The 72,089-nt window shown below is 36.1% G+C and overlaps 3 protein-coding genes across 5 annotated transcripts; 1 reads left to right on the top strand and 2 right to left on the bottom strand.

The window, feature by feature from the left end:
• Positions 1-17,212: 17,212 nt before the first annotated feature.
• Positions 17,213-23,818, bottom strand: LOC145789365 (uncharacterized). The gene is made up of 6 exons (XM_082902356.1): positions 22,789-23,818; positions 20,874-22,084; positions 20,636-20,767; positions 20,376-20,548; positions 19,270-19,482; positions 17,213-17,939 (listed from the first exon to the last, which is right to left on the bottom strand). Exons 4-6 carry the CDS (start codon positions 20,397-20,399, stop codon positions 17,904-17,906), a joined length of 273 nt encoding a protein of 90 aa, XP_082758482.1. The 5' UTR covers positions 20,400-20,548; positions 20,636-20,767; positions 20,874-22,084; positions 22,789-23,818; the 3' UTR covers positions 17,213-17,903.
• A 9,975-nt stretch (positions 23,819-33,793) lies between these two features.
• On the top strand, positions 33,794-37,913 carry LOC145805838 (uncharacterized). 2 transcript variants are annotated; one of them, XM_082901055.1, is made up of 9 exons: positions 33,794-33,932; positions 34,065-34,350; positions 34,448-34,477; positions 34,552-34,802; positions 34,879-35,085; positions 35,165-35,254; positions 35,534-35,875; positions 35,976-36,059; positions 37,800-37,913. In XM_082901055.1, the coding sequence occupies exons 2-9, from the start codon at positions 34,071-34,073 to the stop codon at positions 37,812-37,814; spliced, it is 1,299 nt and encodes a 432-aa protein (XP_082757181.1). In that variant the 5' UTR covers positions 33,794-33,932; positions 34,065-34,070; the 3' UTR covers positions 37,815-37,913. The 2 variants fall into 2 exon arrangements, with proteins under 2 accessions (XP_082757181.1, XP_082757180.1); XM_082901054.1 differs by having other exon boundaries at positions 33,930-34,350.
• A 13,110-nt stretch (positions 37,914-51,023) lies between these two features.
• On the bottom strand, positions 51,024-56,771 carry LOC114320903 (uncharacterized). Of its 2 annotated transcripts, XM_028267992.2 has the most exons (4): positions 56,450-56,769; positions 54,395-54,451; positions 52,430-54,114; positions 51,024-51,561 (listed from the first exon to the last, which is right to left on the bottom strand). In XM_028267992.2, the coding sequence occupies exons 3-4, from the start codon at positions 54,084-54,086 to the stop codon at positions 51,206-51,208; spliced, it is 2,013 nt and encodes a 670-aa protein (XP_028123793.1). In that variant the 5' UTR covers positions 54,087-54,114; positions 54,395-54,451; positions 56,450-56,769; the 3' UTR covers positions 51,024-51,205. The 2 variants fall into 2 exon arrangements, with proteins under 2 accessions (XP_028123793.1, XP_028123794.1); XM_028267993.2 differs by lacking the exon at positions 54,395-54,451 and having other exon boundaries at positions 56,450-56,771.
• Between the last annotated feature and the right edge of the window lie 15,318 nt (positions 56,772-72,089).

Raw genomic sequence — 72,089 nt, 5'->3', positions numbered from 1 at the left:
GAATGTTAACATGTCAATGTGAATATTCACATTCTCAACAGGCCGGACCGGGCCCGCCTCAGGCCGCCCACGGGCCGTGGGCGTATTTCGGGCAGCCACGGGGCACGAGCTAATGTTACACTCTTATCAATATAAATGTTAATATGTCAATGTGAATATTCACGTTGTCAACGGGCCGGGCCCACCCTGGCCCGGGACCGGGCTCGCCCTGGCCCGGGACCGGGCTTCAGGCTGCTCACGGGTTACGGGCCAATTTTACACTCTTATCAATGTTAATGTTAATATGTCAATGTGAATATTCACATTGTCAATGAGCCGGGCCGGGCCGGGCCTGTCCTGGGCAGCGGGCGGGTTTCGGGCCGCCCACGGGCCACGGGCCAATTTTACACTCCTATCAATGTGAATGTTAATATGTCAATGTGAATATTCACATTGTCAACAGGCCGGACCGGGCTCGCCCCGCGCCGCCCACGGGCTTCGTGCCGCCCATGGGACGCGAGTCAATTTTACACTCTTATCAATGTGAATGTTAACATGTCAATGTGAATATTCACATTGTCAACAGGCCGGGCCGGGCCCACCCTGGGCCGCCCATGGGCCGTGGGCTAGTTTCGAGCAACCACGGGGCGCGGGCTAATTTTATACTCTTATCAATGTAAATGTTAACATGTCAATGTGAATATTCACATTATCAACGGGTCGGGCCGGGCCCGCCCAGGGCACCCCACAAGATGCGGGCGGGTTTCGGGCCGGCTACAGGCCGCGGGCTAATTTTACGCTCCTATCAATGTGACTATTAACATATCAATGTGAATATTCATATTGCCAACGGGCCGGGCCCGCCCCGACCCGGGCCCGGGCTTCCGGCTGCCCACGGGTCATGGGCCAATTTTACACTCGTGTCAATGTTATTGTTAATGTTAATATGTCAATGTGAATATTCACATTGTGAACGGGCCAGTTCGGGCTCGCCCCGGGCGGCGGGCTGGTTTCGGGCCGCCCGCGGGCCGCAGGCCAATTTTACACTCTTATCAATGTGAATGTTAACTTGTCAATGTGAATATTTATATTATCAACAGGCCGAGCCGGGCCTATTTTTTTTGCCTGTGGGCCGGCCCAGCCCGACTCAAATTTTTCCGAACACCCACGAGGATCGACATGGGCCGGGCCCCTACACATTGACGATATGAACATTTACGTTGACGGTGTGAACATTCACATTAAGGGTATTTTGGTAATTATGTCACCCATAGGACTTATTGAAATATAAGAAAATAATGTGAACTAAATGGAACATAAGTAGATGAAAATGGCATTTTGGTCTTCTTATCTCAAATTGGACCTAATGGAATAGTAAAAAAAAATATGAATTGGATGGAATAAAGCTCTTAAAAAATGAATTTATCAAAAAAACTCTCATTATAAATATAATGTTAGATTTATCTAATAATTGAAATCACATAACTCTATTATATTTGCACTCAAGGCGGGGATATTACTGTCCTTTTGGGGAGTGTTTTTTTGTTTTTACTTTTTGTTAAAGTATAAGATGATAAAAAATTAATATATTTGAAAATAATTTTTTAAATTTTTATAAAAATAAAAAATGCAAAAAGTATAGTGTATAATAATGTATCTTTAACTTTTTTGAATGAATTGAAATTTTCTTAATATTTTGGCTTTTTGAATATTTTTTGACTTTTTTTTAATACTAAAATAGCTGATTGTCAAGCGGGCTTTAAGTATATTTTAAAATAAATTATTTATTTTTAAAAAAATAACTATAATATAAAAATATGACTATAATTATTACATTAATCTTGTTTTTATGTGTGACACATAACAATAAAATCAATGATTTAAACCCTCAAATAGGATTTGTGATAAGCTCTGTGGACCCAACTGCACGTCTAATCCACAAGAATGGATTGCACAAAAGTTTGTTTCATATTCATATGAATATAATTTATGTTTTTCTTTTTAATAGCAAATTTAAACATAAAAATAAAAATAAAAATAAAAGTTTGTTTAACCTTCATCCCCTAAATTATTGTTTTTATTTTTTCGTTTCATCGTTAAGCTATCACTTTCATTTATTTATTAGAATTTTTAATGTCAAGTGTGGTTATAAATTAATAACTTTTAAAATTTAACTTTATGAACAGAAAAATCATTTTAAAATTTAAACAACACTTAAATGAGTGTGCTAAAAGGGAGAGGATTAGGACTTGGTAAAATTCAAACAAAAATGTTAGAGGTCTTAAAAAATTTATTAAAAGTTTTATCAAACGTCTCACATGAATGTGGAACCCATATTGGGAGCTAAATTGCATGGGTCTCACACCTGTGTAAGACATTTGGTAAAATTTTTAATAGAATATTTAGAATCTCTAGTATTACTCAAATTCAAATCTAAGGATTCTGACTTCCCAGTTAATGAGGGTGGAGTAAATTACACTTCGCTTTTGTTTTCATAATTTCAGCTAGAACCATTTGAATCTCATACTTTCAATGTGATCAGTTCATATGCTCCGTGAACCTTTTTGAACGAAAAATTGCCAAATGTAAAATTAAAAGGACTAAGTGGTCAAGCATTATCTCTCATTAACTTAACAATGTTAGGGTGATTTTATTTAAACCTAAATAATAATTCAGTATGTCTAATTAAAATTATGAAATTTTAGTTCTTATTATATTTTAATATAAATTTACCAATAAGGAAAGTTGGTTTGGAGGTTTTGAGCCAATCTCCTGAGCATAGCACAGTTAGTTAGGAAGTTAAGTCTCAAGTTGTTGTTACCACAACACTTGATGTGGGTTCGATACTCCTCCGTTGCGTGAGTCCTGAATTAAACGAAACTTGTCTTTGGGGTTCAGGATAAATTCTTGGGTTATGATTTCTTATTTGAAATGGATAACAAGACACCTTGATAATCTCTTTGCCTTAGGGGGTCGGGACAAGTTCTTCGGTTATAATCTCTTCTTCAAAACAGACAACAAGACACTTTAGTAATCTTTACAAAGGGCACTATCTTAGACCTATAAAAGAGTGGGAGGATTTTTCCATAACAAACAATCAAACAAAAACTATGATCAACACATTAAGGTTTGAAAATTTTAATTTCAATCAAATTAACAAATTAATGTCATATTATATGACGCGACAGAGAAACTTGTTGTATCCAAAAACATTATTGAAGTTCGAAAAAGCGTTGTAGGTAAAAAAAAAACGTGTGCGCTGTTGGCATCAAGCTACAATCAACACAATAAGATTTGAAAATTTTATTTTCAATCAATCTAAGGCATTTTTGGAGGTAAATTAAAAGTTAATTTTTGATTTTTTTTATAAAGAAATATAAAAAAAATAAAAAGATGATATAATTTTAAAAAGTTAAAAAAAAACTAAAAAATTGACTTTTAACGTTGTTCCCAAAATAGGCCTAATTATTGTGCACTTTTTTTTGTTTTTGGTGGAAACAACAAATTCTGGACTTGTTTGGGAAGTTAGTGATTTGAATTTTTTTGTTTTTAAGTTAATTTAACCTGTTTAAGATAATCGTGTTTAAAAATTGGCTGATTTTTTTTTTTTAAAATTTTTATAGTTGATTTGATAGTTGTGAGGAAAAAATGAAATAATTATAGGTTAGATGTAACATTTTAACTTGTTTTGAAAAGTTGGTTAAAAATTGACTTTTTATTGGCCTTTTTTAAAAAAAATGTATAAAAATGTAGAGAGATAATGTGACCTAAAATAGACTAAAAACCAAAATTGGCTTTTAACCAAGTTTTCAAATTAGGCTTTTGTCTATGGGCCATTTTAGTTTATTTTGTCTTTTAATGGACTATTTTCTTCACTAATTTATTAGTCATATAAATGAAAAACAATATTGTCATATTTTTATATTAAAATGTATACTTTAACTTGTTTATCTTGATGTTTTCATATGATTTGTATTAATTTTGATTTTTAGCCTATTAAAAAGGAAGTAAGTGTAATTATGTTAAAATTATGAGATTTATTATATTTTCTTCCAATTTTAGAGAAGATTAGTGTAATTTACCTTTCAAATAAAATTATAAATTCTTTAGGAAGTACTAGATTAGTATATTTTTTGACATTTTACGAAAAAACGTGAAATACGGGTTGAGTTTAAAGTGATGTAATAGATGGGTGATATGACTTAAATAAGATGATTGTCATCTAAATAGGATAATATGCTAAGCACATGCCAAACGATAACATAACATTCAAAATAAATTTAACTTTAAATTTCATTTTCAAGAGCAAAATAAAAAAATAAAAACGGACAAAGGAGGGGATGCCTAGAGAAGTAGATGGATGTTTGGCTATAGGATGTAAATTGTCAAATATAATGTAGAGGAAGTATCATTTTTTTTTTCAAATTATCACGTATTTTTTAAGTTGACCTCTATATTTCAATTTATTTCAATTTAGTACCTAAATTTTTCTCAAATTAATCAATTAGACCCCAACCGTCACCTTTCGTCCACAATTGGACGGAATGTGCTGATGTGGGGGACAAATTGATTTTTAGAGTATAGTTTGGGGGGCAAATTGTTTTTTAATTTGGGGGATAAATTGATTTTTAAGGTATAATTTAGGGGGTAAAATGAAATTTTAAATGCCATGTTAGCACATTGCATCCAATTATAGACGGAATGTGACGGCAGAGGTCTAATCGATCAATTTATGAAAAATCCGAGTAATAAATTAAAATAAATCAAAGTATAAAAGTCAAGATGAAAAACATGTAATAATTTAAAAGGTGAAATGATATTTCCTCTATCAACACTGATTCATCCCCCTTTTCCTCCCACCCCCTTTGACCCCTCTCTCTCTCTCATTGGTTACATTTTCTTTTTTTTTTTTTTTTTTTTCCTGTTCCTCCAATCACCACCCGTCACGTGACAAAAGGGGGGTGAGGGGGTGACCCCCAAAAGGGGGTCCCAAGCATTATTCTTCCTCTATAATGTTAGTTAAAGATAAGTGTCTTGTTTTGTCAAATATAATGTAAGATAAACATAAGTGTCTTGTTTATAGTGTGGCCATATTGTAAAAATAACAAGGGTAAAATTTCATGAAATATGAGTTAATAACATTTTATCTTATTATTTTTTAAAAATAATCATATATTTTGTTGTGATTTTGGATTAGAATATAATCGTTAACATTATTAACTATAGGTGTAAAATGATTACAACACTCTCAAACTCTATATTTTTTGTTATTTTTTCTCTCTCATATCTCATATACATAATTTATAATGTTTAGTATTAATTCAATTAAATAAAAATTAATCAAAAAAATTGAATTATTTAGTGTAATTCTTAAATTTTTATTCTAATTTTAATTTAATTATATTTGAGATCACAATTAATGCTAATATTTAACTATGTATTGTAATTACTAACTTTTTAATTTAATTATATTTTATATCACAATTCATCGTAATTTTTTAATTATTTATTATAATTTCTAACATGTGAATTTAATTTTAATTTAATTATATTTCAGATCAATTCTTAATTATTATTTATTTTATTTTTTATTTAATAATATTTTAAATCAACTCTTAATTATATTTTATATTTTAGATTAATTCTTAATTGTATTTTAGTTTAATTTATTTTAGTTTAATTAACATATTAATCTAATTTTAGATTTGGAGAAAATAGGATAAAATAGTTCTTTTGTTGTATTAATTTCATTTCTTTCAAAAAATAAAGGAAAATTTACCCATAAGTCCTAGTTTCTGAAAAGTTGAATCATTTAGTCCTAAAAGTTTTCTTATGCTCCATTTAGTCCCATTTGCACATCAATCTAATGTTCGAAACATTAATCTGATGTTCGAAATCTAATGTTCGAAACATTAATCTGATGTTTGAAACATTGTAATGGGACCTTGCAGTCTATAAAAAAACTTTTAGGACTAAACAGTGTATAAGTTGTTAATTTGGGATTTATTAGTGCATCCCCCAAAAATAAAAGAGTAAACTATCAATATATCCTAATAGTTACACATAATTTCTATAAAGTTCTATTGAAAATAAGTCCTAATAAAATTGTTACTAAAAAGAATTTTTTATATATGTTGCTAAAAATTAATAATTAGTGACTTTTTTGTCATGATTTTTATAAATTATCATTAAAACTTATAAATTATTATTATTTTTTTTAATTTTTTTTTTTTATGTGATGAATTGAGTAGTGATAGAGAGCTCTAGTGAGATGTCAAACTAAAAAAAAAAAAGAAAAAAAAGAGTTAAAATATTACAACATTATATGAGATATATTATTAGAGCTCTTGAATTAGAGCTTCAAAATATTATTATAAAATAAATTCAACCCACTAAAAAAACGACGAGGGAGGGGCGGGGTGAAAAAGTAGATGGATGAGGAGAGGAGGTAAAATTGTTCAATTTAAGTCAAAGATGGGAGTCTTATCTAACCTAAAAAAAACAGAGAGGAGTCTACTATTATAGGCTGTGTTTCAAAAGTCCTCAAGCAGGTTATTATAGCCTCAGGATGAAAAAAAGTCATTTAACCTACCACCGTAACTAAATCATTGATATAACTCTAAAAAAAAAAGAAAAAGAAAATAGCTCTATAGCCTATAGAAAATAGCCCTGCAGACCGCCCCTGTCACTTGATGGCTGTCCCACCGGTACAGAATGACACTTTTGCCCCTTCATACTAATTTTGAAAAAAAATGAGATTAGAGATAAATTTATCATTTCAATCTCAAATATTATTTTAACATACTTTTCAATACAACAACTCAAATAAAAATCAATCTCATCTTCCCAAACACAAAAACTAAAATAACCTATTAAAATAACCAAAAAATTAAAAACCCTCTAAAATAGCCACTTCCCAAGCCAGCGTGTCCAAATTGTAAAGTTATGGCGGTAAATGCGTTGAGGTGTTTTGGAAATGGGATGGCTGCTGTTCAGCCCAATCATAGATTGAACGGTATTATTGGGTTTGTGGAGTTTTATCATGAGTCTCATTTTGATAATTTAAATCGTTCAATATGTAGAACTCGTCGAGTACTATATATGTTTAAAAGCAATGACTTTGATTAGATATCAATAGTTATGTGATCAAATCAGTTTTGTATGAAAAAATATATGGTAAAAAATAAACGGCTTACAAAAATCTAATTTGATCACATAGCTATCAATATCCGATTAACGTTATTGTTTACAAGCATATAGTACTCAATAAGTTCTACACATTGAACGGTTCGAATTATTGGAACGAGACCTGTGGTGGGTCCCCACAGGCAGTGGCGGAGCTAAGAAATTAAAGCAGAGGGGGCACTTATTAATTACAATATTAAATTTTTTTACAAAAATATTTAACATAAATTTTTACCATTAACTTTAAGAAAGATAAAAAAAAATTAATCAGTGTGTTTGGTTTTAGTTTTCTGAATTTAGTTTTTTGAAAAACTAAGTTTTTTATTTTTCGTATTTTTTTGATTTTAGTGAACATTTTTTTAATTTTAAACAATTTTTTTTTTATTTTTTTTAGATGCACATTACATAGATATATATCCAAATAGTAAAATATTTGTGAAAAAATATTTAAAAAAATTAATAAATACACAAAAATACAAAAAATGTACTGAATTTTCATATTATTTTTTTGGTATTTAGTGTATTTTTTAAAGATTTTTTTCACAAATATTATACTTTTTAGGTATATTTATGTTAGGTGTATCTAAAAATTAAAAAAAAATTATTGAAAACATTAAAACACGAAAAATAAAAATATAGAATTTTTGAAAATTGTTTTCTGAAAACTAGAACTAAATAAGCTAAATATTATTTGTAATTAGTGTATCATGGACAATATTAAAAAAGACATGGATATAAAGTTTTAAAATAAATTATATAATGATAAAGTAATTTTTTTATACAAAATATGCGTAAAAATTCAATATAATAGTTATACTACGTCATCATTAACATGTGATATCACCAATCAATAATAAAGAAACACATAGAGAATGAACGCTGCATGTCAAATGTAACTAATAATTCAATAAATTCTATATTTTCATTTAGATTAATTATGTTTGCATGTCAATAGTGATAGACATCACCATTACATTGAAATTTTCTTAGATAATAATATCGTAATCACTTTATTTTCAATCAAAATAATTATTATTATCCTTATTATTTTAAAAATGTCATTGACATTTAAAATAGTGTTTTTATAAAAAAAATTTATTTAAAGTATTTTCTTTATGTTTGCTATAAAAAAAAATATATATATTGCAAAATCCAAGGGGGGCACGTGACCCCCCTGGCCCCTTGATAGCTTCGCCCCTGCCCACAGGCCCAACAGTACCCTCCAGTCTGTGATTGGACTGTAGGGAAGCCATTCCCTTTTGGAAAAATGGTTAAAAGTTGATTTTTTTTTTATTTTATTTATTTTATTTTAGATGTTTTAGAGGGCAATACCAAGCTAGGAAGGATGGTGGGCATCGTAGGACGAGATGGTGGGACTTAAAAGGGGATAAACTAGAAATATTTAAGAATCGAATGGATAAGGAAGGTACTTGGGACTTAGAAGGTGATACTAACACTATGTGGAATTCGATGGCCAATTGTATGAGGAGAATCTCAAGGGAAGTGCTTGGAGAGTCGAAAGGAACGGGACCCAGCTCTAGGGAAACTTGGTGGTGGAGGGAAGAGGTCCAAGCAGTAGTTAAGGCAAAAAAAGAGTGCTTTAAAAAGTGGCAGAAGGATAGAACTAAGGAAAACCTTAAGAGCTATAGATTGGCTAATAAGGAGGTCAAGAAAGTAGTGAGAGAGACTAAGTTGAAAGTTTATGATGACCTATACACTAGACTAGATAGTAAGGAGGGAGAGAAGAGGGTATACAAACTTGCTAAGATACGGGAGAGGAAAACAAGAGATTTTAATCAAGTAAAGTGCATCAAGAGTGAGGATTCTAAGGTATTAGTGAAGGATGATGAGATTAAGGAAAGATAGAAGAATTATTTTGAGAAACTGTTAAATGAGGAACATAGAAGTACGACAATAGGGGAAGAAATAATCAGTAATACGATAAACCAAGACTATAGGTTCTATCGCAGGATTAGGAATTTTGAAGTGGAGATTGCACTTAAGAAGATGAAATCAAATAAGGCTTTAGGACCTGATGATATCCCTATTGAAGCTTGGAAGTGCTTGGGTAAAAAAGGAATTGCTTGGTTGACTAGGTTGTTTAGCAAAATTTTGTTGACTAGGAACATGCCAGATGAGTGGAGGAAGAGTATTTTAGTGCCAATCTATAAGAATAAAGGTGATGTCCAGAACTGTAACAATTATAGAGGAATTAAGCTAATGTGTCATATAATGAAAGTGTGGGAGAGGGTGATGGAACGCCGATTGCGAGACATAACAGAGGTGTCAGAGAATAAATTTGGGTTTATGCCTGGTAGGTCAACAATGGAAGCGATTTATCTTTTGAGGAGAGTAATAGAAAAGTATAAAGAAAAGAAAAGAGACATTTATATGGTGTTTATCGATCTTGAGAAAGCATATGACTGAGTGCCCCGAGATATAATATGGTGGGCGTTAGAGAAGAAAGGGGTGACAAAATGCTACATTGACGTGATTAGGGACATGTATGAAGGGGTGGTGACCACTATTAGATTGCTAGCTGGAGAAACAAATGAATTTCCTATCACTGTAGGGTTATACCAAGGATCTACCTTAAGTCCTTATCTTTTTGCTTTAGCCATGGTGTATGCTTTTTGCAGACGATATTGTGCTAGTGGATGAGACTAAAGAAGGAGTTAACACAAAGTTGGAGATTTGGAGAAAAGCTCTTGAATCTAAAGGATTTCGAATAAACAAAACTAAGACAGAGTACATGGAGTGTAAATTTAGTAATAGTAACAATGAAAGCAGAGGAGAAGTGAAGATTGAGAACCAAGAACTGCCTAAGAGTGAACATTTTCGTTATTTAGGGTCGATTATCACAACAGCGGGAGAGATTGATGCAGATGTGGCCCATAGGATTAAGGCGGGATGGTGTAAATGGAGAAGTGCGTCTGGGGTATTGTGCGATAAACGAATACCCACTAGACTAAAGGGTAAGTTTTATAGAATAACTATTAGACCAGCTATGTTGTATGGGACGGAGTGTTGGGTAACCAAGAAACAACATGTAGATAAGATGAGTGTGGCTGAGATGAGGATGCTAAAGTGGATGTGTGGTAAGACTAGACAGGACAAGATTAGGAATGAGTGTATTCGGGAATGGGTAGGAGTAGCACCGATAGAAGACAAGTTGAGAGAGAATCGTTTGAAATGGTTTGGTCATATTCAACGGAGACCAACAGAGGCAGTAGTGAAGAGATGCGATACTGTAACGGTAGATGGAAGTGTTAGGGGACGGGGTAGGCCTAAATTAACGTTGACTAGCGTTATAAATAAAGATATGAATCTACTTAATTTGACTAATGAAATGGCCTTTGATAGGGCCGCGTGGAGAAGAAGGATTCATGTAGCCGACCCCATTTGATGGGATTTAAGGCTTGGTTTGGTTTGGTCTGGTTATTTATTTTATTTTAGAGGTAACGTAACTCAAAATGGGGTAATTCTATTTACACACTATTACTTATCTTAGTGTATATCATTTACTCAGTTCACACTATACACAAATAAAAATTTTTAATTTTGTCTCAATACACACCAATAATTTTCAGATAATACTAAACTACCTTCATCTTCTCTAACAAATCCTAACCCTAACAATTCTTACTCCCATAACAATTTAAGCCTGGCATGTCATATTACATTAGATGTATAATCATCAAAGTGCAGATTGAATCAAAAAAGGCATTTCCAAAGTAAAATACAAGAAATAAAACAAAATAAATTTTAGTTTAAATGTAAAATATTATGTGTAGCAGTAAAGGCACTAGTACTAACAGAATGGAAAGTAATTCTATCAAGCCAAGTAAAAACTGATACTACTACATATCGTCATTAATTTCTGCAGCATTCAAAAATAATCCATGGGAGCATTCCACAAAAAAGCTCACTAAAAATATAAACGCAAAGCCTCGAGGGAAAAAAAAAAAAAAAAAACCGACGCATAACTATCAAAAAGTTCAAAATTTCTTTGTAAAAGTTGACTAGAATTCATCAAGCAATTTAAAACTCTGCACAACATTCATCAAATATGTTGTATTGCTTCCATAAATTGTAAGACAAAAGGCATCCTTGGATAATGCTGGAATAACAACCTGAAAAAGAAAAAAAAAATTGTGAAAATGTAGTCATACCAATGTATGCCTCCTAAATATATTTGTCTAACATATGCAGAACACATGGATAAGTCGAATTTAATCCAGTGATGATGATCGGAAGGGAGGAGGTGGCTGTCAGTGGTCGACAATGGCAAATGTTAGGGTTGAGTTGGGAAAGAGGGAGTGAGAGAGGAAAGGGTGTGTTGGTAATTTGATTGAAGGATAGAAATGTAATAAAAAAAATTTAGAGAAAAGATGTGCACTGAGTTAATCAAATCTATGGAAATAGAAGTTCCCCTTAAAATGAGTTAAAGTCATTTTTTTGTTTTTAACCCATGTTCCCAGATAGCCCCTGAATAGACAAGCAAATAGAATACCAAAAAAGGAAAAATAAAGGGCAAATTACATATACCCCCTCGAGGTTTAGCAAAATTACAGATACCCCCTGAGGTTTGAGAAATTACAGATACCCCCCTGAAGGTACTATTTGCATAACAAATTAGGAAGCAAATTGTTATGAAAATATAAACCTCAGGGGGCAAATTGTTATGAAAATATAAACTTCGGGGGGGTATCTGTAATTTTCGGAACCTCAGGGGAGTATCTGTAGTTTAGCTAAACCTCGAGGGAGGTATATATAATTTGCCCAAAAATATTAAAATAGCCACACTAATAGCATTGGGCAAGAAATTAGAAAGAAAAAAAAAGTGTATAAGTCCATTTTTTAGATGTATTTTTTAAATTTAGTGATGTGTAAATAAGATAATTAATTGATAATTATAGAATAAATAAAAAAGATAATTGACTTATGTGTGGGTGATTTTCTGATCACACTGCCCGCTTAGCAACCAGCTGAAGAGCACCGGCAGAATAGATGACACCTGACTGACCTGCAACAGAAATATAAGAATCCCGCGGTGGTTCGTCCACCCGGGAGCACTCCGACGATTAAGTCAGTATATCTCTCAAATATAAATCAAGTACTAAACTCACAAGCTTGAGTATCAAAAGCATACCTTAGACCCATGGGGGTGCCTCTCTTTTATAGCCAACATAAACCTAGTCCCAATAGAAGCCTAACTTCTATGGACTCAGGATTACTGCTAATCTTGGACTCCTAGTAAGATTAGGATAAACTCTCTAAGAATCTTATCTTAATACAAACTGAAGTCTTCTCTCATTCTAGGACTCTTATCCCTCATCCAGGTTGAGTTCTCTTTTCATTCTAGGACTCTTGTCCCTTATCCACTTATCTTGGATTCCGATATCTTCGGAGATAACCTTGGCCTTGCCGAGATCACCTCGGCGTCACGACTAGGACACGTGGCACCTCGGCTGACACATCGGCGTCACCTTGCCACATGTTGGTACTTAGAAAATATATCCCCACAACTACCCCCTAGATTCCATTACCTCGGCATTCTGAGGTGATGGAACCTACACTGTTCGTTCATCTGTGCCCCTCTGTCCGAGATTAAACTCGCCGACCTCAAAGTTCCCTGGACTTCACTGTCCACTGGTGTCAAGAATCAAGTTTCATACTTTCCAAGCTGCTTGAAATCGCACCTCCTAGCCGAGATTCTGGTTCTATTAATTCGTAAACTCCAAGAGCTTTGCAACTGCTTCACTCACACTCTCTGATGAGTTCCCGATTTCTAGTCATCTATTTGACTTCGGCGATTTTCATATCGGCGTTCATTTCACTTGGTAGGTTCATTTCACTTGGTAGGTTCATAAACTCTTTACTTGCTATTAAGCTCAATCTTTCATAACTCTTCTGAATCTGTTTACTTGCCATCTGTTGCCTTTTATTTTTGTCTGTCTTCAAGTTTTGAATTGTTTGAATGCCTGGCACTGTTCTTGTCATATCCGCTTTCTGTTGCTAGTATTGTGTCTGGGCCATTACTTTCTTGTTCTTCACATACTTACTTAGTGCCTGTGCACTTGGCTTTATTCTTGAACTTTGTCGTCTTCTTGACTATTTTTCTCTTTTTTCATTCAATCCTCTGGCTTTTTCTCTTTCTAGCTCTTTTGCTTAAATCCGTCATTGTTCCAAGCTTTCAAGTTTCTGCAACTGTCTTCGTTCCTCTCCTCCGGTGAAGCTTACGTCATTCTGTCATTGTCGTCAGACTTTGGCAATTCTCATTCCGGCTTCCCTCTTTCTGGTAAGCCACTGTTCCTCCTGATTTTATTTCTTGTTGCTTTCCAAGAAGCTCTGCTTCATTGTTAATCACCATTGCTGTTTTACCCGTTGTTTCCAAATCATCTTCTTGAATACACACTGTTCACACATCACCATTCTTGATTACGAATTACATTCTTGTTTCTGTTTTCTGTGTCTTTTTCCAGATTCTTGCTTTCAATCCTTGCCTTCAAACTCCGAGGTACCAATTGCCGAGAAAAGCCTTGATTAAACTCTTCGGGAGATCGATGCTGAGCCCGAGGCTGAGAAGTCTTCCCAACTGTCTTCTATATCCTGCCATTGATGCCGAGTAGTTTTGTTTCCTTCTTTTACTCCTTGTACCTTGTACCTTGTACTTTGTCCGTCTTTGTATGCTTTTAATCCGGCCGACGTGCCATTTTTGTAGTCTGAATAATTTATTGTTCAATATTCAGGCCGAAGTGCCTTCTTTCTTCTTTAAATGCATTTCTCTAATTTCTTCTTTGAATGTATGTCTTCTTTTTTCTGCTCTTATATGATTCTATACTTAGAATAATTTGCATGTCTTCAAAGTACATCTTGACTGTGCAATCTCTTCGGGTAAAATACCTCTATCACAACTTCTAACCTTGCTCATCTCGGCCTTGTCCTAACGCTTGAAAATATTGTAACAAATATTTTCACAAGTGTTGCTTAGGACTTGTCACTTTCTCAATGTCTTCTATCAAGACTTCAGTTTTCCATATTTCAAGTTTTGACAACCTGGTAGTCTCGGCAAGTACGCAGATATTGCTTGAACTTAACTTTAACTTGTAAATTTTTCTCAAAAATTTCAACAAGTGTTTAACCATCATCCTTTATCATAACCTCGGCTTAACTTCAGCTTGTAAATTTTTCTCAAAATTTCAACAAGTGTTAAACCATCTTCCTTTATCATAACCTCGGTTTAATTATAACTTGTAAATTCACACAGAATTTCAACAAGTGTTTAAACCAATCTTCTTCCGATACGACCTCAGTTTAACTTCAACTTGTAAATTCACACAGAATTTCAACAAGTGTTAAACATGACCTTGGTTTAACTTCAACTTGTAAATTCACACAGAATTTCAACAAGTGTTAAATATGACATCGGTTTAACTTTAACTTGTAAATTCACACAGAATTTCAACAAGTGTTTACATATCTCATCGGTTTAACTTCAATTTGTAAACTCACACAGAATTTCAACAAGTGTTAAATATCACATCGGTTTAATTTCAACTTGTAAATTCACACAGAATTTCAACAAGTGTTAAATATGACCTCGGTTTAACTTCAACTTGTAAATTCACACAGAATTTCAACAAGTGTTAAACATCATCTCAGTTTAACTTCAACTTGTAAATTCACATAGAATTTCAACAAATGTTAAATATCACATCGGTTTAACTTCAACTTGTAAATTCACACAGAATTGCAACAAGTGTTAAATATAACCTAACCTCAGTTTAACTTCAACTTGTAAATTCACACAGAATTTCAACAAGTGTCAAACATCATCTCGGTTTAACCAACTTGTAAATTGCTACAAATTTCAACAAGTGGTAAACATCATCTCGGTTTAACCAACTTGTAAATTGCTACAAATTTCAACAACTGGTAAACATCATATCGGTTTAACCAACTTGTAAATTGCTACAAATTTCAACAAGTGGTAAACATCATATCGGTTTAACCAACTTGTAAATTGCTACAAATTTCAACAAGTGGTAAACATAGTCTTCTTCTCTCTGCCCCCTGCATGGCTTCCACATACTCCTTTGCGAACCTTATAAAAGGTCTTCAACCTGGCTAACTGCAGTCCAACCTTGTGTGTTTTCTTTTTTATCTTCTGGGATCTGAGATTTGCTCACTGAACTCTTCTCTTTTCGGACTTAAGTGTCGAGATCTTGTCTGCTAGAATCTTGGATCTACTCACTCAGGTTGAGCTCTTCTCTTCTCAGACCTATTTATCTAGGCCGAGATCATGTCTTCTAGGATCCGGGATCTGGAATCCGAGATCTGCTCACTTAGGTTGAGCTCTTGTCTTCTCGGGCCTACTTGTCTAGGCTGAGATCATGTCTTCTCGGATCCGGGATCCAGGATCTGGAATCCGGGATCTGATCACTCAAGATGAGTTCTTTTATACTTGAATGTTATCTCCTTGGGAGCGCTCATGCCCCCTGTCTTTGCATCCCTTCTGGAAGGGTCTTCGTTCCTCCGCAGGTATCTATCCTTCCATACCTGGAGGTCATCTTCGTTGTAGTATCCGTTTTGATCTGTTGTCTTTGGTGCTTCACCTTCTTGGCCGGCGTCTTTCACCCCGTGACTCTGGTCACGAGTTTCTGTGTTGCGGTTGTCCCCTTCAACGTTGAGGTTGATAGATCTCCTATTCCTAGCAGGAGCGTTGTCTCCAGTCTGATCCTTCTGTCCGTCATTGGCCATCTATTCTTCTTTCTTTCCCACAGACGGCGCCAAAATTGTGTGAGTGATTTTCTGATCACACTGCCCACTTAGCAACCAGCTAGAGAGCACCGGCAGAATAGATGGCACCTGACTGACCTGCAACAGAAATATAAGAATCCCGCGGTGGTTCGTCCACTCGGGGGCATCCCGACGATCAAGTCAGTATATCTCTCAAAGATAAATCAAGTACTAAACTCACAAGCTTGAGTATCAAAAACATACCTTAGACCCATGGGGGTGCCTCTCTTTTATAGCCAACATAAACCTAGTTCCAATAGAAACCTAACTTCTATGGACTCAGGATTACTGCTAATCTTGGACTCCTAGTAAGATTAGGATAAACTCTCTAAGAGTCTTATCTTAATACAAACTGAAGTCTTTTCTCATTCTAGGACTCTTGTCCCTCATCCAGGTTGAGTTCCCTTTTCATTCTAGGACTCTTGTCCCTTATCCACTTATCTCGGACTCCGATATCTTCGGAGATAACCTTGGCCTTGCCGAGATCACCTCGGCGTCACGATCAGGACACGTGGCACCTCGGCTGACACGTCGGCGTCACCTTGCCACGTGTTGATACTCAGAAAATATATCCCCACAACTTAGATTTTTTAAGGAGTGTTTGGCAAATGAATTTTTTAGTTTTTTGGGTTAAAATCTACACAAAAAAAAAAAAAAAACACAAAATAGACTAATATAATTAATAAGATAAAAAGTCACATCAAACTATAATTATTTTATTTTTTTTCTTACACTGCTGGAAAATTCACTTTTAGCGGCGTTTAAAAAACGCCGCTAAAAGTATTAAAAACGTCGTTAATTTTTTTTGTGGCGTTTAGTACCAAACGTCGAGGACGCGGCCGTCGCTATAACTTTATGGCGTTTAAAAAACGTCGTTATATTAATATAGGCGGCGTTTTCAAAAACGCCGCCAAATGTCCTACCCTAACTGTACTGTGACGTCACTCTGACATTTAGCGACGTTTTTGAAAACGCCGTCATAGACATTTATTCTTTTTAAAATCTAGCCGTTGGGATGGGATATAGTGACGTTTTTTAAACGCCACCATAGCCTTTTTTTTAATTTTTAGATTGTGTTAATTTTATATGGTTGAACCAAAAAAAAACCTGGCAAACAATTATTAAGAACTAATAATTAATGTTTATTAAAATAATAAATAAACTAAGCTTGAAAACAAAATTAAAAATAAAAAACAATGCATTACATACCTAAGAATAGAAACAATTCAGACTTTAAATACATCAATTAAAATCAAAATGGTCTATATGCTTGTCTAATAACTTATCCTGGTAAAGTCAAAACCATACTGTGAAGAAATTACAAGAATTGCTTCCTTTTGAGGCTTATGATTCAACCTCACATGGACATGAAAATAATATTTATGGCTACAACCTTATCCCTACTCCATAGGAAAAGATAGACCATGCAATACAAAAAGGCAGTTAACCGCATTTCAATATCTAAAATCAGGAAAATGGAGGTAATCAATTTTAAATGTTCAACTAGGGCTAAGAACTTTCTATGAATTGCCATTAGACCATTGATAGAAGACATATATGTTCAAAACATGGTTCAACTACCATACACTATGCTTCTTGAAGAAAGAATTCAGTTAACTATTTTTGCATAAGCAGTTAATTCCCACTGTTTACATACGCATAAGACGAGAATTCGGTTAACCCTTTTTGCATAAGCAGTTAATTCCCACTGTTTACATACCCATAAGACGCTTGTAAGTTTCATTTTTTCCCAACAAAATATCAGAGTTGGCTTCTTGCTTCTCATGTTTGGCTATAATAACCTTTTTCTGAAAATCCAATGGTATATCCTTAGGTAGCTGTGCTTGCAATTTGTCTTTGTCTGCATTTATTGATAGTTCCACACATTTTGGATCTTTATTGATGCTTCAGCTCTCGTTCTTGATAGTCTCTGCATCCTAAGCCATAGAACATCTAAGGTCTTCTCTAACATCCTGCACAGATTAAATCATGAGACACCAATCATACCATAGAAAGCAGAACTCAATTAAGTACTTACATTCGGAAAGGCGGTTACTTGCTCCATAAAAGCATCAAGAAAACCTTCCATTGATGCTCGTAAGCTGCAACAGAAGTAAATCGAATTAGCACATGGAGAGCATTCTGACAATTATGTAAAAACTGAAAACAAATTAATTAAACATATACTTTGGAAAATACCAAAGGAGCTATATTTGACCATCACCAGCAAAACATCTATAATTGGTTCATACCTTACTTTTAATGCCTTTGGTATGCTGTGGAAAGGTGCATGATTTTATAGATATCCATAAAAGTAGATTAGAATTAGTAATCACCAAAAACTGGCAGAACAGCTTATGCTTTCTTTATTCTATTTGTTTATAAACGAGTGATATAGGATTTCAGCAGCTAATATGCAACTCAAAACTCCAGAAGAAAGCTCAAATCTCTACCATTTGGGGTTGAATTCTAGTTAATAGTGATATAGGATTTCAGCAGCAAAGAAAACAAATAGATCCTGAAGTGTGCATACCCACTTCCTATTATCATCCTGGAAGAAAACAAGCTCACATTCAGCAATTCGATGGATAAAACTTAGCCCAGCTACTAATTATGGGGCAGTCTTCTACCTGGAAAAGAGAAAACGGATCCACACACACGACATAACTGATCAGAGTACTTGGTTTGCTTAAGAAATTTGAATAAATAACCAAAATCTTCTAAAGCATATGAATACCTACATCTTTCACCTTTATGTGCTTACAGGACTATATAAGAAATTGAATAGAATTGTATATATCTTACAACACTGCAATCAAAATTCAACAAAGGGCCTTCCAAGCAACAATAGTCCAATCCGATCAATTAGGGTTTTTTCTTTTTTAGGTATAGTTTAAATACATGCAAAACATCACTTATTGTAACATAACAATTAAAAATCAATCTGAACTACACTCACTGACTGATTAAGGAAGAAACACAAAAAAATGGGTTCTAGTAGCAGCATATTAATAGGATTACTCCATATTTTTTAACAACAGTTCCTACCAAACTGCTTAGTATTGATCAAAATCTCCAAATACATCACACCAAACTCCTTATACTAAGTACAAAGATCAAACCCACCTATCACATATCACCCTCTAAATCAAATTCATTGATAGAAAACTCCCAAAAGCAAAAACAATTAAAATCAAACAATGTTTTCTACAACATTTAATTGAGTTCTACAACAATAATGTTTGAAGAAAGATAAAAAGCAGAGTGAACAAAGAACTGAGGCGGTACAATAAGAGACAGTACCATTTTAAGCTCTTCATCAGTGTTAGTTGAGACCAGTCTTTGCTGCTTTCCCAGTAAGAGATTGGCCGCCTTCTTAGGAGTAGTATTATTATTGTTTTTGATGGGTTTTGATAAGTCCAAGAACAACCCAAAAAGGAAACCAATGACTAGACCTGGAATGAAATTCTCTGGCTTGAAACTCACTGCAAACCATTCTCTTTCCTGTTTCTGCTGCTGTGAGTGAAAAAGATATACAGAAAACAACTAATTAGTAAAATTGAAAACAAGAAAATCAAGAAAACAAACAAACAAACAAACAAAAACAAAAATATGAATGAGATTACCTGCTTTGAGAGCTGAGAAGGGTTTTGAAGCGAACCCAACATTGGGGAAGAAGAAGAAGAAGAAGAAGAAGAAGAAGAGTCGATGTGAAGAGGCTAAGGAGATTATTGGGTGAGGTGAGTGGTGAGTGGTACGCGGAAGAAAGAATACGACGCCGTTTTATGGAACTTGTGGCCTACTGGACCTTTTTCAAAGAAATACATTTGTTGGAAAACATTTCATGGGCTGGCCCAACACAGCCCAGAAAAAGGTTGTTAAGGTTTTACATTTTATTTTATTTTATTTATTTGTTTTTTAAGATTTGATACAAGTTTGGATAATATGTAACCTTACTGAAAAACTCACCTCACAAATAAGTAATAAGCAAAGGAAATGGTAAGTAACTTTTTTGTCCATACATCTATAGGATAAGTTTACTCTTGCATGTTAACAAGCTATTCTAAGAAACCAGTGATGGACATAGATTTATTGAGTGGAAAGTGTACAAAAGTATGCAATTTCCTCCATGTGGTCTACAACAACAACAATGTTTTGTTAAAATTTTAATTTTAACTTCTTTTTTTAAATAAAAAATCAGGCCGTGAACTTTTTCAAATTTCTTGCCATACACAAGACCAACAGGCTCATGAGCTAAAGTAGAGTACCCATCGGGCTGAGCTCAAGCATAAATGTTTTTACAGCTCGATAAGCTCAAGCCAAGCTTGAACATGTCCAAATATAACCAAGCAACACCAAGATACTTTGTAGCCCTGTGTCTAACATGACTATAAAAACACGAACAGTACCTCTTTCACAATAAACTTCAACATGTTCGAGAATTTTCCAACTGTGGGACTCCTTCTGGTTTCTCAAATACCACAAATGTTTGTCCTGGTGAATCATATGGAAGAGATCTTAGAGGCCTTGTTGACACTTCAGTAAATTTCTCGGTGTCAGAAGCATCCACAACAACGGTGACCTGGCAGTAAGCACAAAAAAATTGAGAGATTATCCCAAAATAATTTCAGAATAAAGGAACTACTACTTTTTTTAAGATGGTCATTACATTTTCCAGTAATTGCTCGGGAATTGAATTTGTGCAGTTGTACTGGAACACCACATGCCTATCAAAAATGTGCTGAACAGCATTAACTGCATATTCTGTTTCAGCCTCTGTAAGCTCCACAGGTGCCGAAGACTGGTACAGGAAACAAAAATTTATATGAAAAAAAAACCTGAATCAGCAGATTATCAACAATAGTCAAAATCAGTATATATAATGGAAGGAGTGTCTGGTAAAAAACCTTGAAAAGCTTCCCAAAGCTCGAGAACTCTGGGATAGAGGAAAGAAGCTTTTCATAAGCATCAACAGTGGACGTGGGAGCAGTTGGAGCAGCACCTAAACCAGTTGGCTTTTTACCAGGGGCCTTTTTACCAGGGGCTTTTTACCAGGAGCAGTTGGGCCTTCTTCTATCACGAACCTGCAAACAAATGGTTAACCATTCCTCTTCTCAGAATAAAGAAAACATAGTGAATTATGAGATATCGCAAAATTCACAAAGGTGAAGTAGCCCATTTTCTTTGGCATCTGGGATGTCTCTTATAAGGATAACAATTGAATCAACAATTGCTTTCTTGTAATCAAAACCGCCCTCTTCAAACTACTCACCTGTTGTCTTATAGATTGTCAAACTATCACTTTGTAGAACACAAAGTGATGCCTCAGACATATCACCCATATGACACCAGCATGCCTATAATTTGAATTAAAATATTTGTGAAAATGATTGAACTTGGTAAAATCAAACAATGATTTAAAAGCAAGTATAACATATAAGATAGACAAATTGATGAGGATAATTAAGCAAGTTTTTTTAACAGAGACATGCTGTATAATTACATTCTACGACAAATACATCCAATTCAAGTCACAGACCTCTGCATCTTTGAAAGACAAGCACTGCTGCACCCCAGCCCCAGACTTGACTAGAATTAAATCACCCATAAGATCGTGAAGAGATAAACTCACAAAAGTAATCACACATCTCACTCTTCCATACAAAAACCAAACTGTTTGGTGACTTCAAAACTGAAATAACCAAACTCCCAAAAGCAATTTTGTTTGCAGCAATAACATAACAGTCATTCCATTCGGTATTACAACTTTTTCTCCTGTTAATTTGGAAGCTTAACTGAACAAGAAGAGGAAAGGACTGGAAAAATGACTCCACACACTTGACGTAAAGTACAAAGAGATGTAGATGTTAGAAAGGGAAAAGATTAACCCAGACAGCTAATAATTACACTGTCACAGTTCTGTAATGTAGCCAAAACTTTTATATGAGATTAAAAAAATCTATAAAGAAGCAAAAATGTCAGGGTATGCCATCATCTACGAAGTTTTATTATGAATGGAAAAGAGGTAAGAAACTTTAGTTTACTTAGAAGTACCATAATCACTGAGGTGGGCAAGGTGAATCTCTTATACACTCGTGAACCTGTACTCCATATTATCCTGTGGCAAAGTTAAAAATTGAATTAATAACAAATCCAGAAATATAATGAACTATTTGATTCAAACTTGAAAGTAAAGTAAATTGTTTATATATTATATTAAATAAAATAAAAAAATTTAAAAAAAGGATCCATAGAACTCAAAGTTAGTCAGCCTCTGGAGGAGCTGCTTGAAATGGGTTGCCAATGATTCTGCACGAGTTTGCCTTCTGGTGAATATGATAAATAGTTATGGGACTAATACAAAATAAGATTTTAGAATATACTGTTAATTTGAAAAGTGTTTGACAACTTATTCTTCGTAACGTGTATCTAAGCAAAAGAATAAATTGTTCTTCTTAAGGTTTGAAGAGGATTAAATCCCAAACCCTCCCAATGATTGTCTAACGGACATTTTGGAAATTTTCATTAGCCACCCGCTTAGATTAGGTGATTTGGAAAGAAAAGAAAATAAATAGAAATCTCTTGCCCCTAATTACCTGTTTGGATAATTAAAAGATGAGAGAAATGGTGTGAAATGCTTTTCTTTTAAAACCCAATTTTTGAATCTCTTCAAAAGTAGAAAGATTTGAAGAGCAAAGAAACCAGCTAATGTTGAATTTTCATAGCATAGTGGTGATCAAACTAGTATATAATCCCAGATATGTGTGTACATAAAACGCAGATTCATAGGCCCTTGCTTTAAACATGTGAATCCAAACTTACTTTCATTCAGGATGCACTGCTATAGGTTAATCTTGTCCAATTGTAGTTTCAATAAGATTTCTAGTTCTATCACCACTGATACCATCACCATCACACTACCACTTCCACTAGAATGCCATCAAGACTACTTTCAGACCACCACAATGCTAGGCAGACACAATAACTGTTTTTCTTCAGTTGGTTGTTTGAAAAACTGATATTTTGTAAAAAAACAAAAAAAAAATTTAAAAATTAACATTTATATCATTTAATGGTGCCAAAAGCATAAAAATCTCGAGCATCACCATCCATAACAAAGCAATGTATAAACTGGAAAAGGGTTCAAAACTAACCAGTTACCATGGATTTAGAGAAGAAGTTTTTGCATTTTGAAAACGTTATGGAAGAGAAGTCTACCTGTTTGAGTCCAATAATGTTGTCACCCCCCATTATTTTATCCCAATCAAACCTCTCAGCAATACCATTGAGCAACTCTGCAATTTGTTCATAGTTCATTGGCCGTAAAGTTCCAAACTCAAAGCCAAATACCTCCTAAATTCATTTTATTTTAAAATTTTCTGGAATTAAGAGGAAAGTCCATAAAATGATCTACTGATCAGCAATGAGATGGTTGAAATGAATAATTATGTACAACTAATCTTATAACTATGTCTCAATCATCAATTCACTGAATATAAAAAATTAAATGCATGGAATGGACTAGTGATGAGCCAAACACATTGTTTCAGCTTAGAACTATTAAGAAAAAAAGCAGTCATGTAAATTGTAACAGTGATTTCCCTAGGAGATAATAAACAAAACATCAAAGTATCTCCAAGTAAAATACACCACAAGAGATGCCACTTGAATCTAAGTACCAATAAAAGCTAGAAGTTGAACCTCCATTTCTCCTCAGAGATGAACGGTCTGTATTCGAAAACCAAAGTCTTACACTGCCCAAAGAATTGAAATAACAGAATCAAAAAAAGAGAGGAGCATAAATTGGAGTCACAAAATGGATTGTTCATCTTACTTAAGCTACTAAAATGTTTCTAACCTTTTTGACATAGTTCTCCACAGCATCACATGCTTTCAGAAGCAGCTCAATTATCTCCAACTGAACTAAAAGGCAAAAACAAAACTAAATATCCATGTGCATTGAGATAGATTGTGAAATATTAATGCTTCAAGACACATATAAGATAAATTTACGAGTTTGAACTATCACTCAATATCATTTACCGTCCTCAACTAGAAAGAAAATGTTCTAGAGATAGAAATGAGTTTTAGACATGAAATCCACATTGAAGAACAAAATAAAGTCACAAAGGTAATTTGCAGTTGTAAATTGAAAGATACAATTTATAATTGTATTTCTTGGAGATCAGCTGATGATTGGAATTCATTAATCCTATTAGTGTTTACAAATTAGGCATGAGAAACTTGACAATGCCTAAAGCTCGGGATTATGGTGAACAAACAAGTTTATTCAAATCCAATGGCATTTATGTCAGTTACTACCTTTTGCTCAAAAGGGATCAGCCGAGCATAGGTGTTGTGAAGGATATCAATGATCTCCGTCTGAGTCTTGTTGTCCTCGAGGTACTCAATTGCCATGGTGCCTGAGGCAAAAGAAATTCAATTTAACCCAAAAAGCATTGGAAAAAGAAAAACAATATGAAAGGAAAACACTCAAATCACCAATATGATAAACTTATTGACAGTAATAGATGAAAATAACAAAATATCATAACCCACCGTTCTTAGATGATGAATTAATGAACAAAAGGCACAAACCAGGACACAGGTTTTCATAATGGTAGGACCAAACTAGTGACATTCCACTTGTAAGCTTTAAATGCCATACCAAAATGTAAACTTTCAGTAATGAACCTGTTTTTAGCAACCATAAAATTTCCCTACGATGTATCTTGTGTTGTTCACTTGCAGTTCCACACTCCATATACATCTACATAAATAAGTATATACATGGAAGGTTAAATATGGAGTGACTTGCCTCTTTCCCCAATTAAATACACGACTCCCATTCCCAACTTGTGAATGAGCTCATAGCACCGTTCTATCTCTTTTTTGACCTTTTGTCAATGAGTTCATATTAGTGAACGAGTTTTTGACAAATTTCATTAAATTGTAGAGTATGTTCCATGTTCACAAAAAAAAAAAGAAAAAAAAAAGGGTTAATATAGCCAGATGAAGTAGCACCACAATGCCATGTATGAGCAAATTCAAGCAATCATTTTTTAGGGATTCAAGAAGTTACGAAAATATGAAAGTGCTTCTGTACTAAAGAATGATGTAGAAAAACAACTGAACTGTTATATATGCTTGAGATCATAAGTCCTAATATGGCAATAAGAATGTAGATAACATATGACTCTCTTATTCATCCACTCGTCCATCAAGTCTGTCTCATACCACACACACAGCCACGCAGAGAGAGACAGAGTGCACAGAGCTTCACACACTCTTATTTTTGAATTAAGGGTTTCTGTTAATTTTGAAAACTTACAATTTTTCTGTCTCTGTTTTCAATTTTGTATATTAAAATAAGCCTAATCATTTTCAGCCTCTTCTCTTTGCATTTTGACTACCAACTATAACTAGATTAGTGGATCATTGAACATTAGCAAATACATGATAAACCAAGTCAACTAGTAGCATCAGGAGCATGAAAATATTAATTGTTTACCTTAAAATAAGTTGTTATTTTGCTATTCAAATAGCAAACTACCTCAAATTCGCTATTAAAATAAGTTGAAAATAGTAAAACAAATCCATTGGCATAAACTATTTGAAGGTAAACTCATAACATTCAAGGATAGATTGTCAATAAGTTATTACACTTGTTCCATGAATATGGCATGAATTGATAACACACAGAACATAGCAGCAGACCTCATCAAGGATGTCATTCATATATGCAAAACATTGAGTAATCAAATTCCCTCAAAAATCAACAATCAAAAAGAAGACTATACCCAAAAAAAATCCCAACGAGTTTTCAGATCTCAAACAAATAAAAACTGTCAGATCTGAAACATGTATTTTAGAATGAAAATCTCATATCTAAAAGGATATTGTTTCGAATGAAAATTTTTAATGAGGAAAGAATATACACTTTCGAATGAGAAATTTCAAATCTCAAACAAATATTTTTGAATGAGAAATTTCAAATCTCAAACAAATATTTTTGAATGAAAAATCTCAGATCTGAAACATATATTTTTGAATAAGAAATCTCAAATCTCAAACATATTTTTGAATGATAAATCTCAGATCTGAAACATAAATTTTTGAATGAGAAATCTCAGATTTGAAATCTTAAACATATGTAAACCCTAGGAGAAGAATCGATGGAAGGAAGAGCTTGAGAGAGAGAGAGAGAATACGAAATTGAGATTGTATACAGTGGTGCTCACCTTAGTCAACGATGCAGATGGTGGTGGCGGTGGAGGTTCCAAATCGAGAGAGAGAGAAAAAACTTCGAAATCGAAATCACTCTGAGGTTGAATCGTAATATCTGAGAGTGAAGGGTTTAGAGAGAGAGCCAGCGATCGGGTGAGTGAGAGATTTGAGGGATTGATTTCTCTGAGACTGAAGGTTTCCCAGATTCAAAATGAGGGCTTGAAGAGAGAGAGAGAGAAGGGTTCTCTGATTCTCACAGAGCCAAGAGAGAGCGAGGAATAACATTATTGTAACACATGTGAAGGCGTTGAAAAAACGACTTCGATTCTCTAAACGGTACCGTTTTATTCAAAATAAAATGCGACGTTTATAAAACGTCGTTAAATGTTAAAAACAGTGACATTTAAAAAAGCGCCGTTAAATAAACGCTGTTAAATCCTATATTTCCTGTAGTGTTATAAATATTATATTTAATTATAAAAAAATTCAACCATCTTCGTAATTACAAATATTTTAACTTATTAAAATAATTTATTAAAATAACAAACTTTTTAAACGAGACTGTAATAAAGTGCCACACTAATATTTATATAAATGAATCTAAATTTTAAATTTTAAATTTTAAACTTATATACCAGTACTCAATTAGAAATTATGAATAAAAGGACTTGCCGAGGGCATGTCCATTCCCGACAACCACAAGTTGGACCACCAAAAATACGTTCACGTTTGCAGTCTACACCGTCTAGTTGCGGTCAAAAAAAATTTAATTTGTTAATCATTTAACAGATGGATGGATTGAAAAAAGTCAATCCGTATCCGTCCGTCAAATTGATGAAGGCGCTTTGAACAGATTAACGGATAGATGTGAATTGATTTGACGATTTAAACTTTTATAAATTTTGAACATAATATAACATTAATATTTTTTTTGATAACAATCCAACTCAACATAACTAAAAAATTATCAAGTAAATTATCAAATACCAATAATAAATACATATAAGAAAACCGTGCATTATCAAAATTATTTCATTACTTTTTTTTTATTTAAAAACTATTTAATTTATTATTTTTTTTTAAAATGACAAAATTAAACTTTATATTTTTCACACAAAAATACCAAATATTAACCCTTGCCATTTGATAAAAAGATTTCCGAATTGAAAATACAACAAAATAAACTCTTTTTCAATTGAAAATACAAATAAAATATCTAAACAAATTGAAAATACAAAATCTTCCAAATTATCAGAGGTGTTCGTAGTTTGGCGGTCCGGTTGTGGCCAAAGGAATCTTAATTCCGCCATTCGTCCAAAACTAAATGAACTGAAAAAAATCAATTTACAATCATCCGTTCATCATCACGCATCCGTCCAAAATGTGACGGATCGATTCAATTCGATCAATTTAAACGAATCGAAATATCCATTACTCACCCCTAATTCATGTATGTTAAAAGAACAATAATACTACAAAAGAGAAGAAAATGTTAATTAAATCACAACCCATTAACTCTCAGTGAATAATTATTTTATCCTTCATTTATGAACTTCTATATTTTATGACTTGTTCACCTAAAAACCTTCTATATTTTGATATTTTAATTATAAAATTCGTACCAATACTTCCAATCTGGAAGGGGAAGAGGGTAAGATTGATGCATTTTTATAGATAAAAGAATCAGAATATGTGAGTCCATAGATGAGGGGACAATTAAGAAACATTTTTTTTTTACCGATAAAAATAAAATAAAAATGATGTATTATTCATACGTTTTATACATTGTGAAATACTAATGAACATGGTCGGTTCTAGATAATTTGTGGCCAAAAACAATAATTAAAAATGAGGCCTTCAATTAATAATTTTTTTAAAATAAAATTTTTATTTAAAATTTATTTTTCTAACTTTTTGAGATGCAGAAATATTAATTAAATATTTATATTCAAGTTTTGCTAACAAATCTTTTTCAATTGATAATATAGCTAATCCACTTAATCTTTTTTGTAACATAATTGATCTAAGGTAAGATTTTATCAATTTTAATTTTGAAAAACTTTTTTCTCCGGAGGCAATTGTTACAGGTATTGTTCACTACAGGAAAATATAGCAAAAAAGACGGGGTTTTTAGCGACGCCGCGCCCCCCGTCGCAAAAAACCGTTTTTTGCGACGGTAACTTCACCTGTCGCAAATAATAGCCTTTAGCGACGGTACTGACCCGTCGGTAATGAAACTAAGCGGAGGCGTCGGAAATGCGGAAGTATTAGCGACGGTAAATAAAACCGTCGCAAAAAACATTTTTTTTGAGACGGCATATATCATTTGCGACGGCAAATTTCCGTCGCAAAAAAGGATTAATTCAAACGGCACCGTTTTTCGTTCTATTTGCGACGGTGTACATCATACCGTCGCAAAAAGTCCAAAAAAAAAACCCTCCTTTTTCCTTCTGCCTCCCGCTCGATCCTCCTCACCAAATCCCTAACTTCACCCCCAAATTTCCCAAACGGCCTACGAGGAAGACAGCGGTGGTGCGGCGGCGACGGCTCTGGCGACAAGAGTGGTGCTCCGGCGACGACTCTCTCTCCCTCTGCGTATGCTCTCTCTCTCTCTCTCTCGGTCTGTGTATATATATATGAATCTGTCTATATATATATATGCAATGTATATAAATCTGAAATGTATATAAATCTATATATATATATATATAAATCTGAAATGTATATAAATCTATATATATATATATATAAATCTGAAATCTGTCTATATATATATATAAATCTGTTTATCTGAAATATATATATATAAATCTGTTATATATATATATATATAAATCTGTCTATATATATATATAAATCTGTCTATATATATGTATATAAATCTGTTTATTAATAACATACTTTAATTAAGAACATACTTTAATTAATAAATCTGTCTATATATATGTATATAAATCTGAAATCTGTCTATATATAACAGATTTGTCTCATGGTTATTAATAAATCTGTCTATATATATGTATATATATATAAATCTGTTTATTAATGTAATTGGGTTTGGCCCCCTTGGTGAAAACGAAACAACAAACGGTGATGATTCATCTTTAACCTCAATACTCTTCACTATCTTTGCCATTGGCTTGCTGTACAACTATTATCAATTAGTGTTTTTAATTTTTTTAATTATTTTTATGGTTGTTTTCATTTATATCTCTTCAACTATTATCATTTTTTTTTCTATTTCATCCATAAATTATCAATTTTACCATTCAATCCTTCAAGTTTTTTATTTTTTTATTTTTTCCAAATCATATGCTCTAATTAGAAATAGTTTGTCAAAATCAGTAACAGTACCAACCTAACATAATGTGAAAAATTTTAATCTTATAATTTAGACAACCACATCATCCGGCCAAACAACTATTTTCTTATTCATATTATATTAGAGCATCTCTATCAAAATAGTTATTTTTATTTTTTTAATTAAAACAGTGATTAAATCACTAAATTTCAACTCCATTGAACTAATAATTATCAAGTTAGCTATTTTAGTTTTCGTAGTTTTGGCTCAGTAAATGCAGTTAGTAGTTTCTGCTAGTCAAACATTAAAAATATATTATTTTTGGTATTTTTTAGTCACTTGTGTTGAGTTTACGAACTTAAGAACGAAATAAATTAAACTAATACTTTAATTGCTTAAATCGTCTCAAATTATATTGGTGTTTAAGAAGATTCAATTACAAATAACCATGAGACAAACTCAATTATAAAGTTTCAATAATAATATAAACTCAATTATAAAGTCATGAAGTTTTATCTTTAACTAATGGGGGTGTTTTTAATCACGGAAAGTCAGTGGAGGTCTGAAAAAACTTTACTAATGAAATAAAATTTTGACAATGGGGGTTTGATATCATACACATGTAATGGTTCGATTACAAATTTAAATTGCAAATGTTTAAATAAGTCATAAAAATATTTAAGAGAAAATAAAAAAAATACAAAAAAAAAAAAAAAAACCAGGATTTTGACCCTTATAATAAAATAAATCTTAAATTTTTAATTTAATTAATTTAAACCTTAAATAGGAATTTTAGACATTTCGTTAATTTGCCAAATAGGATGTCGAGTGAATATTTATGTGTAGGTATTATATTTAGAGTTACTTTGGTGAGATATTCTTGTGGATGTGTACAGATGATGGATAAGAGTTGGATTGATTTGCCAAATAGGATGTCGAGTGAATACATTAATGGGATTGATGAATTCCTTGTGTTTGCCTACACCAATAGGGTTGAAGGTTCGATGATCAGTTGTCCGTGTAGGAAGTGTGAGAATCGATACTATTTTGTACGAGATGGTGTACGGGAGCATCTGATTTTGAATGGTTTTTTTAAAAAATACAAACATTGGATTAATCATGGGGAATCTTACATATCTCTGCATAGTAATCGAGAGAATGAAACATTAGCTAATTTAGACATTGGAGATGATATGATTGGAATGATACAAGGGGCTATGGGAAATCCACATGCCGGTACAAGTGTTGAGGGTGATGAACCACAGGGGCCTGATCCCCGTGCATCTGAACCCCAGCTCGGTCCAAATGCAGAGACTGCAAAGTATTTCAAACTTCTTCAAGATGCACAAAGTGAATTGTATCCGGGTTGTCAGAAGTTCACATCTTTGTCATTCATTGTTCGACTTCTACATTTGAAGGTGCTTAATCAGTGGACGGACAAGTCTGTTGACATGTTGCTTGAGTTATTGAATGAGGCGTTTCCGTTGGGTGTGAAACTCCCGGACTCATATTATAAAGCTCAAAAGGTCACAACAGATTTGGGCTTCACGTATGAGACGTGGGATGCATGTCCCAACAGTTGCATGTTGTTTCGAAACGAGGACGCCAATCTTGATAAATGTGTCATATGCAACAGTTCTAGATGGAAATCAAATGGTGATGGTGGTTCAAATGGTCCTAACACAGGTGGCAAACAAGTAGCTGCAAAACAGATGAGGTATTTTCCTTTAAAGTCAAGGTTGCAGAGGTTGTTTATGTCATCCAAGACGGCCAAGTTAATGAGATGGCATGCAGAGGAACGAACTGATGATGGTGTCTTCAGGCATCCTGCTGACTCCCTTGCATGGAAAGATTTTGACCGTCGAAATATTGACTTTAGTAATGATTGCCGAAGTGTAAGGCTTGGCTTAGCATCTGATGGTTTTAACCCATTCAGGACGATGAACATAGTTCATAGCACTTGGCCTGTTGTGCTCATTCCATACAACTTGCCGCCATGGATGTGCATGAAGCAACCATTTCTAATTTTATCTGTGCTTATTGACGGCCCGAAAGGACCTGGTGACAAGATTGATGTTTATATGCAACCGTTGATTGAGGAGTTGAAAGAACTATGGAATGAGGGTGTGTCAACATTTGATGCATCAACAAATCAAATGTTTCAAATGCATGCAGCTTTACTGTGGACAATTAGTGATTTTCCTGCATACGCAAACTTGTCAGGATGGAGCACTAAAGGAGAATATGCATGTCCTTGTTGCAATAAGGAAACTACATCGTGTTGGTTGAAGCATAGTAGGAAACAATCATACTTGGGTCATCGCAGATTTTTACCTACTGGCCATAAATTCCGGAAGGATAAAGTATCATTTGATGGTAGTCGGGAAGTCAGACTCAAACCAAAATTGTTGTCTGGAACTGAGATGTTGCTACAATTAGAATCTGAGGGTATTTTAACCCAATACAATAGGGATGACCTTAAGGAGAGGCATAGGAGACAGGTAGAGAAGGAGAAAGCTGGACATCGCACCCATAGTTGGAAGAAAAAGAGTATCTTTTATGAATTGCCATATTGGGAGCACAATCTAATAAGACACAACCTCGATGTGATGCATATAGAGAAGAATGTTTGTGACAATGTGTTGTGGACAATATTAGGGGTTGCAGGAAAATCGAAGGATGGTGTTAATGCTCGGCGTGATTTACAAGATATGAATATTAGAAAACCCCTACATTTGCAGTTAAGAGGGTCGAATAAAGCCTATTTACCACCAGCACAATTCACGATGACCAAGGATGAGAAAGATTTGTTCTTGAAAGTGTTGAAGGAAGTAAGAGTTCCCGACGGGTATTCATCCAATATATCACGTCGTGTGCGCTTACATGATAGAAGCATTGGGGGTCTTAAGAGCCACGATAGTCATATTCTGATGCAACAACTTATTCCATTGGCTATTCGCAGATCGTTACCGAAGAATGTAATTGAACCCTTGATTGAATTGAGCAATTTCTTTAGACAATTGTGTTCGAAAGTGAATCGTGCGACGGATTTGCAATATATTAAAGATCGTATCGCTGTAACACTTTGTCATCTAGAGAAAATATTTCCTCCGAGTTTTTTTGATATAATGGAGCACTTGCCTATACATCTAGCTGATGAAGCGTTATTGGGTGGAGCGATTCAGTTTCGATGGATGTATCCAATTGAGAGGTATCTTCTTACTTTGAAGCAATACGTGCGTAATAGAGCTCGTCCTGAAGGATCAATTGCTAAAGGATATCTTATGGAAGAATGCATGAATTTTTGTGCACAATATCTCAGTGATGTGGAAACCAAATCTAGTCGACCCGTGAGGAACTATAGTGGTGCTGATAATTTGGGTCATGCTACTGGTGAAAACACAAGCTTTTATCTTGATAATACTTCTTGGGTACAAGCTCATCGGTACATCTTATGCAATACAAGCGCGGTTCAACCATTCATAAAGTAGGTTAAGTCACTTACTCAATATTTTATTATGTTTTATTGAAATTTCAACTAAAATTTTTGTATGGCTAAAATTTCAATCTACACAGCAAACACCTTGAAGTACTTAAGCTCAAAATGCCTCGTGTCGACGATCATCAACTTCGGCGTGAACATTTTGAAACTTTTCACATTTGGTTCAAGGAACATGTATGTATTTAACTCTATAGATTCTAGTTACTTAAGTCGATCTACATTTTAAATTTTACATTTCGTGTTAAATAGGTCCAAACTTTGCGAAGGACTACTGATGTCATACTTTCTGAAGAGATTATTCTATTGGCAAATGGTCCTCATAACCTGGCAAGGAGGTTCAACGGGTATATACTGAATGGGTTTCGGTATCGAGTAAAGGCCATGGATGATCGTCGAGCCACACAAAATTGTGGTGTAGCTTTGAAGGCAGATACCATAAGTTATGCTAGTCGAAAAGACAAGAATCCTCGTCTGGGGTCTGTGTACTATTATGGACAATTGACAGATATTGTTGAGATTCGATAGTCCAATGAGAAGAAACATGTGTTGTTTAAGTGTGATTGGATTGACAACATTCACGGAAAGAAAGAAGATGTCTTCAATTTTACGTTGGTGAACTTCAATCATTTGTTGTACCGAGATGATCGAATTACCAATGAACCTTTCATCTTGGCGTCCCAAGCAGAGCAAGTTTGGTATGTTGCAGACCCGTTACAACCAGACTGGCAAGTCGTGGTGAAGATGTCTCAAAGAGGTTTATTTGATATGAGTTCAACTGATCCACAAATCGAGCCATACACGAGCCAACAATTGGAAGAAAATATAATGCTTCGTGATGAAGAAGTTGGTTGGGTGAGGGAAGCCGCAGAAGGGGAAACAGTTGATGTTCAAATAGGCTGATATGTAATCAACATTAGTAATTCAATTAAGGCCAAGGTTGTAGTTAATCATCAATTTCTTAATTTACTTTGTCTTTGTAATTGTATTAGTTTAATTCATGTCATATTATAGTTGATGACAAACCATTGTCTATGTTTCTAATGTCAATTAATGTTATATTGCTTGCAGATTATTATGGGAAGGAAGAGGAAGCCTGATCATCCCCGGCGCATGATGTCTGATGTGCTACATAACAGGACATCAGTAGCACCACCATTAGAGGAGGCATCACATCGGGCAGCATCGGAGGGGCCATTAGTGCCACCACCATCTGAGGGGCCATTACCACCGTATCGACCACCATCAGTGGCACCACAGCAGCTACCATGTACTCGGCCTCCACGCCTACCATCGGTGCGTCCACCATCAATGGCACCACAGCAGCTATCATCATCAGCTTATGAGCCATCCGCAGGTATTTAAATTTGCTTTGATTTGCATGAAAATTATTTACACATACATTTATTTATGCTCATTATATATAACTTGTTTATTCTCATTATATTTTGCAGACCCTTCGACTTCTTCACAGCCCACATCAGGTTTATTTGATATGATTTGTATTTACATTTGGTTGTTACCATTGCATATTGTTTATTATTATTGTATATCGCAGGTCATGTTAGTTCTTCATCAACCTCGACTAGGCGTGGTAGAGGATGTGCCAAGGGCATTAAAGAGTGGGGTACTGGTAAAAAGCTGCACATACAATTTGATGGAAATTACTGCCCAATAGGAGATAACGTGGCCAAGTTAACTACTCAACTTGGCATTATTGTCCGGAATGGTAACATTGTTCCTCTTACTTTTGTTGACTGGAACAGTGTGCCTGATGATATTGTTGATGCTATCTGGAAGGATGTGAAGGTAAAAGTATATTTTTGTCCACAAATTCGAATTCCAAATTTGTGTTATACTTAGCCTTAAACTTTGTGTTTTATAGGACAATTTGAATATATGTCCAGAGGAGTACAAGCCAATCTGCATGAAAAACTGCAACAGCATATGGAAGGATCACAAGAACAAGCTTAAGGCTAAGTATTTCAAGCCTAGAAGCTCCGATCCTAATCTGAAGGATGATGTTCCTATGAACGTTGTGCCAAGCCAGTGGGAACAACTTGTAGAGTATTGGCGTACTTCCGATGCTGAGGTATACAATTACGTTATATTTATGATATGTAAACATACAAATCATATTTACATACTTACATTTGTTGAACTTGTTATAGAAAATTGCAAGTAGGAACGCTAAAAATCGGCGAGCTCACGGCATAGCTCATACCACAGGGCGTACTACTTTCTCTCAGATACGGCATGAGGTTTACATTTTATTGTTTTATTTTTCTATATAAATAAACATTGTATATTTGCAAATTATTTGGATTCTAATTTTCATATTTCTAAAAAAAAATGTAGATGACCAGTAAGGGGGAGTCTATTGATAAGATGAATGTTTGGCTTATGACACGTAGAGTAGATGACCCAGAGATTATCCAGACCTTGGTAGTTTCCAAACACCTTTGATTGTATTTAAAGTTTATTTTTTGTGTGTCAACCATTTTAATTTCGTGTATACTTGTGTGTCTTATTCAATACAGGATGAGTTTAATCGTCAACTCTCTATGCTACCTGAGGATGGTCGGACTTTGGAGGCTAGGAATGCCATTTTCCATGAGTTGATAGGTCATGACAGACATGGATATTGTCGCACATACGGGAGAATCGTGCCTCGGAGAGTGGTGTATAAGGATGGTGCTGGGCCATCACAGTCAACACCCCATCCATCGACTATTGATCAGATCACGCAGCAGGTTCGTGCTGAGCTAAGGGATGAGTTGAGGGAGGAGCTGCGAGCAGAGTTCTCTACACATTTGCAGCAGATGAGAGCTGAGATGATGGCCCTTGTGTCACAGGGGGCGAGTGTGGATCCCAACAGACAGGTTCCATATAAACATCACAATTGTTTGATAGTTCAATTTTCACTCAAGATTATGTATGAAATTCGAATATGATTAACACATTATGCACTGACTAACATAGGTTCCTGATGCATCGAGTGGCCACCGGGCATTTAGGGAATCTGCAGAAGACGAGAATCCATATACACCACCGCCAGAAGATCAGGTATAAAATTTATCTTTGCATTCTAAGCTAAAATGTATCTTTGCGTTCTAAACTTGAATTCGAGGCGTTAACGCCCCAAAATCACCAAACGGCGTCGGTTTAGCACAAAACTTGGCACACACGACCGCCTAGGCACGAGAGACTTGTGGGAGAAGACGGGGCTCGAATCGGGTTCCCGGTTTGGGAGTTAGAGTCGGATTTCACTTTAGGCAAACTACTTCTTTAAGAAACTTCTTTTCGAGGCGTTAACGCCCCAAAATCACCAAACGGCGTCGGTTTAGCACGAAACTTGGCACACACGACCGCCTAGGCACGAGAGACTTGTGGGAGAAGACGGGGCTCGAATCGGGTTCCCGGTTTGGGAGTTAGAGCCGTATTTCACTTTAGGCAAATTACTTCCTTAAGAAACTTGAATTTGAGGAGTTAACGCCCCAAAATCACCAAACGGCGTCGGTTTAGCACGAAACTTGGCACACACGACCGCCTAGGCACGAGAGACTTGTGGGAGAAGACGGGGCTCGAATCGGGTTCCCGGTTTGGGAGTTAGAGTCGGATTTCACTTTAGGCAAACTACTTCTTTAAGAAACTTGAATTCGAGGCGTTAACGCCCCAATATCACCAAACGGCGTCGGTTTAGCACGAAACTTGGCACACACGACCGCCTAGGCACGAGAGACTTGTGGGAGAAGACGGGGCTCGAATCGGGTTCCCGGTTTGGGAGTTAGAGTCGGATTTCACTTTAGGCAAACTACTTCTTTAAGAAACTTGAATTCGAGGCGTTAACGCCCCAATATCACCAAACGGCGTCGGTTTAGCACGAAACTTGGCACACACGACCGCCTAGGCACGAGAGACTTGTAGGAGAAGACGGGGCTTGAATCGGTTTCCCGGTTTGGGAGTTAGAGCCGGATTTCACTTTAGGCAAATTACTTCCTTAAGAAACTTGAATTTGAGGAGTTAACGCCCTAAAATCACCAAACGGCGTCGGTTTAGCACGAAACTTGGCACACACGACCGCCTAGGCACGAGAGACTTGTGGGAGAAGACGGGGCTCGAATCGGGTTCCCGGTTTGGGAGTTAGAGTCGGATTTCACTTTAGGCAAACTACTTCTTTAAGAAACTTCTTTTCGAGGCGTTAACGCCCCAAAATCACCAAACGGCGTCGGTTTAGCACGAAACTTGGCACACACGACCGTCTAGGCACGAGAGACTTGTGGGAGAAGACGGGGCTCGAATCGGGTTCCCGGTTTGGGAGTTAGAGTCGGATTTCACTTTAGGCAAACTACTTCTTTAAGAAACTTGAATTCGAGGCGTTAACGCCCCAAAATCACCAAACGGCGTCGGTTTAGCACGAAACTTGGCACACACGACCGCCTAGGCACGAGACACTTGTGGGAGAAGACGGGGCTCGAATCGGGTTCCCGGTTTGGGAGTTAGAGCCGTATTTCACTTTAGGCAAATTACTTCCTTAAGAAACTTGAATTTGAGGAGTTAACGCCCCAAAATCACCAAACGGCGTCGGTTTAGCACGAAACTTGGCACACACGACCGCCTAGGCACGAGAGACTTGTGGGAGAAGACGGGGCTCGCATCGGGTTCCCGGTTTGGGAGTTAGAGTCGGATTTCACTTTAGGCAAACTACTTCTTTAAGAAACTTGAATTCGAGGCGTTATATTTTTCTATAATTAAAATATTAACACATTTTATGGTTTTTAATTATTTTTATCTTGTTTTTTTCAGATCTTTCCGGAGTAGCAGTTGGCTTTTTCTGGAATGCGGGCGTATCAAGATTATGACCAATTTTTGTTTTTGTAACCCACGAACGAATGAAGACGAAAACTTTTGATTTTGATTTATGTTATTTAAATTTGGGAGCAACATTATGTATGTATTATGCGACGTTATGTAGTGGCATAATTTTTATTGTTATGAATTTTTATTTATGTATTGCTATGAATGGAACAAGATTATTAATTTTCATTATTTGTCAATTTTTGTTTATGTACGTATTTATATTATTCTGTAATTTTTCAATTTTTTATACTTATTGTTTATCTAATACAGGTTATTTTAATTTTTTTAATAATTTATCAGCAGGGTTTTTTTTTTTTTTTTTTTTTTTGAGACGGGAGAAGAACCCGTCGCAAAAACCATTAATAGGCTTTTGCGACGGTACCAACACAGTCGCAAAAGCTGTCTTGTTGAATGTAGAGGACACCTTTAGCGACGGTAAACTGTGCCGTCGCCAATACTTATAAGATGCCAGAGCCTTTAACGACGGTAATGTTCCCGTCTCAAAAACTCACTTTTTGCGACGGGAATTACGTGCCGTCGCGAAAAGTGATTTTTTCCCCATTATTTGCGACGGGAAAAATGCCGTCGCAAAAAACATACCTTACCGTCGCAGAAACTAATGGCGACGGTACTTACCGTCGCGAAAGGTCTTTTGCAACCCTATCTGTCGCGACCCCCCCTACCGTCGCAAAAAACCAGATTACCGTCGCAAAAGGTATTAGCGACGGCTTCCGGGAGCATTTGCGACGGCCGCTTACCGTCGCAAAAAACAAATTTTTTTGTAGTGGTTAATAATATTCTATAAGAAATACATGCATTTGGAAAAGAATCTAACCGTTTTATATAATTTAGTATATCAATTGGATTGCTTTCTTGATCAATTTGAAACATTTTCTTTTAAAACTTTCAATTCTTAAAATAACTCTAAACCATCTATATCAGAAAAGTTGTTATGTTTTTAACTTATTTTCTAGAGTAAGACAATATTTTTTTAGACTATCATCATCTAGTGATTTTAATTTTTCAAAATTAAATAAAAAACCAAAAACAATTTCATACAATTGAAATTGTTCAAACCTATTTTGGAATGAAGAAATAGTTTGATATGCTATGTATATAAAATAATTAAAAAAATACTTTGGAGCTTTAATTCTTAAGCTCTAAAACTAGCTCTAATGAGCTGACAGTGGGTCCAATCCATTGTGATGGGTTATTTTGGTCTTGTGCTTTTTTTTCTTTACCATGTCATTAGTGCTCTATTAAAACACTAAAATTAGTACTCTGAATCATTATTGAATAATTAATTCTAAGAGATGTTGGGTTGGGTTTCCCTCCTATGTGGAGGAAGGCCCAAAACATTTAGTAAAACCCATGTGAGTTCCAAAGCCCACATGGAGAGGTTATATTTTTTAAAAGATCTGGCCCATGAGTGTAGGATGACAAACCCTTTCTCTGTAACACAGAAAAAGAGACGTAGCAGCAGCCACCAAAATAGAGAGGAGAAGAGAAATTATGTCCAGCAGTGATCAAACTATCCAATCAACAAGCATCTGTGGTTCGATTGAGCTGAAATTTGGTAGGCGAGTTTACAACTCAAGACTCTAAATTCTGGACGGTGGAGATCAGATTTAGAGTATTCTACTTCTGGTTTTTGGCCCGTGAACAGTACCCATTTTTGGTGAGATTTTTCCTAAACTTTGTATTTTGATCTTTGGTTGCTAAAGAAGCTTATTTGTAAGTTGTTCTTGATTGTTTGCCTCTAGTTCTATCTAGAGAGAACTCTGGTATACCCATTATTTGTTGATAGTGGAGATATTTGGTGGACTACAGTCCCGTGGTTTTTCCTTTCTACATCGGGAAGGTTTTTCACATTAAAAATTTGTTGTCGCCTTGTTGTGTGATTGTTGGATCATCGCTTTCAGATTATTTTCAGAATATATTGTGCTCTATTAAATTGCTTCCTAATAGGTTCACACAAAGAGGGAGAATAAACTACTTCCGCTATTTTTGTGTCGGATTCAGATATTTCGAATTGGCTTTTTGTTTTGTTTTCTCCGAACATAATGGTATCAGAGCCAAGTTCGTATTGTTGTGTCTTGTGTTGAATAATGGAAGCAAATTTAAGTAGAATGGTTACTTTGAATGGTTCTAATTATCACACATGGAAAGGAAAAATGGAAGACCTCCTTTATGTGAAACAATTTCATCTACCTACCGGTGTTTGCTACTGAAAAACCAGAAAATAAATCTGATGAAGAATGGACATTACTACATTGACAAGTGTGTGGGTACATTAGGCAATGAGTGGATGATAATGTTTTGAATCATATTAGTGGAGAGACACATGCATGTACACTCTGGAACAAACTTGAACAATTATATGCTCGGAAGACTGGAAACAATAAAATATTTCTAATCAAGCAATTGATGACCTTGAGATACCAAGATGGAACTCCATTGACAGATCACTTGAACACTTTTCAGGGAGTAATTAATCAGTTGGCTAGAATGGGTATCAAGTTCGACGATGAGGTACAGGGGTTATGCTTGCTTGGTACATTGCCGGACTCTTGGGAGACATTTAGAATGTCATTATCTAACTCGGCCCCAGATGGTGTAATCAATATGGATCTGGCTAAGAGCAGTATTTTAAATGAAGAGATGAGGAGGAAATCACAGGGATGTTCTTCACAGTCAGAGGTTTTCGTTACAGAAAGGAGGGCGAGAAGCAAGAGCAGAGGTCCGAAGAACAGAGATAGAGGTAGAAGCAAGCCCAACAAGTTTGCTAATGTTGAGTGTTATCATTGTGGCATGAAAGGGCACATCAAGAAATAGTGCAGAAAATTGAAGAGAGAGAACAAGGAGAAAGTGATTGAGCATGATGAAAAGGATAATGATCAAGTTGCCACCACTACTTCCGAAGACTTTCTCATTGTTTACGATCAAGATATTATTAACATAGCATGCCATGAGACCAACTGGGTGATTGATAGTGGTGCCTCTATTCATGCTACATCTCGAAAAGATTTCTTTACATCCTACATACCTGGTGACTTTGGTTCGATAAAGATGGGTAATGATGGCTTGGCCAAAATTATTGGTGTTGGGGACGTGCACTTGGAGACGAATAATGACACGAGGTTGGTTCTTAGAGATGTAAAGCATATTCCTGATATCCCTATGAATTTGATTTCTGCAGGTAAACTTGATGATGAAGGGTATTGCAACACTTTCAGTAATGGTCAGTGGAAGCTCACTAGGGGTGCTATGGTTGTGGCTCGAGGCAAGAAACATTCTACTTTGTACGTAATGCAAGCAAGGCTCCCCAAAGAAGTTATTAATGCAGTGGATGATGAGTCTACAGTGGAATTGTGGCATAAAAGGCTCGCACACATGAGTGAGAAAGGCCTGGCAACATTGGCTAAAAAGAATCTTCTGTTTAGAATGAAGAATGCATTGTTGAAAAGGTGTACTCACTGTTTGGCAGGAAAGCAGAATAAAGTTTCCTTCAAGAGTTCCCCTCCTTCAAGAAAGCCAAATGTACTTGATTTGGTATATTCAGATGTTTGTGGTCCTATGAAGACAAGAACACTTGGTGGCTCCCGTTACTTTGTGACCTTCATAGATGATTATTCAAGGAAGTTGTGGGTCTACACTTTAAAAAGCAAAGATCAAGTGTTGGAGACTTTTAAATAGTTCCAAGCCTTAGTTGAGAGACAGACTGGGAAGAAGCTCAGGTGCATCATAACAGATAATGGGGGAGAGTATTATGGTCCTTTTGATGATTATTGCAGACAACAGGGTATTCGACATCAAAAGACACCCTCGAAGACTCCTCAGTTGAATGGTTTAGCTGAAAGGATGAACAGAACACTGGTTGAAAGAGTTAGATGCTTACTTTCACATGCACGGTTGCCAAGATCCTTTTGGGGTGAGGCTTTGAGCACAGTTGTACATGTTCTTAATCTCACACCATGTGTTCCTCTTCAGTTTGATGTACCAGACAGAGTTTGGACTGGTAAGGATGTTTCCTATGATCACCTACGTGTCTTTGGATGTAAAGCATTTGTTCATATTCCCAAAGATGAGAGGTCTAAGCTCGATATGAAGACCCGACAGTGCATTTTTCTAGGCTATGGCTTAGATGAGTTTGGCTATAGGTTATATGATCCAGTTGACAAGAAACTAGTGAGAAGCCAAGATGTTGTGTTTATTGAAGATCAAACTATACAAGATATTGAAAAAGCAGAGAACACAATGTCCTAGCATTGTGATGGTCTAGTTAACTTGGATCCGGTTCCTCTGACAGATTTACCTGCATAGGTTGAACATGATGTTCAAGATGACCAATAAGGTTTAGGTGATGCAAATGATCCCTTACAGGCTGAGACAGGTGATGAGACTCTTGAGCAGTTGGCAACACTAGAGATACCACCAGATGTTCCAACCAGGAGGTCAACTAGAGACCTATATCCTTCCATTTGGTATTCTGCAGATGACTATGTGTTAATGACTGATGGGGGAGAGCCCGAGGGTTATGCAGAAGCCATGGAAGATGATCATAAGCTAGAATGGGCTGATACAATGTAAGATGAGATGCAATCATTGCATGACAATCACACTTTTGAGTTGGTAAAGTTGCCTAAGGGAAAAACAGCTTTAAAGAACAAGTGGGTGTGCAGGGTGAAACATGATGAACTCACTTCATAACCACGATACAAAGCTAGACTAGTTGTTAAAGGGTTCAGTCAGAGAAAATGCATTGATTTTGATGAGATCTTCTCACCAGTTGTAAAAATGTCTTCTATTCGTGTGGTTCTTGGCTTAGCCATTAGTCTAGACTTAGAGATTAAGCAAATGGATGTGAAAACTGCCTTCCTTCATGGTGACTTGGAGGAAGAGATTTATATGGAACAACCAGAGGGTTTTAGGGTGAAAGGAAAAGAGGATTATGTGTGTCAGCTAAAGAAAAGTCTTTATGGTCTAAAGCAGGCACCCAGGCAGTGGTATAAGAAGTTTGAGTCAGTTATGGAGGAGCAAGGCTACATGAAAACTACTTCTGACCATTGTGTATATGTGCAGAAATTCTCTGATGATGATTTTATTATTTTACTGCTCTATGTTGATGACATGTTGATTGTTGGCAGGAATCCTTCAAGAATTGACAAATTGAAGAAGCAAATAAGCAAGTTCTTCGCCATGAAAGACTTGGGGCCAACAAAGCAAATTCTTGGTATTCGAATCTATCGAAACAGAAAAGAGAAGAAGTTGTACATGTCACAAGAGCAGTACATTGAAAAAGTGCTTGAAAGATTCAATATGAACAATGCTAAAGTGGTTAGCTCACCTCTTGCTACTCATTTTAAGTTAAGCACTAATCAAAGCCCTTCTACAAATAAAGAGAATGAAGATATGGAAAGAGTTCCATATGCCTCAGATGTAGGAAGCTTAATGTATGCAATGGTCTGCACAAGGCCAGATATAGCTCATTCAGTTAGTATGGTTAGTCGATTTCTTTCAAATCCAGGAAGAGAGCATTGGAATGCAGTAAAGTAGATAATGAGATATCTTAGAGGCACTTCTAGGTTGACACTCAGTTTTGGAAATGGACAACCAATTTTAGTTGGCTACACTGATATAGATATGGTAGGAGATGTGGATACCTGTAAGTCTACTTCGGGTTATTTGATCACTTTCTCAGGTGGGGCTGTTTCTTGGCAGTTGAGGTTGCAAAAATATATTGCACTCTCTACAACAGAGGCAGAGTTTATTGCGGCAACGGAAGCTTGTAAAGAGTTGCTATGGATGAAAAAGTTCTTGACGGAACTTGGTTTCAAACAACAACAACATGTGTTGTTTTGTGATAACCAAAGTGCTATTCACTTGGCTAAGAACTCTACATTCCATTCGAGGTCGAAGCACATCGACATGAGGTACCATTGGATAAGAGAAATTCTTAATCATAAGTTGATGGAACTTGGAAAAATTCATACTGATGATAATGATGCTGATATGTTGACCAAAGCTTTGGTAAGGGAGAATCTTGAGACATGTTGCTCAATTGCTGGGATGGAGAATCCCTCCACCTAGTCGGAAAGGAGGAGATTTGTTGGGTTGGGTTTCCCTCCTATGTGGAGGAAGGCCCAAAACATTTAGTAAAACTCATGTGAGTTCCAAAGCCTACATGGAGAGATTATGTTTTTGAAAAGATCTGGCCCATGAGTGTAGGATGACAAACCCTTTCTCTGTAACACAGAAAAAGAGACGTAGCAGCAGCCACCAAAATAGAGAGGAGAAGAGAAATTCTGTCCAGCAGTGATCAAGCTATCCGATCAACAAGCATCTGTAGTCCGATTGAGCTGAAATTTGGTAGGCGAGTTCATAACTCAAGACTCTAAATTCTGGACGGTGGAGATCAGATTTGGAGTATTCTACTGCTGGTTTTTGGCCCGTGAACAGTACCCATTTTTGGTGAGATTTTTCCTAAACTTTGTATTTTGATCTTTGGTTGCCAAGGAAGCTTATTTGTAAGTTGTTCTTGATTGTTTGCCTCTAGTTCTATCTAGAGAGAACTCTTGTATACCCATTATTTGTTGATAGTAGAGATATTTGGTGGACTACAGTCCCATGGTTTTTCTTTTCCACATTGGGAAGGTTTTCCATGTTAAAAATTTGCTGTCACCTTGTTGTGTGATTGTTGGATCATCGCTTTTAGATTATTTTCAGAATATATTGTGCTCTATTAAATTGCTTCCTAATAGGTTCACACAAAGAGGGAGAATAAACTACTTCCGCTATTTTTGTGTCGGATTCGGATATTTCGAATTGGTTTTTTTTTTTTTTGTTTTCTCCCAACAAGAGATTCTTCAAGAGATTGTGTTGTCTTATCATTAACATATTCATCAAATTGTTTTTTTTTCCTTACAAATCACAATAATTAATTCTAAGAGATTGTTCAAGAGATTGTGTTGTCTTATCATTAACATTTTCATCAAATTGTTTTTTTTTTCTACAAAAATGAAAAACGAAAAGCATGAAACCACAAAATCAAATCACACATCAGACAATGAATCACCCAAAATCAGACTCCTTAACTGTTGGAACAATCTTCTGTATAAATTAAATAACTTGAAACAAATCAAACAAATAAAAATAAATTACTTACATAATTTATTTTACCAAAATGTAAAAGTACAAAAGATCAAGTCGAGTGTGTGACACTCTGTCCTAAAGACAGATTCGCCTCGCTGCGGTGGCGCCTATCTTCCAAGATACAATAATCTTCACAAATTGTATTAGCACTCCAAACAATTTGTACGATGAACAAAACTGGTGTTCTATACTCTCAAAGTATTCCTTAAAAATTAATATGAAGAATTATGCAAAGAAAGAGCAAAATGGCCAGGGAACGGATTTTTTTTATAGATGTTTTCAGGATGCCTTGATTGCTGGAAATGGCCTAGTATATATAGACCCGAACAGGTCTGAAATTCAAACCAAATAGGTAGGTTTTTGAATAAATAGGTGCAACAGATACAATTCAAATTTCGAATAGATAACTGCAAGAGTTTCATATCTGTTCAAAAACTGCTGGGCAGTTTGAATCTGTCTTGGAAAAAACCAAATCTGTTTGGTCTTTTTGAACCTGCTGTACTTGGACCGAAGGAGGAAAGAATTTAGGACAGAAATTGAATTCAAACTTGAATTAATTTCATTTAGAAAAATTAAATGTTAGAACCGACCCGAACCACAACCGCACCTGGCACCGCCGGCCGGTCAGACAGACATAAGTTCTCTTAAGTTTATATACACATATAAGTGTTGCCACCTAGAATTTATATACACACATAAGTTCTCTTAAGTTTCCAATGTGAGATAACCATTTCAAGGAAACTAACATTTTACTTCTTGAATTGTCCATTTCATGAATCCGAAAACGACGTCAACTTCTCATTCACTCATAAACGGTTTTGACGAATCGTCTTCACCGTATGACTTCCCATGCGGCAAAGAACACGTCACCTCTTTAAACCCACCCCAAAAGACGTTTGGGACCCACTCGAATTTGGGTTCAAAGTTGGCCCAAAATAAGCCTATAAAACCATTATTTCCAACCCAAGGCACAGCCACACTACTCCCAAAACACAACTCAGTGTCTCCCACACCAGTCCCCTCTGCCGAACTTCACCCGAACTTCACATATTTTGTGCATTATTTGTGCTAATCTATACACTTTTAAAACGTTTTTAAATTCAAAAATGGGACACGCATACATTTGTCTAGTTTACAATTACAAAATGAAATTGGTATATATATATATATATATGGTGTTAAAACTTTAATAAGTCATAAGTTTATCTTCAATAGTCCGTTGATGAAAATTCTTCACATGGATATTTTTACAAATATATATATATATATGTATATATAAATGTTGTTTTGGCTTTGAATTTTTATTATTTTGCATAAATCATAAAACACATGACCAAAAATTCATGTCATTTAGTCCACATCTTGAGAAAAAGTTCCAATTCTATTGTATTGAAGCATAATTTAATGATATCAAATATATAGTTGCCTTTTCATATATGTTTTCTTAAAATTAGTTACAAAATAAGACAATATGTCTATTTGTTAGAATTCTTTTTAAAATTCCATATTTAATATTAATCTTATTTTAAAGTTTTCAAAAAGATGAATCTAAAAATATCATTTATATTAAAAACATATTTATGTAATTAAAATTAGGGTACACAGACTATAAATCAAAATTTGGATTTCTTTTGTCTAAAGGACCACGCCCGAAACTACGAAGTCCATAAGGACACTTCTGATTTCTATATAACATAAAACCATTTCTCACAAACCCACTTCTCTCTCTCTCTCTCTCTTTCTCTCTCTCTCTCTTCTACGACTCTTATTTTTCGTCTCCTCTCTCTCTCTAATGCTGAAGAGACGAACCAGACGGAGACTAGAGTTGACGATGACAGCGTCGAAGGTCTAGATTGAGTCTGATCTCCTTCTCCATCCTCCTCACCATCACCTCATAACCGCCAATTTGACCCACTGCTCATCATCGCCTCCAACTCTACCGATGTCACCACCTCATTCTAAGACTCTCTCCTACCTCGATCTCTCATTGTCTTTATCTCTCTCTCTCTCTCTCTCTAAGTTCACAATCACTCATTTCCTCTGATCTGTGTGTTTCTTTTTTAAAACCCTAGATCTCCATCCCTCTCGGTCGGCGCCTCAAAGAATCGCAATCGCATGTAAATCTTGTTCCTTTAAAGTTTTAATATAGCGATTTTGGTTTAAGACTCGACTCATTTGATATTCTGGATTCGGATTTTATGGTTTTGTATTGTTGTTCTTGTTTTATTCCTATTTTCTCTACTTGAGTTTGACTTTTGGGATGTGTTGGTTATGTTTGGAATATGTTGGTACCTTGTTTTTCAGAAACCTTGTTGCCCAGAATTTTGCTTCTATGCTCGAGCGCCACTTCTTGCTCTTGAGCTGGCTTTGTAAACTCTCAGTACTTTGCAGGTCTACAAAACTACTAGGACTTGTTATTCTTCGCTTGAGCGAAGCTTCTTATGCTCGAGCGAAGCTTCTTACGCTTGAGCGGTATTGCGCTCGAGCTCCCCTTTTTGCTCTCGAGCGTTGGCCTTCTATTTGTAAAACTATTGAGAGTGTGTATTCTATGCTCGAGCGTCACTGCCTACGCTTGAGCGGTGACGTCTTTTTTATTGTGTCTTGGCGCTCGAGCGTCACTTCTTGCACTCGAATAGACTGTGCGTATATTAGTTCATAAAAATCACTTTTTATATCACTTTTTGATATCTCTTTCTCTCTAAACTTTCTAAAAGTTGAGACCCTCTCTCTCGAAAACTCACATTCTCACTTCTAAAACACTTGGATCCATTGATTTCTCTACCCTATTCCCTTTGTTAAAAAGGTAGAGTTCACCTAGAGTTTCATTTCTATCCAAATAGAGTTGGGTTTTGGCTTCATTCGAGTTTCATCTGCGTTTGTTTCGTCTTCTAGCTTTGAGGTAGGGATTCTCTACACTCTTTTATGATTTTTAACTTAGCTATTTATTTTTATAAAAGAATCTTGTGATTTTGAAGGATTTTGAACAAACCTAGGATTTTGGTTTAAAATCAAAAGCGGGGTTTTCAAATGGATGTATTAAAGATGGTTGTGAGATTGGAAATGGGGGTGAGTTGTGATAAAATTGTTGAATTGATACTTGGAATGGATTTTGGAAGAAAAAATGGATTTTGCCCTAAATGTCCCAAATATTTATTTTGTATAAATAAATAGAATTGATGTTGGAAATGTGAAATTGGATATATACTCATATGGATAGTGAAGTTGGTTATGTATTATTGTTCACATCTTGAAATTGGAATGTTTGTCGGTTTTGGAAATTTTATATCTGTTTAGAAATATCTGCTTTGGGCTATCGGTGGAGGATAACTATGATTATTGTAGAAATTGTATGAGGATTAGGTGAATTGAAACCAAATTTTCATCTATTTGCATTGAGCATTATCATATCTTGATACATTGTACATGTATAATGATTTTGAGAAAAATAGATGAACGTGAAAAAGATGTGTGTATCATCAAATCAAGTTGGCCTGCGTGTCCAGGGTGAAAGTCCCAAAAAATGCGCGTGTACATGGGTACTAGTTCTTGCGGATGAAATATCCGTAAAATGGCAATAGTAGCGCTTGTATAGGCTATGTTTACATGGGTGTCGTTTGACGGTTTCCCGCGGACAAAATATTCGTGAAAGGTTGTACCAATTTGAAATTTCTCCATTGTTTTCTATTGTAAAGGACATAATTTGATAATTGTGATATAAACTGAGCATGACATGGTTTTTGGGAAATAAGTGTAAGACATTTTGGTCATAACCATTGCATATGTATGTCACCCTTATATCTTTATTAAGATTCATATATTGTATTGGATTATTTCTACTAGGCTTTGGCTCACCCTATATGGGGAAAGCCATTTTCAGGTGTTGGTGAGATGCCTTTGCCAAGGCAATAGCTTGGGATGATTGGAACAAAGAGCTTCATTTTGTTTACTTGTTGATATTATTTTATACAAGCCTAGGGCTTTATCTGTATTGGATTTAAATTTATTTTGATGTAACCAAGTACAGTCTTGAAAAATTGTAACCTTTAGGGCATTTCAATTATTTGTTCGACTTTTATTTCATACATTTGTTGCTGACACACGTTATAGATTTATGGTTAGGACTTATGAATGTATATTCGCATGTGTCATCCTTTTGTACAACTGAATCTTATGTAATGGAAGGATATTATACTCTGATTTATATATTTATTATTTATCGTCGTAGATGGTTTATTATATTTATTTCGGAGCGTTACATTTAATCTCAAAGCATTCTGCATTGTGTTTTTCGTATTGTTTACATCTCAAGAATCCAATCAATATTCTGTTTGTTTGGTGAGAAAACGGAAGAAAATGATATTAGTGAGTTGAAGATTTTGATTTTTTATTATGTTTATGATATGATTTTGGAATGATTCCTGAACTTAGCTGAAGATTGAATGGGGTGTAAATTTGGCCCGGCCGGCCCGGCCCATGTCGCGCCTTGTGGGCTCCTGCCAAAATTCGAGCCAGGCCAGGCCAGCCCACGGGTTAGAAAATTAGGTCTAGGGGTATTCGGACCTTGTACAGGTTGGCCAGTTGGTCTGGGCTCGGGCTTGGGCAGGCCTGAACATTTTTTGTTGTTTTTTTTAATTTTTTTTACTAAAATTTTATTATTTTTCACTAAAAAAGATACTGGGCCTCGGGCTGGCTGGGCCTTGAGTAGGCCTTAAGTGAGCCAATGCATTGGGTTTTAAAAATGATGGCCCAGGCCTAGGCCCAAGGTCTCGGATTGGGCTCGGGCCTAGACCTAAATGGGCCAAGCTCATCTTGTCCACGGGCTGCAGGCCATTTTTACATAATAGGGCATAGTTGAATGAAGATTCTTGGTTTTTCTTGTACGGTCTTTTGCTAAATCTTTTATCTGTTAAAACAGGTTCATATCTAGGGAAAGAAAAAGAAATAGAGAGAGAGAGACAGAGAGAGAGAGAGGTATATATATATATATATATATATCTTTGGGTAAATTACATTTTGTATTCCTGCATTTTGTATCCCTGCATTTTGTATCAAATTTTATTTTGGTCTATATATATGAAATCATGGTAGTCAACCCCATGTACTTTTGGTCAAATTCTACTTTTGCCTCTATACATAAATCGTGATAGTCAACCTCTTGTATTTTTACTCAAATCCCACTTTGGCTCCTATACAAGGGTCAATGTTCCTCTTTTGTTACTTTATTTTTAAATCTTTAACAAAATTCAGTCATGTTACAAAAATGTGACTACAAAATGAGGGTAAAAGAAAAAAAATCATCAATATTTTTCACCAATACACTTTGTCCTGCATGATAAGCACATGAGAGTTATATAATATAATATATATATATATATATATGTATATATATTTGTTTGTATGGTAAAAATTAGGATGAAAAGGCAAGAAAGTAGACATTTTGAAATTAAAAAAATGCGACAAAGAAGTCAAAGATAAAGAAAAATAAATAGACAGAAGACTACATTACCGTAAAAAAATAGAGTTTCATGATTTCAATTTATATAAAACCCTAGTTTATCTTCTTAATTATTCACAATCTACGTTTTATTTTAACCTAATATAGTTATCTTTTGAAGTAAATTTTAGGATAAAGTATATATCGGTAAAAAATGTAGACGATTTTCTTTTCTTACATTCATGTCATAGTCACATTCTTATCACATGACTAAATTCTGTTAAAAATTTAAACAATTGAGTAACAGAAATGGAATATTAATACTCGTATAGGGACCAAAGTGAAATTTAACCAAAAATACAAGTAGTTGACTGTCACAATTTCATGTGCAACGACCAAAGTGAAATTTGACTAGCAATATAAAAGGTTAACTATTATGATTTCATATGTAAAGATCAAAGTGAAGTTTAATTCAAAATGTAAGGATGCAAAATGTAATTTACCCTACACCTTTTCAAGTTTAAAGTATATTAAATTTTGCATTCCGTCAACTATATCATAAGAAGTATTGAACAGGTTAGTAATTTATCAATTAAAAAAAAAAACTTGTTGATAAATTCAATTATACAAGCTTGATTAACTATTTTACAGCTATTTACAATGACCACTACAAAAATAATGGTCATTGTTAAGTAACTCTGAGTGAAGTTTGATACAAAATCAAGTGCTGAATCTCTCTCTCTCTCTTCTATACATATTTACAAGTTCAAAGGCTACCTCTGCAATCGAGGGGTAGATTTTCCAACCAAGAATCATCCAAGAGAGGAGGTGAAGATTCAGATTCAGTGGGCCACTCAGTGCTAACATCTATTTCATCATAAATAATGGACTTACATTTCCCATCCCTACTTCTAACAATTGCTTGCAACCACAAATTGCAGTGTACAAAAACCAGATCACTAAATTTATCCATCTCTAAAGAATTGCATTTCTTGCTGTGTATGCTCTCAAAAGTGCTCCAGTTCCATCTACACCAGTGAGAACTACATGGTTGGCTCAGTATCCGTATTGCAGCTCTTTGCAGTGTGGGGATTTCATAACCATACGCTGACCACCAATCACCTAAGGACACACAATGGCGAATCAGTGCGAAGTTTTTCAGGAGAACAGTGATAATTATCTTCAAAAGATGAGGGAACATGAAGCCTGAATTGAGCCTGTTTGTCGTTGTTTATTTTAAACTGAAAGTTGATGATCTATAAACCAAACCAAACCAAACCAAACCAAACCAAGCCTTAAGTTGATGATCTATAAGCAAAATAAAAAATATTCCTCTCCAATACGAGGATAATTTATTTTTCTTTAGTTTATTTAAGCTATTTTTACTGCATAGGCTATAACCAAAGCTACACCAAACAATCTGGTATAAATCTTAAAAAAAATTTAAAAGAAAAAAAAGAAGCTATAAAACGTCCATTTTGCAGCAAAACAGCACCAAGGGCCTACTTGGTGCAATTTTTGAAAGCTGAAAGTTGATATTGAAAAACAAAGAAAGAAAGAAATACTAAAAACACCCCTACCATGGCTTTCTGATAATCAACTTTTTATTTTAGTTATTTTTATGTCTTAATCCATCATACATTGTGAACAGATTCCCCCCAAAATAACCATAAGCTGCACCAAACAGGCACATAGAAGGGGCTTCCAAAGGACATCTCATGGGTATCAATGACTCATTGGAAATATTCATATAACACACGCCCTTTTTCCTGTAAATATTTTAATTTATGATCATCATGAATACTACTTAATGGTAGCATAAATATATCAATGTTGGAATCACACTGGTTGGTGTATCATGGTGTTTTAGGTGCATAATTTAATCAGAAAACATTAATGGTTTTTACTCGGCATTTTCCTCAAACATGGGATTCCTCTAAAGAACAGAATGTGGACATGGAAATTAAAATGCAAGGCAACACATACATACCTGGGGCATTTAGCGTTCTTCCCATGATCGCAAACTCAGTGCCAAGAGCACCTTGAGCATTTATGTACATGGGATGCTCTTTGGTTATTTCTATTTTGTCCTCCTCTGTAGCCATTTTCATCATGGCTTCTTGAAACCCGTTCCTCATTCTCGAGTCAACTTTAAAGTTGAGGCTGTAGAAAATAGACGGATTCAAGAATGCTGCTGCTGCATGTAATGGCGAGTGAAGCTGCAGATTCCATCTGCCATCAATTATATCCCAGATCGGAACATATTTTTCTTCAATGCCTTTATAGAATGCCTTGATGGAGACCTTTGCCCTCTCTATTCCCTCAAATACATAGCCCATTGCAGGCATATCCCCATCTAAAATCCTTAGGATTTTAACCAACGGCTCAGAAACACTTACTGCTTCATGTGCAGACTTCCAAAATCTCTCCAAATACAACAAGGACTTAATAGCTTGGGCATCAGGGCGTCTACTATACGACGATGACAACCACTCTGGGTGAGAAAACATGTGTTTCAAATTATCCTCCTGAATCACAATGGACCTCAAGGAGAGGAAATTAGTGACGAATCTAGTAATTCTAGCCCTAATCAATTCTCTTCCTCCTGTGAACTTTCTCATCATATTTAGAATCCCCACATGACTGTAAAGGTACCTTGTGATGGTATTTGCCTCTTCCAAGACTGTACTTACCCATTCTTGTTTGCTGAAATCTTCCAACATCTTATTAATACAATGCGAAGCACACGGAAACCAGAACAATGAAGAGTACTTGGCCATGAGAAGCCTTCCCGCGTAAACATAGCTAGGAGTACTATCTGTTATTACTTGTACAACATTTTCTATACCAACCTCCAAAACAACCGACTCAAGCAGCTCAAACAAGTAATGCGCATTATCTGCATGGCCAGACACATCAACGGACTTTAGAAATAATGCACCTTTAGGGCATGTAGCTGAAAAGACCACAAGCGATTTGGTCCTACCATCGGACCAGCAATCACACAAGACCGTGCAACCTGTTTCCTTCCATTCATCTCTTAATTTCTTGTAACACTCATTTATATCTCCTTTCACTTTTTGCAAAAGCGTGGACCTAAAATTTTCGTAACTGGGTGGTTTATAGCCCACCCCACACTCTGCCACAGCATCCACCATTTCCTGATAAGACATGGACTTAGCTGCACTAAAAGGAATAGAATTGTGAAAGAAAAATACAGCAATCTTCTTATCAGCATTGTCCTGCTTTTGCTTTTGAGCATCATCAACAGTTGGCTGTGGACTGGGAGAGGGGCATGGGAAAGATGGACACGTGCTTCCACGCTGCCCACTGGATCCATGGTTGGGATGAGCACCGCCACTAGCAGAGGAACTATTTTGCTGACCATTGGCTGCCCGATCCACCTTTAGTTTCTTGGGGGTTTTATGTTTCTTGGGGGTGCTTAATAAAATCTGTATCTGGTCCCGCACGTTGTCTGGTACTTCAGCACAAGGAATTATATCTTTGTTTCTAATTTGAGCTAAGTGAAACTTCATCCTATAAACTCCCCCACTGAACTCCCGTTGACAATAATTACACTTAACCTTCTGTCTTGTTGCATCAACAAGGACACAGTGTTCCCAACAGGCATCTCTACCTCGTACCATTATCTTGGACTGACTATTGTAAGATTCCCTATTTTTCCACCAAATGCAGATAAATATATCAGAAACATAAATTAGAAGCTTTGAAACTAAAAATGCTGTCAATTTTAATGACTTTAAAGGGAAGATAGTTTAAATTTGCATGCTGACACAAAGACCATAAAAATTGAGATGGTAACTAAGCCAAAGAATTAAAAGGTAGCATACAGGTGTTAGGTAATAGAACAAATGATCAAGAAAGCCAGAATCTCAAGAAAAACAACTAGGTCAAATTAATGACTGTTGTTTTACACAGGTTAACCAGGGTCTACCTGCCCCTTTCCCTGTTTGGCTGTCACAAAATTGTTCGCATCCACATTGTACATAACCTACAGCAAAAGGAATTTTATAATATAAGCTTATAAGTAATAATCCATGGCATGCATACACCATATGCATTCAGCAGAAAGGTTTGCACATGATGGATGGAAATCACCTCTCATTTTGGCCCAAGATTAATGTCGGATGGAATATTTAAAAGTTATGTTGAATTTGTTCCGCAAAAATGCTTTTTTGATTAAATAGCCAGATAAATGAAAGCAAAATTATTAGGATAAGAAAATAAGGCAGCATCTGATTTCATAAAATTTCTTTTTCAGTTATTAAAACTGAAATATTTCAACTGAGAACAAATTATTGTTGAGCATTCTTTACAAATGTTGTCTCCAAAAACTGCAGCAGGACTCGTCCTGCCTAACAATTCCATGGGTATTTGAAATTTTGATAATGGTCCTTGATGAAATAACTAATAACTGAGATTGTCACACGGTCTTGGGTAGAACTAAACCCCAAAAGCTAGCTCAAGAGTGAGGGTGCCCTCACACTTATATGCTTGATATTATTTTAGTAATTGGGCAATGTGGGACTTTGCTTCACACCCTCCCGCACGCCCAGTACGCTCACATGGCAGCACCTGCAGCGTGCAGGCCAGTGACATGCACCCTACCCATCCCTAAGTATTTTGGCTCCTATACCATGTTACATGGTCTTGGATAGAAGTCAATCTCAAAAGCTGGCTCAAGAGGTGAGGGTGCCCTCATACTTATATGCTTAATATTATTTTAGTACTTGGGCGATGTAAGACTTCGCTTCACAGTAACATGATAGAATCTTAAACCTAAATTCTGCCCAATAGATTAATCCATCATAGCTCCACGCCAGCATAAGCAAAACACCTATAGACTGTGAGTGATGCTTATGTCAGATGGCAACATCCTGTCACCAATAAAAGGTATATACCTTTAACCCACTCTGATGCATCCTCTTCTGATCAAAAGAGTGACATACTCAACTGATAATATCTGTTTAGAAGGGAAAGGGTATAACTGTTGAACTGAACTTAGCGATTTTAAGGTAATCAACATATTATGAAATGCTCATTCATGTTTATTCTAAAGAAAGCTTTTCCTCACTCTTATTGGGTCAGAGAAATGAACCTCCCATCAAGGGTTTTAAGCATGCAGATAGAGGTCATTAATCCTTAACTGTTGTAATTTGTATGCTAAAAGGCCAACAATATTTCAAGCTGTTGAGTAGCAATAAGTCTCATTTTATAACAAGCAAGAACAACTTATTGCAGCCCGTCATTGGTATGACAATTACAAAAAGAGATTGTCTGGTAACATGTTCAAATACCCAATTCCACCCATTTTCATGTCATTCCTCGATTTTGAGCTCACAGACCAGAACTCCAAGTTATGACTTAAATAAAGCTACTAATAGTTATTCTGTTGCCTTCATAGAGACAAACATAATACAAAACCAGAAGAGGAAGATAATGATAGCAGAAAAAGAGCCAACGAAGTAGAAGCTCAAGAGTGCTCCAATGTATTATTAGTATTAGAAAGCAGTAACTTACTAAAACTAATTATATTTTGCATACCAAAAAAAAAAAAAAAAAAGTGCAAATAGAAACAAATCTATTTGATTTTAACAGAGTAATCCTTCAATCTTTAAGAAGTAATCTCTATCCCAAAATTTTCTCAAACTGGATTCTTCTCAACCTGCTCCCTATTTTATTTTATGATTTTTTTTTTTTCATTTCTAAAAATGTAATTTCTAAACACAATCTTGACCATAATATCATCACAGTTCAATAAGTGACCACTACTGTCTAAAAAATGTTCCTATTTCCTAAATAATCCAAATTTTCACTGGTTTATAGGATATGACAGTTTCAACAGCTACTAGGTAACAAATTGAAGATAGTACAACCCCAAGATCATAAATTGAAAGTCATAATCAATTTGAAAGCATGAGAATACAATAATACATACAACATATATATATATAGAGAGAGAGCGAGAGAGAGAGAGAGAGAGAGAGACCTGATTAGAGAGAGATTGTTTGATGCGGTGATTGTAGGAAGCTGACGGTGACCGGAGTCGCCGGAATCTGGAAATCTGGACGGAGAAAGTGAGATCGGCGATGGAGATATCCGAGGAAATGAAAACCACGGCGATAAATTAATCGGTCCACTCCACTCCTCGCCAAATCCAAGCCGATTTCCGAAGGCGAGGACTCAGCGACTCTGCTTGCAAATCGTGTTCGTGTCACGTGCTCCCTACGTGACTCACGCGTGGCACCTTTCATTTCGAATCAAAACCCATTTTTTACTTTTAAAAAGAAAACATTTTATGATTCAATTGTGCTGAGTAGTGTATGTAGTATTTAAAAATATTAAATATAAATGTAATAAGGAAAATGCCTGGTAGTTCGAAGCTACCAGGCTCGAGAGGAAGAGAGGGGGAGAAATAGAGGGAGAGGAGAAAGAGAAGGGAGGGAGAGGAAGAAGGTCGGCGTCGTCGCAGCCCCGCCCTGCCGTCGTCGCAGCTCCGGCCGCCGCTGCTGCTTCCTCCTCCGTCTCAGCCCCTCCTCCATCGCAGCCCAACCTCCCCTCCTCCTCAAACCGGTTTTTATGGCCCTCTCCCCTCCCTCCTCCTCCTCCTCCTCCTCCTCCTTCTCCTCCCTTCTTCTTCTTCTTCGTTCTGTAAAACCAGAAAAAAAAAAAACAAAATCGACACCAAAACGACGTCGTTTTGGTGTCGAGCCGCGTTTCGAGCCGCGACATTCGAGCTACGTAGCATGATCGATGTAATAATTATTAGTATATTTATTTGTGCTGAGTAGTGTATGTAGTATTTAAAAATATTAAATATAAATGTAATAATTATTAGTATATTAAAATAATTTAAATTGTTAAATTATATTTATTATATATTATATGTGGAAAAAAAAGTTGGTACCATATATACTTTATAACTAAAAAAAAAAAATTGACACAATTTCATATTTTTTTTGTTATAACTAAAAAAAAAATCATAATCAAATACAAAAAAAAAGTCATAATCAAATATGTCAAAATAATGTCATAAGTAAAGAAAAAAATTAGTTATAACTAAAGGAGAAAATAACGTAACTAAGGATACATATAGTATGTAGGTGTGTATAGTAGAATTTTCTATTATATAAATAACAAGAAATACTATAGTACATACCCTTCAAAGAGTATGTATCATATACACCTATATAACTAAATAAGAAAATAATACAATTTTACATTTCAATAGGATTTTATGAGAATTAAGTCCAATTATTAGGACATATTAGTAATTTATCCATAAAAATATATCATAACCAAACACAATACGAGCCATAACAAAAAAATTTATGAGCCATAATTAAAATAATGTCATAACGGTAGCGATTGGTAGCTCGAGAGCTTCAGCTCGAAATTGGCTCGAAAAGTGAGAGAGAAGGAGGAGGAGGGAGAGAGAGAGGCTGGAGGAGGGCAGAGGAGGAGGAGGAGGAGGAGGGGGGACTGGAGGGGGCCAACATATCGGGGTGGAGGCGGAGGCGGGGGCGAAGGCGGAGGAGGGGCGGAGGCGCGGAGGCTGCGACAACGATCGGCCGATGCGGGGCTGCGACGATCGGGTAGAGGTGACGGCAGAGGGCTGCGACGGACGACCTGCCTCCTCTCTCTCTCTCTCTCTCCCTCTCCCTCTCCTCTCCCTCTGGTTTCAGACCAGCACGACGAAGAAGAAGAAGGAAAAAAAAAAAAAAACAGCCCAAAATGACGTCGTTTTGGGCTGTCGAGCCGTTCGAGCCAACCCACTCTCGAGCTACCACGCATTTTCCATGTCATAATTTTAAAAAATTAATTATAACTAAAAAATGATATAACTAAAAGTACATATAACACACTCATTTTAAAAAATATGAATGTTAAAAAATTTTCATAAATAACCTACCACAAAATCTTCACGTAATCAATTTTTATCTCTGTTAACTTTAAGGGAATTCCATCCCGTGTAAACATCTAGATAATCTAAATTTTTTTAATAAATTAATTAACTTAGTTGCCAATATATATATACATATATATCAAATTTATGGACAATCAGGGCTTTAAGTTGGATCCAATTTGGACCCATAATCTTGAGTTTCAAGTTGAGGTTAGGCAACTTCTAAGACCATCTCTAATAATTATTTAAATCTTTTATCAAATTTAAATTTAATAAAAAATTAAGTTTTTTTTACTGCTCCAACAATTGTATGGAATAAGTATCAAATTGAAGATTTTACTTTTTTATGATTGAAATGAGGACTAATGTACCTTTCATCAAATCACTGTTTATTACTGTGTCGGTATTCTCCGAACGTCTCCCGAATGTCCTTTTAGATGACCACCTCAAGGCAAAAATTTATAAAAAAAAATTGCATTGGCCGGTCGTTCACTAGCTCGACCACCTGAAGGCCAAAAAAAAAAAGAAAGAAAAAATTATAGTGGCCGGTCGATCGGTATTCTGATGAAATTCTAAAATCCTCCGTAGAACACTTGATATTAAAAAAAAAATTTACTTAAATTTTTATTCTAATTTGATGAATCGTTAAAAATATGCCAACACAATTTGAATTAGATTTAAACCACCTCTCAATTTGATTAAACCCATCTAATATGGATGATAAATTATTCGGTAAAATGATTTTGTGTCTCCGTAATTTTTCTTTTGGATTAAAATTTCACTACATTTGTTTCTCCTTGTTGAATCAAGTTTGATTTGATTTGACAAGCAAAAGTGTCCCCAATGTTTCACAAATTGTTAACACCTAATAGCTTCTTTTCAAATGTTTACAGTTAGATTTTTCTTTGATGTCGGCTACTATGATCATAATGTCAAAAAGGGCATTTGGCTCCACTTTCTTCGGGCTTTATCCACTTCATTTGGGAAGTATTTTTTTAATTTGATTTTTTTAACTCTTTAATTATTTTAATTTGGTTAAAAAAATTTGTTTAGAATAAATTTTTTTAACTTTTTTATAACTTTGTGAGAAAAAAATAAAATTATTATAATTTAAATTTAATATTTTATTTTATTAATTTTTTAATTTATTTTATTTTTTAATAAATTAAATTAATCCCAACGTCAAACGAAGGCATCATATACTCCTTTTTCAACCGTGACTTGAGAGTTGCACATACTGTTTATGTGGGATTCACAGTCGTAAAAGACAAAAATAAAATAGTTACAAGGAACCACAAAGTCCATTGATAAGGCTCACTAGGCCTCACCATCATCACTTCTTCACCTAACCCAAGATGTCGGCAAACTAAACAATTGATAGTGCCCTCTCAATATCATCCAATATCAAATGTTGTTGTCCCAAGCATGAAGCACTTTCTTGCTACTTTTCTTGCACAAATTTGCATCCTTATAATTTAAAACTGTAAAATATTGGTAATTTTATTTTTACACATCATTTATGTTTTGTGCACATATTAAATAATTTTTTTAAAAAATTTTTTATCATTAAACAAAATGAGTAATATAGACATCAATACTCATACCAAACCTTAAGATTAGTTTTTTTAATAGATATCTTTTGAACATGAAAATTCTTGGTACACATCTTTTACAAAAATAAATACATCAAACTAAAAATATGTGAATAGACAGAATGAAAAAAATTAAAATCTCATTCAAAAAAAGATAATTGAAAATATGTAAATAGTTCAGAACTATAAAATCGAAAATATATAAATGGTTCAAAAATACGGATTTAAAAACATAAATTTAATTCCTCAGAATAGTTATGAAAGTTTTTCTATGATTTGATAGTTGTATGTTGAAAATTAATATTTTATTTAAAAATACAAAACCAAAATTTATTATTTTATTTGGTTGTTAATTGCTGAATTTTTTAAATTTATTCAGACAACTAATACCAATAATATTCCTTCCCTTCCTCAGTCAATACCGAATGAATAACAAAAATAATAAAAATTGTCAGAGAGTGTCACAAAATGCCATGTGTGTAGGGTACAATTTAAATTTACGTTTAGGGTGTGGCGTGAATTTATGTTTTTTTGTGGTGTGTGTACATATAATGTGTTGAGTTTTTATGTTAATGTGTGCATATATTATATCTTGGGGGTATATTTGAAACATTCAGCGTGTGGAATGAATAAAACAAAAAATAAACAAATTTATTAGTGTGTGCACTAAGAAATGATATGCACAAAAAGTGAACGGTGTGTAAAAATATAATTACTCCTAAAACAATTTTCTTCTCTAAATAAATTTCAAAAGCAATTTAAAAAAAAAAGGCCCAATTAAAGGTTGCTAATGATTTGTTTTGTACATTGAGATGCTCTCGAAGGCTTTCAAATTAGTCATGCCCAAATCGTCATTAGTCCAATTGGCACAAACCGAGACTAGTCCACAACACAAGAACCTGCAATAGTGTCAATAGGGCTGGGGCTTGCCTCCAGTCCATCATCTTTACTGGAGGGTCTAGTCTATCCTATTGAGCTAATTTTTAGGTTATTTTTAGATAATTTAAATTATTTGCATTTTAAGATTTGTTGAGCACATTATTCTCAAAAAAAATCACGTCGATCGGATAACGAATATTATGTATTCAGATCACTTTTTTTATGAACTATTAATTTTCTAATCGTTCATTTTTTTCAGACAAACGTGATCCGAATACATAGTATCCGTTATCTGATCGATGCAGATTAGACACAATTTTGGCAGATTAGATGACACATTTTGTTGACATGAAGTTTCTAATCAAAGCATGACAAGAGGGTCAAGGAATCCTCGCCCAACAAGTACATGATCGTTGAAAAGGTTAGGGAAACCATTCTCACAAGATAATGGCAAGAAAAATGCATTACAGTTGTTTCAGCCTAAAAAAACAGAATATCAGACATTTGAAATGTATGATGCATAGTTACAAAATTTGAAATAGCAAAAAGCAACAAAACAAAACAAACTGAAGGTATGCTATTACAAGTCAACTGCTATAGTAAGTTGAATCATAAGAAGACCCGAGTTTGGGACCAAAAGAACATCCAATCAAGCCATGTTTTGGCATAACTCGCCAACTCCTAAAAATTCAATGGGCACAAGCCACTTGTCTGTACATCTGTGAATGAGACCACAGTTCCAAGATGTAGAAAAGTGAGAAAAAATAAAAATAAAATCTTTCAGTGACTTTTAGAAGAACGCTAACAGAGAAATTAACCTAAAGCATGGGAACAATAATTTTGGTTCTTTAAAATACTAGTGACAACGTGACACTCAAACTAACAATTAGCTTTGTACTCAGTATAATGATTCAAAAAGTTCTTTTAGGTAACCTACTTATCTGCCGAACTCACTCGCCACATGTCTCTACGAATACAATCTTCATAGTTTTTTTACCAAATCGGCACATTTCAGCGGGTCCTTGACATGCTCCTTATAATAATCTGTTGTCTTATTTTTCTTAAAAAATATATATATATATTATAAATGTGATTGTGTTAATAAGGAATAAAAAATTCTTACAAACTAAATTCAAGTCAATTATCAAGCGATTGTGTTAACGGTTGTTTTGTCTCTATGAAGAGACCTTCAACATTGCCAAATGTAGAGAAAAGAAAAATTAAAAAAAATGAGAGAGACGGAGAAAGATGATTAAGTGAACAATTGGGATGGTTGAGTGAATAATTAAAGTAATAATTAATTACTTCTACTCCTATGCTTTGAAAAGGAAATGGATAAAATTACCTCTACTCCTATGCATCAAAAGTGTTGAAAATAAAGTGTAAGAAATATGAATGACCAAGAAATATAAATGATAAGAAAAAATATAAATCAATTGTCTTTGATTTGAGTTCGATGTCCATTACAATGTAGCTATGAATGACTATTTATAGGCAAATATTTGTAGGAAAAAATTACATAATAACTACCATAACCTTTCATCTCCCACACTTCACGCTCCATGATCTTCCACTTCATCTCTATGTCTCCATAACTTCCTTTAACCTCCAATTCATACTCCATGTTCTCCACTTTGTCATTCATCATTTTTTCACATGTGTTTAATGATTCATAATTTCTCATAACCTCCAAATGAGTAGAAGAGTGCCACACGTCCTATAATTATATAAATAATAATTAATAATAAAATTATTTACTTATGATGCCAACATTACCCCCCGTAACTTTTTCAGAATGAGGAACCTCGAATTCATATACATCAGTTTAGACCATATTTGGCAATTAATTAATGTATTCAAAGGGAGACACGCATTCGAAGGTTCTTTTAACATGATTCAATTTTGTTAAAAAAAAAAAAAAAAAAAAAACCTTGCTCTAAAGGTGCTTACGACATATTTTTGAAGCTTTAAAAGAATAATGCTTAAAGATGATTGTTTTATTAGTCATTTCATCAAAATTAAATTTTGATGTAGCCCACAAATCCAAAATAGGTTTTGAACACTGAGGCCCCATTTGTTTTTAGAGAGAGAATGGAGGGAATTCATAGTGAGGGGATTATTAGTAGAGGAAATATCATTTCCCCCTCCCCAAACTTCATGCGTTTTTCACGTTGACCCCTATACTTTGATTTATTTCAATTTAGTACTTGAACTTTTCACAAATTGATCAATTAGACCCCTGTCGTCACCTTCCGTCCACAATTGGATGGAATGTGATGAGCTGTCCAACTGAAATATCTTTTAGAGGGAATATAAGAGAGTTTCCTTACAAAATAAGTTGGTATGATAGACAGTTCAACTAGGGCTTCATTGGGATCAAAATCGATTTTAGGGTTTTGAAATTCCTTATTCAAAATCGAAATCAAAGTTCATCATTGAACGAAGGGTACAAACTAACATTGAATCATGGGTTGGGTTTGAAAAGAGAAGGATGGCAAGTGAAGGAATCGACCAAATATTTATGGCATTTACTTTTAATATTTGTTTAATTTTGAAGCTAATGTTTATAAAATCGATTTCTGATATAATACTATTTTGATTTGACATTTTTTAGAATACATCTTTGTTTGTTTTTCTTTCAAAAGGATTTGTTTAATTGTAATTGTTTTACTTGAATAGTGTAATACTTGATTAATTTTAGTTTAATTAATCCTTAAAAGAAACTCATTTATTATGTAATGCTTATTAAAAATCAATTTACCAAGAATACAGACAAAGTTTTTTTTTTAAATGTATTTATACATGGATTTCTTCAATTGGAACTGTCTTATGGTAATAGTACGTGTTGGAAATAATGGTTTTATAGGCTTATTTTGGGCCAACTTTGAGCCCAAATTTGAGTAGAACCCACACGTCTTTTAGGATGGGTCCAAAGATGTGATGTGTTCCTTGCCTCATGGCAAGTCACACAGTGAAAATGGTTCGTCAAAACCATTTATGAGTGAATGGAAAGTTGACGTCATTTTAGGACTTGTGGAATGAACAATTAAAAAATAAAATGTGAATTTCCTTGTAAGGCTTGTCCCACATTGGAAACTTAAGAGAACTTATGTGTGTATATGAGTTCTAGGTGGTAACACTTGGGTTGGGCCCCAAGGGGCATCCCAAGTTTGTAGAAGGGGAGAGTTATGGACAAAATGGGCCTTAGCACAAACTGCGTGCGCGGTGATCGGCCAGGCGGTCGAGCGGTGTCCGGCACGGATGTGGGTTGGGTCGATTCTAATATTAATTTTTTGGACAAAATTTATTTGAATTTTTTTCAAAAATTCTTGCGAAAATTTAATTTTTTTCTATCCAAAAACAATGCTCCTTTGGTCCATTTCCAGTGGTCCAAAAAGTTCAAACAGGTTGAACCGGTCTAACAGGTGCAAACAGTCTGCACATGTTTAGTTTGAAGTTTGTATCTGCTCATTTCAAACTGTATCTGTTCAGTTTCAAATCTGTACCTATTCAGAATTTCTGAATAGTCACCATTTGTCCTATAAATAGAAGTCTCATTCCAGCAAATTTTCACAATCACAAACATCCAGAAAAATTATTCTCTTCCTGATTTTGCTTTTGTGCATTGTTATTCTTCATATTAGTTTTAGGAAAAATTCAGAGAGTATAGAACACAAGTTTGGTTCACCGTACAAATTGTTTGGAGTGCTACTACAATTTGTGTAGATCATTGTATCTTGAGAGATAGACGCCATTCATTCATAAGTACCAAAGCGGGGCGACTCTGTCTTAAGGATAGAGTATCACACTATAGCGACCCCGGTCTTTTCCCATTTGATTATTGTATCCGGACTTAGGTTCCGTAGATTCCGTCATTGTATAATTGTTGTTGTCATTCATTATTTTCTTATTTTGAGTCTTGGGTTGTGTTGGGAAGTTTTGGAGCAGGTTGGTTGAGCTTAGGAACCAAGTCTAGTTGCCCAGATTTTGGCTTGTCCGCTCGAGCGGGGGTTTGGACGCTCGAGCGCGGAACACACCCATCCAGTATGTCCTGTGTAGTGTTGGCCGCTCGAGCGGGGGATTGGACGCTCGAGCGGGAAGTCGTGAGTGACGCTCGAGCGGGGAGTTGGGCGCTCGAGCGGGGACCTGTCTGCAAAAAACTTCTGGGAGAGTGCATTCGCCGCTCAAGCGGGAGTTTGGCCGCTCGAGCGGGAGTCTGTGAGTGGCGCTCGAGCGGGGGTTTCCACGCTCGAGCGGGGCGACTGGTATAAAAATCCGAGATCCGACTTTCAGGATCATTTTTCATCTCCTTTTTGATTTTAAAACCCTAGAACCGTCTTCTCCCTCTCCCTACACACCTTCTCTATTAGGTTTGATCTATTTAGAGTGTGTTTCTACCATAGATCCTTCATTAAAAAGATAGAGTGAATCGAGGGCTTCCATTTAATCTGAACGTTTGGTGGTTTGGAGCACTTTGGAATTTGGGTCTTCATCTTCATCTTATCCATTCGAGTTCTTCACTTCAAGGTAGGGATTTCCTACTCCATTCTATAAGTTTTGTTCTAAGTTATGGTATTTTGATATGTTGGGAGTACTTTGGTAATTTTGGGAAAAATTCTAGTTGTATTAATAAATTAATTTGTATAATTAATTTAAGGAAATTGGGGAAATTGGTGAAATGCATGAAATTGAGGAATTCATTGATTAAATTGTGTAGTTGGATAATTTAAACCACTCACCTATTGAATTGTTGTTATATTTATTTTCAGTCTAGAAATAACTGTTTTGGGCTATCGGTGGAGGATAGTCGTGATTGTTGTAGACATTGCATGTGGATTAGGAATAACTGAGACTAATCACATTGGTTAAGTCATTAATTTTGACTATGGCATTGATACAGAAAATATGTGTATTGATTGAGCATTGCATTTGCATACATTGTTTTGTGTGTGGGAGGAGATATGGGATGTACTCCACGGTTTAGGGGAAGATAGGGGATGGACCTCTAAACCGGATTTTGTTTGGGAGGAGATAGGGGATGGACTCCATTAGCATCACTTTTATGTGTGCTTATTTATATAGAAGTGTTTTATTGATACAGCACTAAAATGTGTATCAATCTGGAAGTATGAAGTGTTTGATTTGAGCTTGAGTCTCATTTGTTTGTTGATATTGGAAGGATGTGAATATGATATATGTGATTCATTGTTATAAGTTTGGCCAGGTTCTGAGCCATGCTGATAAAATTGGAAAGTAAAATGTATCTTTGGCAATAGTGTCATGAGACTGTAAAATGAAGTAATTGATTATTTTAGTTAACCATCTGTTGAATGCTGTTGCTTTATTCATTGCTTATATGTGGTTTAGTATATTTCTATTGGGCTGTGGCTCACCTTTTATGGGAACATCATTTTCAGGTTCAGGTGATAAACTACCTCCAAGGACTTAGCTTGGGAGGGTTTGGCTTCTGGATTGAAGAAGACTACCTTTAGTTAATAGTTTTGCATGTAAACATTCAAGCCTAGGGCTTTTCTTGTATTGAGATTAGAACTCATATTTTTTTTTTTGAATCCAAGTGCTGGCTTGGAAAGATGTAAGCCTGTAGGGCATTTTATTCGATGTTACATGTAATGCTTTATTTAGTAATACTCTGATGAATGAATTAATAAATTGTCTTCTTTAAATAATGCATGTCAGTGATATATATAATGGGTTAATTTTGAGGGCGTCACAACTTGGTATCAGAGCGTACCGGGTTTGAATACTTTGGGTACGTGGGAAATGATTAGTATCACAATAGGTTCGTCTCGCTTGATAGAGACTTAGATGTACTGTTATGTGCTTATATGATAGCATGTTTATGTGATTATGTGGGTATGGAATGTAGTTTCTAGGATGTTGATTGGACCCTTGAGTTTCTAGTAGTCTTGTTGGAAAGGCACTTGATCACTGCTGTTTCCAACCGGAACTATAGTAACGCATTGGGACTATCATTATCCGGGAATGAAATTCGTAGGTGCTTATGTGATTATGTGTTTACGTGGAATGTATTATTGTTGTCCATTGCATTAGGACGCGAGTGTTTAGCTTCGGCACATTTATTAATGTGCTAATGTCTCTGTTTCCTTTATTAGGATGTCAGGACGAGGACGAGGACGCGGTAGGCGTGGTAGGCCGGGTAGGCAGGAGGTGCCTGTGCCAGAGGAGATTCCGGCAGTTTAGGAGGGAATTGGCCAGGCCAATGTGGCCGAGCCAGTAGGCCAGCAGGCTATGGGCGCTCTAGCCCGAGAGATAGCAGGTGCATTCAGGGAGTCAGTAGGCATTCTCAGAGCTGAGAATCAAGCTCAGGCTGTTATTGCGGATGCAGGACCTTCCTTTCTGAAGAGGGAGTTCTTCCGGTCTAATCCGGATGAATTTGTGGGTGATCCAAAAGAGCCGCTTAAGGCAGATGAATGGCTCGAACAGACAACGAAGACGTTTGAGATGCTTGGCATCGAAGACGAGGGGTTGAAGGTGACCTTGGCATCATTCCAGTTGAAGGGGGATGCGGGTCAGTGGTGGAAGTTCACTAAGGGGCGTATAGGAGGTACATGGGAGGCTTTTGTGAATGCTTTCCAGGAGAAGTTCTTATCTCCAGCAGTTAGGGAGAAGCTGAGAGACCAGTTCTGCCAGCTTAAGCAGTCGAGTTCTTCAGTGGCCGAGTTTGAGGCTGCATTTACTAGTTTGTCCAGGTTTGCACCTGAGTTGGTGGCGTCTGAGGAACGCCGTTGTATTGAGTTTGAGAAGAAGTTGAGGCGTGGCCTCAAGCTGAGAGTTGGGGGAACTATGATTCGGGATTATGGGCGTATGGTTGATGCTGCAGCCCACATGGAAATTATGATGCAGGAGGAGGAGGAAGGACAGAAGGGCTCCAAGAGGAGTCAGGATGGTCAGAATGATGGTAGGAGACAGAAGGATTTTAATCCCCAGCAGTCTCAGGGTAGCTTTTCTAGATCGACTTTTCCTGTACCGAGTGCTAGTTCGGGGAAAGGCAGTCAGGGAGACATTACCTGTTTCAAGTGTGGCCAGCTGAGCCACAAGTCTCCAGTTTGTCCTCAGAGGGGAGGAGTGCAGAGAGCAGCATCTTCTTCGGCTCGATCTCAGAGCCAGAGTCAGGGTAGAGGTCAGCCACTCTCGTGTTATCAGTGTGGTCAGCCAGGGCATATGAAGAGGTATTGCCCGCAGTTGGGTGGCACACCTGGTGCATCTGGTTTGAGGCAGACTCAGAGTCAACAGCCAGCTCAGTCGGGTCAAGCCTCGAGGGCCAATCAGGGGGCTTCATCGTCTCAGTCGGTGCAGCAATCTTATGCTCCTAGGGGTGAGCAGGTTGATCAGAGGTCATCTGGGCGCGTGTATGCTGTTACCGCGCAGGATCTTGTACCGGCTCCATCTGTTGTGAGAGGTACTTTCTTGTTTTGCAACTCGGTTGCTAATGTTTTGATTGATACGGATGCATATCATTCCTTTGTGTCTGCTGCATTTGCATCTGTTTTGGAGTTGGAGTTAGCACAGTTAGCATCTCCTATTTGTGTAGTGTCGCCTCTTGGGGGTGAATTGATTTTGAAACACGGTGTTAGGGGTTGTGATATAGAGGTTGATTACCATAGAATCCCATTTTCCTTTGTAGTTATGCCTATGAGGGGTTTCGATGTTATTTTGGGTATGGACTGGTTATCGTCATACCGGGCAGTTATTGATTGCTACCGCCAGAGGGTCACTTGTTGTACCGTGAGCGGAGAGTATTTTCATTTTCTGGGGGACCGGGTTGGTGATGTGTTGCCACCGGGGTATGTTCCGCGAGGACGGAGTGAGCTTAGTGGTCTACTTGCTAACCTTTCGATTAGTGAGGACGGTGAGACTCAGATTGTGTTGCCAAGGGTGGTGTGTGAGTACTCGGACGTTTTTCCCGAGGATCTTGTTGGTTTGCCACCGCATCGGGAGATTGAATTCTCTATTGACTTAGTGCCCGGCACGGCGCCGATTTCTATGGCACCTTATCGTTTTGCCCCAGCTGAGTTAGTTGAGTTGAAGGTCCAACTCCAGGGGTTGTTAGATAAAGGTTTTATACGTCCTAGTGTTTCGCCGTGGGGAGCACCAGCCCTCTTTGTTAAAAAGAAAGGTGGTGCTTTGAGACTGTGTATAGATTACCGGAAATTGAATCGGGCTACGGTTAAGAATAAGTACCCTATGCCCCGTATAGATGATCTGTTCGATCAGTTGAAAGGTTCCCGTTGTTTCTCGAAGATAGACTTGAGATCAGGTTATCATCAGTTGAGAGTCAGGGAGGAGGATATTCCAAAGACGGCATTCCGTACGAGGTATGGCCACTATGAGTTTTGGGTGATGCCATTTGGGTTCACCAATGCACCGGCAGTATTTATGGATTTGATGAACTGGATATTCCGGGAATTTTTAGATCGTTTTGTAGTCGTCTTCGTGGACGACATCCTTATCTATTCACCTTCAGAGGAAGAGCACGAGGAACACTTGAGGTTGGTGCTTGATTTACTTAGAGCCCATCAGCTTTATGCTAAGTTTGGGAAGTGTGAGTTCTGGTTGGAGGAGGTGAAGTTCTTAGGCCATGTAATTTCTAGGGAAAGGGGTGTCTGTTGATACATCCAAGACAGAGGCAGTGCAAGATTGGGTACAGCCTAAGAGTGTGTTTGAGATCCGCAGTTTTCTGGGATTAGCTGGGTATTATCGCCGGTTTGTAAGAGATTTCTCCAGATTAGCTTCGCCTTTGACTAGATTGACTCGGAAGGGAGTCAAATTTGTTTGGAGTGAGACTTGTGAAAAGTCGTTCCAGGAGTTGAAAGTTAGACTGACCACTGCTCCAGTCTTGATTATTCCGGAGAGAGGGTTGGGTTATGCAGTCTATTGTGACGCCTCACGAGAGGGTCTTGGTTGTGTGTTGATGCAAGAGGGGAAAGTAGTTGCCTATGGCTCACGTCAGTTGAAAATTCACTAGAAGAATTACCCTACGCATGATTTAGAGTTAGCAGCTGTGATATTTGCCTTGAAGATTTGGAGACATTATCTTTACGGTGAGAGGTTCGAGGTATTCTCGGATCATAAGAGTCTGAAATATCTGTTCACACAGAAAGACTTGAACTTGAGGCAGAGGAGGTGGATGGAATTTATTGAGGATTATGACTTTGAATTGCATTATCATCCGGGAAAGGCCAATGTGGTGGCCGACGCCCTTAGCAGGAAACCTGTCGGTGACATAGCTAGTATAGCCATCCGAGAGTGGGAGATGTTAGGTACACTTGGAGAGTTTGATTTGCTTCTGGGCGAATCCGTTGAAGCTGCGGCCTTGTTTTTTGTTGTTGCGCAACCTACACTTGTGATTCGAGTGTTAGAGGCTCAGAGGGGCGACCTTGAGGTAGAATCCCTCCGTGAGAAGATTTCTGGTGGGAAGGTTGAGAAAGGTTTAACGATGTATCCCGACCTGAGTGTGAGATACCGAGACCGTCTGTTTGTGCCGGAGTCTTGTCGAGAGGAGGTACTCCGAGAGTTCCATCATTCACGCCTTGCGGTGCATCCGGGAGGCACTAAGATGTATCGGGATTTGGGTCGCCAATTCTGGTGGCGGGGTATGAAGAGAGATGTGCCAGCTTTCGTATCTAAGTGCCTTACTTGTCAGCAAGTGAAGGCTGAACATCAGAGGCCAGCGGGTTTGTTGCAACCCTTGCCTATTGCTGAGTGGAAGTGGGAACACGTCACTATGGACTTCGTTGTGGGTCTTCCGAGGACTCAGCGGGGTAGTGATGCTATTTGGGTGGTTGTAGACCGGTTGACTAAGTCGGCGCACTTCATTCCTATGCGCGTGAGAGATTCGGTAGATCATCTTGCCGACTTGTACATTCGGGACATAGTGAGGTTACACGGGGTTCCAGTGACGATTGTCTCGGATAGAGATCCTCGTTTTACTGCCAGGTTGTGGCAGAGTTTGCAGAGTGCCTTAGGCACTAAGTTGACCTTTAGCACGGCTTATCATCCTCAGACTGACGGACAGTCTGAGCGTACTATTCAGATACTTGAGGATATGCTTCGGGGTTGTGTTCTAGACTTTAGTGGGTCGTGGGAGAGACACTTGCCGTTGGTAGAGTTTGCCTACAACAACAGTTTCCAGTCTAGTATCGGTATGGCACCATTTGAGGCCTTGTATGGCCGACCGTGTAGATCTCCTGTTTGTTGGGCTGAGGTGGGTGATGCACCTCTGTTGGGTCCGGAGTTGGTGAGGGAAACGACGGAGAAGGTTGAGCTTATCCGTAAGAGGCTTTTTACAGCCCAGAGTCGTCAGAAATCTTATGCCGACCGTAGGAGGAAACCCTTGGTGTTTGCGGTGGGTGATCATGTCTTTCTGAAGATATCACCTAGACGGGGTTTGATGAGGTTTGGGAAGAGTGGGAAGTTGTCCCCTCGGTTCATTGGTCCGTTTGAGATCCTTGAGAGGATTGGCGAGGCTGCTTATCGTTTAGCTTTGCCGCCGCAGTTGTCCGGAGTACATGACGTGTTTCATGTGAGTATGCTTCGGAAGTATGAGCCGGATCCATCACATGTGTTGGATTGGACCGATTTAGTGGTTGATGAGGATGTTTCGTATGAGGAGAGACCGGTTCGGGTATTGGATAGGCGGGATCAAGTTTTACGAGGCAAGACCATCCCTTTGGTGAAAGTTTTGTGGAAACATCACGGGGTGGAGGAAGCCACATGGGAACGTGAGTTGGAAGTCCGCGAAAAATACCCGGACATGTTTGTCGATTTGTAATCTAGTATTTAGATTTTGTAATATTGTTAAACTTAAGAGCTTTACATATGTCTTAAGTTGTAAAACGTGAGTATGTTTTGATAAATGGGTGTATCTTGAAACTTGCTTCATTGTAGAAGTTTAGTGTAACATTGCATCTATTGAGTACATCGTTGAATGTGTTGTTTATATCATGCGATTGAATATGATATGGGAATTGTTAACATTAAAGGGAATAATCCATAATAATGATACAGGTTGAAATATATGTTGTTTTATATATATTGTGAGATACCCTTTGATAAAGAGATGAAGTGACCAGTATTGGGTCAAGATGTTTATTGTTGTTATACAATATCTTTGAGAATTGAGAAAAACTTGTTTTTATTTACAAACTTATGCTTAATTTCGGGGACGAAATTCTTTTAAGGGGGGGAGGTTATAGCGACCCCGGTCTTTT

Source organism: Camellia sinensis, chromosome 13 (genome assembly GCF_055761805.1).
Source record: "Camellia sinensis isolate YWXY chromosome 13, ASM5576180v1, whole genome shotgun sequence".
NCBI classification, from domain to species: Eukaryota; Viridiplantae; Streptophyta; class Magnoliopsida; order Ericales; family Theaceae; genus Camellia; species Camellia sinensis.
Note: the sequence above shows the minus strand (reverse complement) of the source record. Positions and strands in the feature narration are given on the sequence as shown.

What these genes read in the sequence shown, in the direction of transcription:
- LOC145789365 (XM_082902356.1), bottom strand. Translation starts at nt 20,399, where the DNA reads ATGTTGAAGTTTATTGTGAAAGAG. An exon ending in TGAAGTTTATTGTGAAAGAG is followed by an intron (nt 19,483 to 20,375) that starts GTACTGTTCGTG and finishes TTTCACTCACAG; the next exon opens with CAGCAGAAACAGGAAAGAGA. An exon ending in CTGATGAAGAGCTTAAAATG is followed by an intron (nt 17,940 to 19,269) that starts GTACTGTCTCTT and finishes TAATCTGTGCAG; the next exon opens with GATGTTAGAGAAGACCTTAG.
- LOC145805838 (XM_082901054.1), top strand. Translation starts at nt 34,047, where the DNA reads ATGTTATATTGCTTGCAGATTATTATGGGAAGGAAGAGGAAGCCTGAT. An exon ending in TTCTTCACAGCCCACATCAG is followed by an intron (nt 34,478 to 34,551) that starts GTTTATTTGATA and finishes TGTATATCGCAG; the next exon opens with GTCATGTTAGTTCTTCATCA. An exon ending in GTGTGGATCCCAACAGACAG is followed by an intron (nt 35,876 to 35,975) that starts GTTCCATATAAA and finishes TGACTAACATAG; the next exon opens with GTTCCTGATGCATCGAGTGG.
- LOC114320903 (XM_028267993.2), bottom strand. Translation starts at nt 54,086, where the DNA reads ATGGTACGAGGTAGAGATGCCTGTTGGGAACACTGTGTCCTTGTTGAT. An exon ending in AAGAACGCTAAATGCCCCAG is followed by an intron (nt 51,562 to 52,429) that starts GTATGTATGTGT and finishes GTGTGTCCTTAG; the next exon opens with GTGATTGGTGGTCAGCGTAT.